General features: G+C 47.8%; 1 long non-coding RNA gene across 1 annotated transcript; it reads right to left on the bottom strand.

Annotated features, from left to right (window-relative positions):
* Window positions 1-25,499: 25,499 nt before the first annotated feature.
* On the bottom strand, window positions 25,500-66,553 carry LOC143401671 (uncharacterized). Its single transcript, XR_013091691.2, has 5 exons — window positions 66,421-66,553; window positions 63,547-63,669; window positions 53,327-53,449; window positions 41,152-41,231; window positions 25,500-39,376 (listed from the first exon to the last, which is right to left on the bottom strand). It is a non-coding gene; the product is annotated as an uncharacterized LOC143401671 (long non-coding RNA).
* Window positions 66,554-72,089: the final 5,536 nt, after the last annotated feature.

Here is a 72,089-nt window from a genome sequence, read left to right as displayed (position 1 = left end):
TCTGATGAACAGGTGCTCATGGAAGGTGACCTTGACACAGACTCAGGGCTGTGACGTGGGCAGCGGCAGGACCCAGAGTCACTCAGGAGAGGCTCAGGTGGAGGCTCAGGCCGCAGCCTGGGGAAGAAGTCAGCCTGTCACTTGTGGGAGAGGAAAGTGCTCCTGCGGGACCCTGAGGCCCAGCCAGGGCTCATGGAGTGCTGGGCGCAGGAGGAGAGAGGCTCAGGCCCTGGGCTGCGGGATTTGGTGATGGAGGAGCGCTGAGCCTCTCTCTCAGGGAGACGTCTGTCCCCAGGCAGACCACAGCCTGAGCCCCAGCTTGCCCCTGTGCCTCTCCCAGGAAGCAGCCTAAGGCCAGGTGACCCAAGACTCTGGCAGACCCAGGGTGCTTTCCTGTCACAGGGTCCCTGGGCGACAACACCAGTCAGGAAGGAGTTGGGATGGGGGGTGCTCAGCTGAGCCCCAGAGGGGGCCACTCCTAGACAGGAGACGTGATGGAGCAGTGACACCACTCACAGACCCAAAGAGAGGAGGGCAGGGTCTCATGCTCTGGACAGAGGGAGCCAGCTGACCCACCAAGGGGCAGGGGGCATGACCCCAGGGCCTAGGCCTGTGTCGGGGTCCAGCGAGTCACTCCAGCAGGTCTCCCACAGGGAGTACCGCCTGGTGGGCTCAACACAAGCACACAGGTCATTGCAGCTCCCAAGGTGCCTCAGGGCCATCATGGCTTCAATGGACAGCAAAGTGGGACGTGGGGCCAGCAGGCCGAGTCCAGCAAACTATCTCCAGCTGTCCCACAGGGAGGAAGGAGTGTCACCAGGAGGGTGAGAACTGGACACTGTCCATGTGACTGAGCCCTGCTCTGGTGGGGGAGCCCACCCCATGCCAGCAGGGTGGCAGCAGGACATCAGAGGAGTCACTGCAGGGGACACAGCTCACACTGACTTGGCACAAGACTCCTGCTCTGGGGGAGCAGACGGGGAGAGGGTGGTGCCAGGGAGACCTCGTTGAAGAGGCTCCCAAACCCAGGGGTCTGCAGAGCTGGGCAGAGGGGAGGGGGGGAGGAGCCCCAGGGCCCAGGTAGCTGCAGAGCTGAGAAGGGGGGAGGGGGGAAGGAGCCCCAGGGCCCAGGGAGCTGCAGAACTGAGAAGGGGGGAGGGGGGAAGGAGCCCCAGGGCCCAGGGAGCTGCAGAGCTGAGCAGGAAGGAGCCCCAGGGCCAAGGGAGCTGCAGAGCTGAGCAGAGGGAGGCAGGAAGGAGCCTGGTGGACAGGACATCTGGAAGGCTGGGATGAGGGGCCAACTTTGGATGCAATTTCATGGCCCTGTTAGTGTCCTGCACTTGGAAACAAAGAGTCACAGGGGCTTAAACCATTTCCCCAGTCCAGTGGGATCTTCTCCCCCAGCCTTGGAGGGCAGAAGGCTGAGAGGAGGGGTCACAGGGTTTAGTTCCCTCCACAGGCTCCAGGCAGGACTTGTCCAGCTACAGAGGGAACTTTACAGATGGCGGGAGTGCCAAGGTGGCCCTTCAGCACTTGGCCAGTGCAGGGGAACACTGGGGCTGATGTAGGAAATGACCACAAACCAGCAGCTGAAAACCACAGGAACCTGTCCTCTGCCAGCCCTGGAGGGCAGAGGCCAAGGCCAGGGGCCCCAGGCTGAGATCCCTGCACAGGCTCCAGGTGGCCCTGGGCTGGTGGCCCCTCACTGCAGTCTCTGCCTCCGTCTCCATGTGGCTACTCCTCTGCCTGTGTCCCCTCCTCTGTCTCTAGTGAGGACACTGCCATTGCATGAGGGCCACCCTTACCCAGGATGGTGTCATCTTGAGATCATTACCTAATTACATTTGCAGAGACCCTACATGCAAAAGAAGCCCTACCCGAGGTCCCAGTGCACTTGGGGTGCTAGTCACCCCACTGGGGTAGAACATGATGAGGCATCCCAGGTGGGGAGGAGGAAGGCAGGTGATTGACAGGAGGAGGAAGGCAGGGGAGCAGGGGCGAGTGGGCCAGCCCATGTGGGATGCCTGATAGACTTCCAAGCAGGGTGCTGGGCACGGAGTCCCGTCTGGGAGCCCTTGTGTTCTCATCTACAAACGGGGGAGTCATGGGAGGTCAGAGGGTGTAAGTCATGAGACAGATGAGATCATCCGCCCCAGGTGCAGAAGGAAGCTGCCCGGGACTCCAGGCAGGGCCTGGGAATGGGCCAGCGTTTGGCAGGTGGAGGACGAGCACAGGTGGACGGCCGGACCACCAGGGAGCGGAGAAGGGTGGGTGCCTGGCATCCTGTTGTGGGGTCACAGGGGCATGACAAGCGGTTTAGTGCCAGGGCCCCTGGAATGTGGGAGCAAAGGGCGTGTGGGGCTCTGCGCCCTCACAGTGTGTCTCTGGGAGAGCTAGGTGCTCTGCATGGAGGCCCATCACCCTGCCTGCCCAGCCAAGGGACTGCCTGCCACCCTTGGTTTCTCTCTCCAGACCACTGTACCTTCCCACCAAGCCAAGGCAGCATTGTGTCCTGATGCTCAAGATGTCGTGAGGTCTGACACTGTCCGGCTGCTGTCTGTCCTCGGCTTGAGCATAGAGAGGAGAGCCATCGGGATGGATCAGGGGCCACCTCAGCCATCTTGACCTCAGGGTCCCACATGGCTCCCTAAATATGTCCCCTTAGCTTTGAAGAGTTGCACATCACTGGTGGTCCTGGGAGGTGTCTGCTTGTACAAGAGCCCTGCAGAGTAGGTGTGTGTCCTGCCCACTGTGGCCAGAGAGTGAGTGGACACACCCATGCTGGGGTCGCGCCAGGGGACACTGCAGGCTGCCCAGCAGGGGGGCATGACCTGTCTTCAAACCCTGAGGGCCAATCAGAAGGACCAGAGGGCCCCTCCCAATCTGGGTGAGATTCAGGGCTACACACTGACCTCCCCTTGAGCAGGAGCCTTCGGGGTGAGGGGGCGCCCCCTGGCTGCAGCCAGTGCTCCCAAGAGCCACAGCACCTTTCATGGAGTGGACGAGCTCCAGGTCCAAGCTCTCCATCCATTTTCCTTTAGACCCCCTCCACCCAGGCGGTGGCCTCTCCTGGGCTGTGGGAGCAGGAACCAGCCCCCAGCACCCACCTTGGTGGTCTCCCAGACAGGCGCCTGCAGTCCGGGGCCCTAAGGAGCTCTGGGACCAGGGTTGGGGTGAGGATGCTGCCAAGCGCTGGCTTGGAACCCAGGAGGAGGAGGTTCCCAAGGGAGTCCTTCACCCAAAAGGCCGGTTCTAGCCCACGGGGAGGGGACCGTGGAGCCTGGGGTCCTTGGGTTCCGGGGCTGGAGCCTGGGGTGTGGAGGAGCTGGGCTCACTTAGCGGCATGGAGACGTGGGTGCGGGGACTCCACCTCCACCACCAGCACCTCTCCTTTCGGGACGGGGGACTACATGCCTGTGCCAAGCCCTGCTTCACAGCGGGAGGAACCCGTGGCTGGGGGAGTGGCGCCCAGACCATCTCAGAGGGCGGAGGAAGACGGGGGGAGGGGGCGCTGGTGCCTGTGAACGTGTGGGTGACACAGCCAGGTGTGCGAGGCCGGGTTGGGTCAGCAGGTGAAGCTCGGGGGTCAGCAGTCCGTTCTTTACAGGATGCCTGTGAGTAGAGCCCTGCCCAGCGCCCCGCGTGCGTGTCCAGGGCTCCCCGTGCCTCCCCTGCGCCCCCTCTGCGCCTGCCCAGTGCCCTCTGTGCCTCCCCAGGGCTCCCCTTCGCCCCCTCTGCGCCTGTCCAGCGCCCCGTGTGCCTGCCCAGGGCTCCCCGTGCCTCCCCTGCATCCCTCTGCGCCTGCCCGGCCAAGCCTGTGCTCCCTGTGAGCCTGCCTGGGTGAGCACATGGACCCCCAGTTTCAAGCCGGCGCGCTTCTGCAGTAGGAGAGGAGCACAGTGTCTCGCTGCCCAGGTCAGCGCCTGTGTGAGGGGAGAACCCAGGAGGGCTGGGGAGCCGAATGGTCAGCCCTAAGGGGAAGGCTCAGCGATGCCTGGCGGGGCGCTGGCCGCGACCTCGGGGGTCTCTACGGAAGCGAGGTCCCAGGGACTGCTGCTTCTCCCACTCTAATGCAGAGCGCACGGGCTGCAACTGCTACCTTGGCTCTGCAGGACACAGCAGGTGACATGCCACCGCCTGGGGCTCTGTTGATTTGGGGAAGCACAGAGGAGGAACCCGGGAGGGGAGGGCAGAAGGGAGTCGCCGCCCCCACCTGGTGGAGCCTTCAGCTGGCTGAGGCCAGAGGGCGGTGGATTCCCAAGAGCTGAGCGAGCAGGACAGGACCAGGGCTGAGGAGCACATGAGCCGCCCCAGTATGGGAGCCCTGGGCTCCTGGGCCTCCTGGTGCTGTCCAGGAAGGGCCCTGTGAACTGAGTCCCACGGAGCGCAGGGGTCTCACAGCAACCCAATTCACAGGAGCATTGAGAAGTGAGCCCTTCTGGGGCAGAGGTCTCCTGGGCGGAGAGGCCAGGGTGTGTGCTCCGGAGCCAGCCACCTGCAGATCGCACCCACCCCAGCCTCTGAGCCGGGCCCACCTGGACAGCGGCTCAGCTTAGCAGCCCCTGCTTCCCAGGCTGTAGGTGGGGGGCCTGGAAGGTGGGGGAGGTGGGCACACTGTGCCACCAGAGGAAAAGGGGGACTCCTGGAACCTTGCCAGGGGGTGCCTCTTCAACTGACGGGGCACCTGAACGTTCTGTCGACTTCTCGGGTCATGCAGAGTGACACGAGGCACAGAGGAGCCAGGAGGGGCGTGGGCTCGGCCGGCTCCCTCTCTGCATCCCCTTGTCTGCCTGGGTGAGGCTTCATGAGCAGAAGAGGGCTGTCCTTGAGACCACAGGATGTCACACACCCGGGAGCGCCCAGCCTGCACTGTCCAGCAGCCCTCACCTGATGACCAGGAGAATGGGACAGAGAACAGGGCACTCACAGCCCTGTCCTCCTCCCAGGCCATGGCGTCCCCCAGGATCGAGGCTGTCATCCGGGACAGGCACAGGATGGGGGAGTGTCCCATGTGGGAAGAGGAGACCGGGCAGCTGGTGTTTGTGGACATCAACACCAGGACTGTGTGCTGGTGGAACCCACTCTCTGGGGAGGTGCAGACTTAAGTGGAACTGGGGCCTGCAGATGGTGGAACAAAGGAAGTGGGCCTGGGGGGCTGCAGAGGGTGGGACAAAGGAAGTGGGTCTGGGGGGTGGAGACTTTGGGCCAGAGGAAGTGGGCCTGGGGGGCTGCAGAGAGTGGGACAAAGGAAGTGGGTCTGGGGCCTGCAGAACATGGGCCTGAGGAAGTATGGGTCCCCTGGAGATCCAGGTGCTCCTGGGAAGGGAGCTGTGAGACCATCCTATGTGCCCAGGGCCCTGTGTCCCCTGGGGATCGTTTAGCTTTGAAGCTGTCCTGCCTGAGATCCTAGGGCTCATTGGTACCTTTGCCACAGGTGTCCAGCATCACTCGTGGCCTGAGGGTTGCAGGGGCCCAGCCGGGGCACCTGCTTCTTCAGCACCTGTCCCCCTGCTCCAGAGCCCCTGAAGTGTGGGCTGTCACACCCTGGGCACAGGACAGACCATGGGGTGGGAAGTCCTGGTGTATAGCTATAGTTGGAAGGACCAAAGCCGGGCTTGCTGTCATCCAGGTTAAATCCTGGAAACAATGACATCCTCCTGGCTGCTGTGTGGAGCCCGCACCTGGCTCTGACCCCGGGTTATGCCACACATGCACCTGTCCTGACTCAGGAGCTAGGGGGTGAGGGTGACTGTGCATTTTCCAGGCTCATGTGTGTGCGTGGACCCAGTCCACCCGTGTGGACTGATGACCCCTGTGGATTCACACACCTGGGAGGTACCTGTGTGTCTGAGAGGCTTGCACACCTGTGTGGATGACGACCCCTGTGGATTCACACACCTGGAAGGTGTGTGTCAAAGGGCTTGCACACCTGCTGACCCTTGTGGATACACACACCTGGGAGGTACCTGTGTGTCTGTGGGGCTTGCACACCTGTGTGGATGACGACCCCTGTGGGTTTTCTGAGGAGCAGAAGCAGCACTCTGGGAACATCCCCCACTCACCCTCACCCTCCCCAAGGGCAGGTGCCACTGTCCCCCTTGCAGATCAGGGCTGGCCCCAAGTCTGTGTCTGGCCTCAGGCACCCTCCTGTGGAGCCTGCCCCAGGCCCAGCGTCCTACCCGAGGGCTCAGGGGCACCCCCGGCTCTCACACTGGCACTGACATGAGGAGAGGCCAGCGCTCTCCACTCCTGCAGTCCTGGTGGCCCTGCAGGCAGGCTTGGCAGCCTCCAGTCCCATCTGGAGGCCCTGTGGTGGCCATCGTGGGGACGGGGTGCAGAGAGGTGGTCCACGCAGGCCCAGTCCTGTGCTGAGACGTGCTCTGTGCCCTGATGGTGCCTCCTCGCGGGAGCCCCGTGGGTGGAGTCTCCTGGAGAAGCAGCAGCCGGGCCACCCTGCTGTCCTCTATCCTCCCAGGAGACCCTGTTGGCTGTGTGGCTCTGCGCAGAGAGGGCAGCTATGTGGTGGCCTCTGGCACCTGCCTTGGCCTCCTGGACTGGGAGAAGGGGCAGGTGGAGTGGGCGGCCTGGTTGGACCAGGACAAGCCCCACAACAGGTTCAACGGCGGGAAGGTGGACCCCGCCGGGAGGTTTGTGGCAGGTGGGCTGCTGAAAGGACTGGCCCAGGCCACCTGCAGAGCCTCCCATCATGGCGGGTGCCAGCTGGGTGGGGACTTCAGGAGCCCTCCCCAGGCTGCTGGCAAGCGGCCCCCCGGGGGCCATGCAGGTGCTGGGCAGCCCACAGGTTCCCTCCCGCTCCAAAGCCCATGGCTTCCATGTCATTCTTCCCAGATCCCTGCCCAGAGAGGACCCTGGGAGGGTCGAAGCAGCCAGGGTGGGGCAGTGGCCAGAGGCCATTCACATGCGGCTGAGGGCCCTGCACCTCTGCCTGAGCAGGACTCTTCCCAGTGGAACATCCCTGGGGTCCCCCCTTCGCCCAGCACAGAGGCTCACTCACAGATGCCGCCTGAGGGCCATCCTGCCTGCTGTCCCCCGACTGAGGGTGACCACAGCTCTCTGCACAGCGGGTCTGTGTGGGGTGGGCAGGACAGGGTGGGGTGCTGATCACTGACCTTCCACTATCTCCAGGCACCATGCCAGAGGCGTCCGCCCCAGGAGTGTGGGAGCCGGGGCAGGGCTCCCTGTACACACTCTATGCTGACCGCTCCGTGGTCAGACAGCTGGACCAGCTGGGCATCCCCAACGGGCTGGACTGGTCCCTGGACCATCACAGTCTCTACCACGTGGACGGCCTGGACTACTCTGTGCGGTCCTATGACTACGACGTGCAGACAGGAGGCCTGGGTAGGGGCCACCGTTGCTAGCCCCCCACGCCCTCCCCAGAGGAAGGCCTCCGTGGCCAGCCCCCACACCCTCCCTGGATGGGGCCACCATGACCAGCCCCCCCACACACCCTCCCTGGGGTAGGAGCCTCCGTGGTCAGCCCTCACACCCTCTATGGGTGGGGCCACCATGGCCAGCCCCCATGCCCTATCTGGGCGGGGCCTCCCTGGCCAGCCCAGCACGCCCTCCCTCAGGTATGGGCCTCTGTGGCCAGCCCCCCATACCCTCACTGGGGTAGGAGCCTCCATGGCCAGCTCCCCACATCCTCCCTGAAGTACAGGCCTCCATGGCCAGCCCCATAAGCCCTCACTGGGAGGGACCAACCATGGCCAGCCCCCCATGCCCTTCTCGGGGAGGGCCTTTCATGGCCAGTCCCCCACACCCTCCTGAGTCCCCTCCTGGGGTCCCAGATGCACCACGGGGTCTGTCACTCCCTCACATTGTTGAGGCCACACTATGTCACCCCCTGGTCTGGGCAGTGAGGGGCCACGCGCCTCTGTCCGTCCTGCTGCAGCAAACCCACGACTGGTGTGCCAGCTGGAGCCAGAGCAAGGCATGCCAGATGGGCTGTTCATGGACACCACGGGGACACTCTGGGTGGCCTGCATTGATGGAGGCAGGGTGATCCGCATGGACGCCGAGACAGGTGTGTGCACAGGGCAGTCGGTCAAGGAGGGGCCATGGGGTGCTCTGTGCCACGGTGTTCAGGGTCCAGGAGTGGGACCACTTGCTTGTCCAGCTACAGGGGGACCTGTGCAGATGGGCAGTGCAGGGAACACAGGGTCTGATGTAGAAAATGACCACAAACCAGCGGTTGAAAACTACAAGACCTTGTCCTCTCCCACCCTGGAGGGCTGAGGCTGGACTAGGGTCACAGGCTGAGCTCCCTGCACAGGCTCCAGGGGGCTCCTCCTGCCTCTCCAGCTCCTGGGCTCCAGGTGGCCCTGGGCTGGTGGCCCCTCCCTGCAGTCTCTGCCTCCGTCTCCACGGGGCTCCTCCTCTGGGTCTGTGTCCCCTCTTCTGTCTCTTGGGAGGACACGGCCATTGCATGAGGGCCACCTGACCCAGGAGGAGCCCATCTCAGACCCTTCACTAACAACCTCTGCAGAGACCTGTTCCCACACCAGTCCCACTCACAGGTTCTGGGGTGCAAATGTGGACAGGACCCACCTCTTACCATGGTGTCCAGTTCCCTCCATGAGCTCCAGAGAGGCTCCTCCTGCCTCTCCAGCTCCTGGGCTCCAGGTGGCCCCTCACTCCAGTTTCTGCCTCTGTCTCCACGGGGCTCCTCCTCTGGGTCTGTGTCCCCTCCTCTGTCTCTTGGGAGGACATGGCCATTGCATGAGGGCCCCCTGACCCAGGAGGAGCCCATCTCAGGACCCTTCACTAACGACCTCTGCAGAGACCCTGTTCCCACACCAGGTCCCACTCACAGGTTCTGGGGTGCAAATGTGGACAGGACCAACCTCTTACAATGTGTCCAGCTCCCTCCAGGAGACTGGCCTCTCCAGCTCCTGGGCTCCAGGTGGCCCTGCTGACCCCTGCAGTCCATGAGGAAGGGCAGACTTGGGGATCAAGTGCTGCAGGTGCCAGGGAGAACCAGCCAGCCCAGGGCCCCACTGGGGAGTGGGCACAGTCAGGCCACCTGGGGTCCAGCAGCAGATGGGTGGCTGGGCTTCAGGGATGTACCTGAGCTTTACTCACAAGGACGCGGCTGTGCACCCCGGAGGTGCCAGTGTCCAGGGTGACGTCCTGCTGTTTCGGGGGCACTGACTACTCCGACCTGTACGTGACCTCTGCAGCGGACAGCCTGAGTCCAGAGCAGCTGTTGCGGGAGCCGCAGGCAGGACACGTCTTCAAGGTCAGTGGGGTGTCCCTGCCAGGGTCAGCTTGGCTCCCGGCCATGGCTGCTCGGCCAGGTGTAACGCATCTTGACCTAGGGGACTGGAGCGGGCTTGGCAGCATCCATGGGGACATCTGTCCACCTGGAAAACAGCCCTCCCAAGGCCCCATGTGCCCTGCTGTACACAGAGACGTTTACGGGAGGTTTAGGAAGCTGGTGTTGCTGGCACTGCCGTGGCTGGTGCTGCCGGGAGACTCAGCTGTGCCCAGGGACTCACCTCCACCCTCTCCTCCCACAGGTCCTGGGCCTGGGGGTGAGAGGCCTTGCATCCTGCCACTTCTCTGGCTGAGGAACCCCACCGTCCAATGTAGCTTGAGCCAGGCCTCCGTCCCTGGGGTCAGGCCAGGCTCGGCTCTGGCAGGGCACTCCCTGCCTGACCGCTGTTCACAGCTGATAATAAATGTGACCACCTCAACGTCATCTGTGCAGCTGCTGCCCTGGGATGTGGTCCCCCCCAGGACTGCCCCATGCTATGTCCAGTGTCACCCAGCTTCAGCTTGTAATGCCCCTGTGTGTTCTCCAAGGTTCCCACAGGTCACCTGCATTACCCAGAACATGTGGCCACACTGGTGTCTCTGAGGTTGGCCTCTCTGCCTCCACTTGGTGCTGGGTCACTGAGAGCTGGAACCTGAGCATGGGCTGTAGCTGTGCTGGACGTGCACAAGTCCATCAGCCAGGGATCGAGCTGGACATCAGTTGCCTTCACAGCACTGGGTGCCTAGCGCCTCTACTTCCAAACAGCCCATTTACCCCTGGAAGGCACCTGCACTCCAGCAGTACTCAGTCCCCTGCCCAGCCCCATCACCTGCCCACTGCCTGTGTCTCGATGGCCTGATGTGGATAGGTCCTGCCCATGGAATCCACACTATGTGACCCTCTGTGTCAGCTTCTCTCACAGAGCCCCAGGTCTCAAGGTCCGTCCCACTTGTAGCATGTGTCAGAGCTGAAGTCCTTTTCAGGACTGAGTAATATTCCATCATGTGGATGGACTCATCCTGTTCCCCATTCCTCCTCAGTGGACAACTGGGTCACTTCTCCTTTCTGACCCTTGTGCATGGTGCTGCTGTGAATGTTCACACACAAGTTTTCATTCCAGCGTCTGTTTCTGGGTCTTCAGGGACGTACCTAGGCTGGAGGTAATGTGGAATGTGAACTCCCTGCATAACCCTAAGAGGCCCCTGCGCACTGTGCCTGCACAGGGGCTCCACGCTGCCCTCCTCATGTGCCCTCCTTAGCACATGCTAAGAGTGACGTAGAACGTTGAGTCCCCGACTCCAGAGGGCTCAGCACAGAGCTCCTGGAGGTCCCCACACAGGTGGCCTGCAGCTGCACACGGCTCTGCTTGCCAGCTGCTGGGAGTCTCTGTCCTGGGGTCCCCGTGGTCATGGTGGCAGAGTGCAGCTTGTGCTGTGGGCAGGAGCAGGCAGTGCTGTGAACAGGAAGGCCGTCCTGGGGCTCGAGCCTCCATCCTGGGAGTGAGGCCTGTGTGGAGTTGATCCTGGCCTAGTGGTCAGTCCTGGAGAGGGGCAGCTGGCCTGGGAAGAGGGAGAGACCTGGTCTCAGGTGCAGCCCCTGATACAGGGTGCTGAGGGGCCAGGCAGGGACCTTAGGGAGGCCAAGCAGGGGCCCAGGAAGTGGGCATCCTCCTGCTGACCACCACTGTCCACTCAGGGGCTGGGAGTCCAGGAGGCAACTGTGTGGGAGACCAACTTTGACGTGACTGAGTCACACTCCCCCACTGGGTGCTGAGGCGCTCAGTCACAGAAATGTGGCAGAGCTTTCCCCACCTTCTTGGGTTCAAGGGTCGGTGTCTGGGGCATGGATTTGTCTTGCTACAGCCCATGGGTGGACCTACGCTCACCTGTTCCTTTGTGATATAACCCTTGCCCTGTTTAGGGTAGAATCTTCTATGGAAGTGCCTTGTGGGTCCCCTTCTCTTACTGTGTCCTTGGGTGTGGCCTACCCAGGTGTCAGTCAACCTGCTGACAGTGGACATCATGAAGATAGACTCAGCCCCCTGAAACCTGACCCCTTGCCTCATTTGAATAGCTTCTCCTCAATAAAAGGGGTCAGTGCATGCTCTCTCTCTCTCTTCCTGAGGACCCTTAAGGTCAGAGGAGCCGTCACAACGACCCCAAAGAAAAAGGTATTTGTATCTCTTGTGTGGTCATTTTGCACAGCCCAGTCAGCCCAGTTTACCTGGAGTGGCCCCTGAGCCTTTTAGTTGCAAGAAGAGAAACCTGGCACATGATTTTGGAAATTCAAATGGAAATGAAACCCATTAAACACTATTTGTCAAAAAGTGGTGATTTAACAAGCTTTGAAAACTATATTCAGTGAAATGAAAGTATATGCAAACCAAAATTTCCACAAAAATTGACTCATAATCATCCATAACTAAAATTTGAAAAAAAAAATTAAAGAGAAACAGAAGAAAATCCATGTAATCTTTGTGATACTGTGTGTGTGTATGTGTGTGTGTGTGTGTGTGTGTGTGTGTGTGCGCGTGTGTGTGTGTGTGTTCTGGAACTGGGGACCAAATGCAGGGCAGCACACATGGTGGACAACCTCAGCTACAATACTCAGCTACATCCCTAGCCCTTGGTGATGAGTTTTAACACACAATACTAAAAGTAAATTGGCAGAAGAAAATATTGATAGCATGGACTTTATAAAATCAAATTTTTACCAAGTGTGGTGTTGCATGCCAAGAATCCTAATTACTCAAAAGGATGAGGCAGGGGGGCTGGGGATGTGGCTCAAGCGGTAGCATACTCACCTGGCATGCGTGCGGCCCAGGTTCAATCCTCAACACCACATACAAACAAAGATGTTGTGTCCGACGAAAACTAAAAAAATCAATATTAAAAAATTCTCTCTCTCTCTCTCTTTAAAAAAAAAGGCTGAGGCAGGGAGATTGCAAATTCAAGGCCAGCCTGGGAGATTTTTAAAGGGATGGGGTATAGCTCAGTGGTGAGCACCTGCCTGGCATATGTGAGGCCCTGGGTTCAATCCCCAGCATCACATGAAAAAATTAAATTGTATACTCTGTGAAAGACAGAACAAAAAGAAAAGCTATAGACTGAGATAAATTATTTACAACATGCAATTCTCTTGTGCAGAAACCTCTTGTGAAGAAGCATACCACATAACTAAGGCAGACAAGGCCATCAAGGAGGTGCAGCTAACTCCCTGTTCCTTAAGTGTGGGCCCTCTATAATGACTTCCTCCAGAACCACATACAATAGGGACATGCAGAGAACAGTAACTTTACAGTCAGAAACTTGAAAGGCACTCCCCAGCCAGCTGAGCACACTCAGTACTAAAGTGACATTCACCTTGAGGGCTTGAGATGACAGAGCAGCTCTCCACCTCTGTGACCTGCTTGCCCCAGACCCACAGCCCCAGGATAAATATGAGAAAAACATGGAAACTTGAAAGGCACTCCCCAGCCAGCTGAGCACACTCAGTACTAAGGTGACATTCACCTTGAGGGCTTGAGATGACAGAGCAGCTCTCCACCTCTGTGACTGCTTCCCCCAGACCATGGCCCAAGTCTAGATGTGAGGAAAAACAAGTAAACCCCAAAGTAGAACAATCTACAAATACCTGACAGGTCCTCCCCATGTGCCGAGGTCACTGGAACAAGGAAGTTCAGAGAAACTGTCACCCCAAGAGGAGTCTACAGAGACATGTTGACTGGATGTCATTTGGGGTCCTGGATGGGGTCCTGGAACAGGAAGAGGCAGAACTGAGAATCCAGAGGAAATACAACTTCAGTTATTTATAGCATACTAGTGTTTATTCTTCATGACAAATGGTCTAAGATGTTAATACATCTGAGATAGTGCACCTAAGTCATCACAAGGGCAAAGTCAGGTTGAGGCTTCCTTTGAAATTTCTGTATAAAGATAAAGATACTCAAATAAAACTTTAAACATGACTACATTTCCAGGCTAGGTTGTGGCTCCATGGTAGAGAGCTCACCTAGCATGCACAAGGCACAAGGACATGCCAGTCACATGCCTGTCATCCCAGTTACTTGGGAGGCTAAGGCAAGAGGATCATACATTTGAGGCTCACCTGGGCAATACAGCAAGACCATGTCTCAAAATTAAATTTTAAAAAGGGCTAGGGATATATGTAGCTACGTGCTTGCCAAGCACATACAAGGCCCTGAGGTCAACACCCAGTGTGAACAAAAACTCTCCAGGCCACACAACTGATCACAGACAACCATTGCAGGAATAGAACAGGGAAGAAGCCATTATATCAACCTCCCAAAAATAATTAAAGTAAACCTGCACTTTGTTCAGCTCACAATGCTAACATATCTAACCTCTGCTTCTACTAATTTAAATATGATAAAATTTTAAATATGATAGCTTTTTAAATATGATAAAAAGTGTATGTACTTTTCTAATAAACCCAGCAGATGTGCAATATACTCAACTCTGCTCTAAAAGCCAACTTATAAGCACATAGGGGCACGATCATTAGGATAAAATGTAATTATGGCACTTCACATGAAATAACTCTTAGTGTTAATAAACATATAACCTCAAAAGAAGAAATTCAAATTTCTGAACTCAAAACATAATGGTATATTTTCAATGATACTTCAAACAGATACAAAACACAAACAGAGTTCTCCAACAAGAATTCCTGGCAATATACAAAGCATCATGCTCATCAGAAGACCCAATCCCTTGCTTGCAATGAATAAGAAAACAACTTTTTATAAATGTAAAACTTTAGGGCCTGAGGATGTTGCTCAGTGGTAGAGCACTTGCCTAGCATATGTGAGGCACTGGCTTCGATTCTCAGGACCACATAAAAATAAACAAATGTAGAACTTTAATAAGACATAGGGATATGCTTTCTAAATTGAAAAATAGAAAAGAAAATGTTTGTTTAAAAATTTATTTTTAGTAAAAAATATTTCTTAATTACACAACTCAGCTATTGACTTGTCTCTTACACATTGTAACGACTTGGATCCTAAGGAAACTTCATCTACAGTGGTTTTAAAAATCATGCAGGGGATGGGCTGGGGATGTGGCTCAAGCGGTAGCGCGCTCGCCTGGCATGCATGCGGCCCAGGTTCGATCCTCAGCACCACATACAAACAAAGATGTTGTGTCCGCCGAAAACTAAAAAATAAATATTAAAAAATTCTCTCTAAAAAAAAAAAAAAAAAAAAGGAATCATGCAGGGGACTGGGGTTGCGGCCCAGTGATAGAGCACTCGCCTAGCATGTGCAAGGCCCTGGGTTCAATCCTCAGCACCATATATAAATAAAATAAAATAAAGGTACTGTGTACAACTAAAAAATAAATATTAAAAAAAGGATCAGGTGGGGTTGTGGCTCAGTGATAGAGTGCTTCCTTAGCATGTGCGAGGCCCTGAGTTAGATCCTCAAAAGCACATAAAAATAAAAAAAGGTTAAAAAAAAAAGAATCATGCAATATAATAGTTGACATTGAAATTTTTTCTTAGAAAAATTTCATCTAAATCTGGAAGAGATATTGTGAGATATATATGTGTGTGTGTGTGTGTGTGTGTGTGTGTGTGTGTGTGTAAATACATAATGTTTTTGAACATATCTCTGGATACCTCTGATGCTTGAGTTCTAGCAAATGACATTGTGTGTGTGTGTGTGTGTGTGTGTGTGTGTGTGTAAAAATATATGTGTGTGTGTATGGTGCTGGGATGGAACCCAAGGCCTCTCAATTGCTAGGCAAGTGTTCTGTCACTGAGCTGCATACCCAGTATGTAAAGACATCTCAATAAGCAGAAAATAATTAAAATCATTTCAGATTATCATGAGAATTTTCAAACAAGACAAGTTTCTCAATGGAAAACCAAGAAAGCAAAAAGCATATTTTAAAAATATTGCTGAGGGAAAACAGCAGAAGTTCACAGGATTAAGAATTCTGTAGAAAATTAAAAAGAACTGAAAACCTGGTGGACATGGGGCATTTCCTAGGAAATACAGACATTGCAAAACAACTAAATTAAGAAAACTCAATCGATCTATTCGCATAGCAAAGTTGGAACTGCTGCTGGGAGATCTCCCACTGGAAAAGACCCTGGGATCATTAGGTCTCACAGCTAAGTGTTACCTGACCTTTCACAAATTCTGATTTTATTTCAAATGTTTATGATCTAGATTAAAAAAAAAAAAGGTGACTTTCCTAAATTCAGTTCATGTTCCATCAAAGCCTGATATAGTCAAGATATTTCATCCATGTAGAACGTCAATGTTTATTCAACAGGCTATTTTGTGCACCACTGCAAATGTACTGTCAATTAGTGCCCTGAGCTGTGGCTGAGAGAGGCAGGGCCTGGAAACAGGGTAGGGTCTGGAGGAGGGCCACAGTCTGGACAGGGCAGGGATCTGGAGAAGAGATGTGGGGGCCTTGGGGGAGGTGTCTAGGCAGAGTCTATGGAGGATGTGGTCTGGGGGATGGGGTGGGGTCAGAAGAAGAAAGGCAGGCCTGGAAGAGGGGTCTGGAGGAGGGTCAGAGCCAACAGGAGGGACAACAGATGGTGAGGAATACTGGCCTTGGTGGTCTCTCACTCAGAGCCCCTAGTTCTCTAGCCTTCCATCCCAACAACCCACCTCAGGGAAACTGACCTGAGCTGGGTGGAGGCAGCAACAGTCTGCCTCACCCACCACCCTCCACAGTAGGCCCCAGCAGCTTCACTGAACCCTGGGCAGAAGTCCCTGGCCATCCACCACCCCTGCCTGCTCTGTACCAGCCACCATAAAGTGCCTGGAAGTAGCAGGTATTCCACTGAAAGAGGAGAGGACCCAGGTACGGTAGTATACACCATCATAATCCCAGCTACTTAGGGAGACAGAGAAATGAAAATTCTAAATTTGAGGCCAGTCTGGGCAATTTAGCAAGATCCTCTCTCAAAAAGAGAAGTGAGGGTGTTGCTCACTTATAGGGGTAGAGCACTTACATAGGATACATGAAGTCCTGAGTTCAAATCCCAGTCTAAAATATGTATATAATTTAAGGCAATGGGTACACTGTTTTTATAAGACCCAATTCCTTTTATTCTACGTTCATCTTATCATCATTTAAATGCATTACCACATTCATGAACAATGAATTATTTTGGCAGAAGCTGTAGAGCACTTGAAAACTAAAATGTAAGATGCTATTTATTATAGATCAATCAATTCAAGACAAATGATTTCTAAAATGAAGATGTAAGTCAGTGGAAAAGTAGATTGGGCTCATAGAAACCTGACTCTCCAACATATTGGTGCAGGGCAGGCACTGACTTCCTCAACAAGATCCATAAAATTCAAAAAATAAAACCAAGACGCAATAAGTGAAATGCCTTCAAATTAAAATGCTCTGACAAGTGAGGGAAATAGGATCATGAAGAAAGCCCCTCAGAATGGGAGAAAGTCTTTTCCATCTACTTTTCCAACAAGGGATTAATATCCAGAAATATAAATAACTCAAAACATGTAACAACAGAAAAATGAATAGCTCAACACAAAAATGGGTGAAAGAACTAAGCAGACATTTCTCAAAAGGAGAAATACAAATGGCCAAAAAACATGGGAAAAAAAAGGTTCAACATGCCTGGCAATCAGAGAAATGCAAGTCACATGCACATTAAGATTTCATCTCCAGTTAGAAGGGGAAACATCAGGAATACAAAAACCAACAAACTCTGGTGAGGATAGGGAGAAAGGTACACTCACCTGTTGTTTGTGCAGACTAGTGCAACCAACCACTATGGACAGCAGTACAGAGATTCCTTAAGAAACTAGAAATGAAGCCATCACATGATCTAGCTCTTCCTCCCACCCTTTTTTTTGGGGGGGGTATTTACCTGAAAGAACAAAAATCAGCATGCTATAGGAATACAGCCATATCAATGTTTAAGCCAGCACAATTCTCAGTAGCCAAGCTATGAAACCTTCCCAGGTGTCTGTCAACAGATGAGCAGATAAAGAAAGCATGGCATATGCACACATCAGAGTTTTACTCAGCCATAAAGGAGAATGAAATTACTGCATCTGCTGGTAAATGAATGGAACTGGAGAACATCATGCTAACTGAAATAAGCCATACTCTGAAAGCCAAGGGTCAAATGTTTTATCTTATACACAAAAACTAGAGGTAAATAAGGAAATATAAAATGGGGAGATCCCATAAAGATAGAAAGGAGGTCAGTGGAATAGAAGGGCATGTAGGGGGAGAGAGGAGGGATGGGAAAAGGGAGGAACTGAAGAATGAAACTGACCAAATGATCTAAGTACATATACGACCACACCACAGTGAATCCCCCCTCCGTGTCTGTCTATAAACCACCAGTTTAACAAAACAATAAATAAATAGAAGGAAGACCACTAGAGAAAGGGAGCAGGAGGACGGAGGTGGAGGGAACATGGAAATACTGGGGTGAAACTGAACAAATTATACTCCATGCATGTCTGCATACATCAAAATGGACCCCACTATTATGGATAAGTAAAATACACCAGGGCTGGGGCTGTGGCTCCGTGGTACAGCACTCACCTAGCACACGTGATGCCCTGGGTTTGATCCTCAGCACCACATAAAAATAAATAAATAAAGGTATTGTGTTCAACTACAACTAAAAATAATATTTAAAAAAATTTTCAAAAGAGGGAAGATGCATATATACTGACAATTAAACTGGAATTCTCTCAACCAAAGAAAAATGTGGTTTATGAGTTTAGTTTTGTGAGTTTAGTTCCATGAAATGTGGTTCATGAGTTTAGTACATGGAATAAACTTCCTTAATATTTTTAGATGTAGATCAAACAAACACCTGTATCTTATTTATTTATATGTGGTGCTGAGGATCAAACCCAGGGCCTCACACATGCTAGGCAAGCACTCTACCAGGATGCTTCAGTCCCAGCCCTGAAATACATTTTTAATAAATAAATTTGTTACAAATAACATACTAAACTGAAATAAAGTAGTGGGCTGTTAACACATGTGCTTTTCCATATTTCCGTGTTCTTTTCTATTACTTTGACACCATTAAAACAATAAGGAGGGCTGGGGTTGTGGCTCAGTGGCAGAGCACTTGCCCAGGATGTGTGAAGCACTGGGTTTGATTCTCAGTATCAATAAATAAAACACAATCATGGACAACTAAAATAATATTTGAAAAAATAAGCAATAAGGAACACAAGTAATGGAGTCTCTCCTGGGCTTAGAACCCTCGTTCATCATTCCTCCTTCATCCCACCCAGGATCTCCAGGAAAAGCCTGGGGTAACTGTAGGAAGATGATGAGGGGCTGGGGCTCCGGGGTAGAGCAGTCGCCGAACACGTGCAAGGCTCTGGGTTCAATCCTCAGCACCACATAAAAATAAATAAATTAAATAAAGGTATTAGATCCAACTACAACTAAATTTTATTTTAAATTATGGCAATATATACCTAATGTAAATTATTTTTAAACAGACGATGAGGGTCACAACCTAGACCTAGCCTGAATGAAATAGTGAAGGAGCAGGGCACACAGCCAGGCTCTCCTCAGCTCAGTACCAAGGTGGGGCTCTCTCCTCACCAACACCACATTTCCCACACCTACTGCGGGTCATTCCAGAAGCTTCTAGTGCAATTCCCTCAGGCAACTCAGAACAAGAGAGCTCCAGGCATCCCTAGAGACATGACCGACAGTGTCCCCAGCCAGGCATCCACTGGAGGTAGCTCTGAGGAGAAGGGAGCTCTGGGCATCCCTATAGACACGACGCACAGTGTCTCCAAGCCAGGCATCCACCTGAGGTAGCTCTGAGGAGAAGGGAGCTCCATGCATCCATAGAGACATGACCCACAATGTCCCCAAGCCAGGCATTACCCTCAGGCAGTTCTGAAAATAAGGGAGCTCCAGGGGTCCCTAGAGACATGACAATAGACCCAGCCTGATTCTTTCTTAAAATTTGGAACCATCTTGCCACAAAGCCATGAAAAGCTAATTTTGGTTTCACTGTAAATTACTGCAGATTGTGAACCTGCTTGGAATGTCTGCCCGGGGCCTTGGACTCCCCCTGCCTGGCCATCTGACCCGACAGCAGCCCTCTCTGAAACTGCAGTGACGCCCCATAAACCCTGGCCTTCCCTGGCCAGACAACGCCGCTCTCTGAGGCTCTAATGACCTTCATAAATTCTGATGTCGGGGCCAGCAAAAATGTAAACCAGCCTTTGTGCTCTGCTGTCGAGTGTTGCTAGCTGTAACCCCCTTTGTGGAACTTCCTGGGTATGGAGCTGCGCTGCGAGGGAGCTGGGGCTGTCTTTTCCCGTAGTTTTGGGTGGGAGAAGCAGCCCGGATGGTGGAAATAATCAGCTTGATTTAATTTGATTTTAATTGGAGTCACTGGTCTTTTCTTTGCGTCCTGGTCTAACAGTGACCCACAGTGACCCCGAGCCAGGTGGCTCCCTGAGGCAGCTCTGAGGAGAAGGGAGCTATGGAGGTCCCTAGAGACAATACCTCCAGTGTCCCCAAGTCCAGTGTCCACCTGGGGTAGCTCTGAGGAGAAGGGAGCTATGGGGGTCCCTAGAGACATGACCCACACTGTCCCTGACCCAGGTGGCTCCCTGAGGTAGCTCTGAGGAGAAGGGAGCTACGGGGGTCCCTAGAGACATGACCCACAGTGTCCCCAAGCCCAGTGGCTCCCTGAGGCAGCTCTGAGGAGAAGGGAACTATGGGCGACCCTAGGACTGACAGTGCCCCCCAAACCTGGCGCCCACCTGAGGCAGCTCTGAGAAGGGAGCTCCAGGTGTCCCTAGAGACATGACCCCCAGTGTCCCCGAGCCAGGCGTCCACCTGAGGTAGCTGTGAGGAAAAGGGGGCTTGGGCCCTCCCTGAAGGGCGACCCACAGTTTCCAGGAGCCAGGCTCTGCTGAGTGGGTGCTGAGGAGAAAGCTCACCTCTCACCCTGAAGGAGGAGGACTGGCGTCAAAGATGGCAGCGAGGCCCCTCCCCTGATGACCACGCCCCCCGATGGCCAAGTGCCCGGATAGCCACGTGCCCCATGGCCACGCCCCTAATGGCCACCACTGATGGCCACGCCCCGCAGGACCCTGCTCATGCTCAGAGGTGGTGCCCACTCCTAGTTCCTGGTAAACCTCAGCCCTTTCTCCACTCTCAGCTGTTACTGGATAGAACCTGTCCCCACTGCTGTCACAAGGTCTGGCAGAGTTGGCTGTGTCACCATGGAGTGGAATCTCAGGAGAGGAGAAAAAGGAGCCAGAAGCCCACCTCCCCTTCACCAGAAAGCAGGGAGCGGAAACTCCAAACCCCAGCCCTTGTGTTGCAGCAAAAGAAAATTTAAAGTCAGACACCAAAAGCCATGCAGGAGAGGGTTCTGAGAAGTGACCGTGAGGTGGAAATAGACTAAGAGAAAAGTGAGGCTTCAGCAAAAACACTCTCAAGGGGGAGAGTGGGCATCTCCAGGCAGGGAATAAAAGGAGACAAGGCTGTCCCCAAACTTCACTACTGTTGATGTTTTCAGGAGAACTGGGGACCACCTCTGTACTCTGCCCATCATGTGGTCAACTCCTCCTTCACGTTGGGCAGTGGAGTTGTTGACCTTAGCTGGTCCTCTCCAGAACTGTCATGGTGACCATCCTATTAGGGGGCTTCATCTACAAGTCAATCCGTGTTGATGTGGGCGCTGGGGTCAATTGCTGCTCAGAAGTTACCTTAGTGTGACTGTGCTACTAAAGGGATTTCCTGTAGTGGCACCCTCTCCTCCACAGAAAATCTTAACTAACTTTCCCCAGAAATCTTCACCATAATTGATTTTAGGACTCTCAGCAAAAGAGTCTCTGTCTACAAGATCAATGTAGGTAAACTTCCTATTTTCCTGTTTCTCTATTTCACTTGGCCACTGCCCTGGAAGAAATCATCACTCCAGGTGCTCAACACCCCATTACAAGTTTACCACAAACATTTATCCAGTTTAGTAGTTTGTAGAAGTGTGGGGAGCCACTCTGAATGACCCACACCTTCCAGTCCTGAAGCAAGAGGCTCTGACTGATCCTTTCAATCATTTCATGGTTGACTTGGGCATTGTCCCAGCTCAGAAAGTCGAGGCATGTCTTCAGATGTAGATCTCTCCCCTGAGGTTGAGCTACACTCACCTGTTCCTCTGTAATCTACCCCTTTGCCCCGTTTGGGATAGAATGGTCCATGGAAACTCCCTTTGTGTGTCCCCTGCTCTTGGTCTGCCTTTGGGTGTGGCCTTCCTAGATGTCAGTCAACCTGCTGACACAGACAACAGAAAGCTAGACTCAGCCCCCTGAAACCTGACCCCTTGCCTCATTTGAATGGCTTCTCCTCAATAAAAGTGTTCAGCATGTGTGTGTGTGTGTGTCTGTGTCTGTGTCTGTGTCTGTGTGTTCTCTCTCTCTCTCGCTCTCTCTCTGCAGACCCTTAAGGTTAGAGGAGCCATCACCATAGAACCCAAAGGAAAAGGTATTTTTCTGTCTCTATGTGATTATTTCACACAGCCCAGTTCACCTGGAGTGACCCTGGGTGTTTTAGTCATGAGAAAGGTGACAATTTGTGGCCCATACAGACCTTGCCACAGAGGACCATGGGGCTGTGTGCCACGTGCTGGTCCAGGTGCCCTGGAGGACCCTGGCAGTGTCACCTGCTGTTCTGCCCACACAGACCTTGCCACAGAGGACCATGGGGCTGTGTGCCACGTGCTGGTCCAGGCGCCCTGGAGGACCCTGGCAGTGTCACCTGGTGTTCTGCCCACACAGACCTTGCCACAGAGGACCATGGGGCTGTGTGCCACGTGCTGGTCCAGGCACCCTGGAGGGCCCTGGCAGTGTCACCTGCTGTTCTGCCCACACAGACCTTGCCACAGAGGACCATGGGGCTGTTTGCCCCATGCTGTTCAGGCACCTGGAGGGCCCTGGCAGTGTCACCTGGTGTTCTGCCCACACACCCTAGCCACAGAGGACCTGAGAGCTGTATGCCACATGCTGTCCAGGCACCTGGAGGACCCTGGCAGTGTCACTGGTGTTCTGCCCACATACCCTAGCCACAGAGGACCTGAGAGCTGTGTGCCACATGCTGGCACCTGGAGGACCCTGGCAGTGTAGTCAGGTGTTTTGGCCATGCAGGCCTCACCCCAGAAGCCTACAGAGGCTGCAGGTACCACATACTCCAGGATTCTGGCCAGTGCAGTCCAGTATTCTACAATGTGGCCCTCATTGCGAAGTTTCTGTGAGGTGCTACATGGGGGCCCCTAGGATTCTGGGAAGTGTATTTGGCCCATGCAGCCCTCACCATAGAGGCTCCTGGGAGCTGCTGGGAGCCATCAGCCAAGTAGGTATGACAATTTCCTTGCCAGCGTACCCCCATGTTTCTTTAGTGGAAGGACTCATGGAAATAGGACATTTTGCAGCAACATTGCATGTAAGGTGACCTTGCTCAAGGACCAGGGCGGATCCGTGTTTAGGGTGTTCTCAGTTTAGGATAATCCGAGTGTCAGGAGGAACATAAACAAGACTTTTAGGTAAACATGTTTTGAAGTAATGTGACAAACAAGTGTGACTTAGCAAGTGTGACTTAGCAAATGAGTGTAGTAAACAAGTATGGAGTGGATAGATAGGAATATGTTTTTGCAGTGATGATGTAAACAACCTAATGTAATGTAAACAAGTAGGATATATAAGGCTGGGAAGGCTGAGCAAATCGGTCAGTTCAGGTCCTTGCTATAGGATCACCATCGAGCGAACTGAACCCCGCCAGTCTCTGATCCCGAGCCGTTGTGCGGAGAGTGTGACTGTGTGAATAAACCGAGCATTCAAAAAGACAGCACGAGTGTCGTGTCCTGTGTTCACGTCGCGGATCCCCGGACCAGACCGGATACCCGGAGCGGTGAATCTTGTTCCTGACTTCGGGACCCCTGGGAGGAGATCACAGACGGCCTGTTCCCGTTCTGCTCGCGACACCGAGTTTAGGGCGTTCCCCATTTAGAATAGGGCATATCCTGCTGCCTGAGTTCCCCTTGAGTTCTCACGGGATTCAGAATATATTTGGGAGACAGAAGCCCAGTGGAGTGTGGATTTGGGCAGAGAACGTGGATTTCCCCAGAACGTGTTTGTAGAGGCCAGTGTGAGTTCGGGAATAAAGAGTTGCTGTTTGAATCTACAAAGCTGTGAGTGGCTCGTGATTTGTGCCCAGCCAGAGACTGCGGCAGGGAGCTGCAGGCCCCCAAGCACCAGGGACCTTGTAGTGTGGAGCTCTGTTGGTGCAGCCCACATTATACTGGCACCTTAGAACTCTGAGCCCCAGGAATTCTGGGCATTGTAGTCCGTACTACTCAGGAAGCCCTGACCTCAGAGGTCTGTAGGCCATTGATTATTCTGGGTAATGCAGTCCATGCTATCTAAGTGGACCTCACCATCAAGGTTCCTGGGATCTGCCTGGACACCCCCGATGCTTTTCCCTGAAGCCCTCGACAGGAAGGTGTCTGGGCACTCCAGGGCTCAGGGATTCTGGCCCCTCTGGCCTTCTGCACAGCCCGCACTGTGAAGGCCTCTGGGACTTGCAGGCTGCACACTCACCAGGACAACACCTCCCCCAAGGATTCCAGGTAGTACAGTTAACTTCTCTGTCTTCTCCTTCTCCCCACAGAGGACCCTTAGAGCTACAGCCCTTGAGAGTAGTGAGTCATGTAGTTCTGCCCACTCACATCAGAGGGTTCTGGGAGCTAAATTCCCCCTTAGGGTTGTGGGTCCTTCAGTCCCAGGGCTGGCTCAGTCACCAAAGAGGGTTCTGGGAGCTGTAGTCCTGAGGATTGTGGGTAATGTAGTGCAGCTCAATTACTATAAAGGATCCTGGGAGCTGCAGCCCCTGAGGATTGTGGGTAATGTAGTACAGATCAATTACTACAAAGGATCCTGGGAGCTGCAGCCCCTGAGGATTGTGGGTAATGTAGTGCAGCTCAATTACTACAAAGGATCCTGGGAGCTGCAGCCCCTGAGGATTCTGGGTAATGTAGTGCAGCTCAATTACTACAAAGGATCCTGGGAGCCACAGCCCCTGAGGGTTCTGGGTAATGTAGTGCAGTGCTCATGCTCAATTACTACAAAGGATCCTGGGAGCCGCAGCCCCTGAGGATTCTGGGTAATGTAGTGCAGCTCAATTACTACAAAGGATCCTGGGAGCTGCAGCCCCTGAGGGTTCTGGGTAAGGTAGGGTAGGTTTGGCCTGCACAGCCCTGCTGGGAGGACCACAGGAGCTGCAGACCCCATGCTTTCCCTGGTTCCCTAGAGATTCCAGGTAATGCTCTACCCACACAACCCTCACCACAGAAACTCTGGGAGTTACAGGGTTTGCAGGGATCCCCAGGGACTCCAAGCACTGAAGCCTGGTGTTCTGCCCTTGCAGCCCTGCCCCCAGAGCTTCCTAGGAACAGCAGGCATCCAAGGGTAATGGGTAGCACAGTTTGTCATTTTGTCAGTACAGCCATCACTCCAGAGGTCCCTGCTAGCTGCAGGTCCCCGAGGGTGATGGATACTGCCGTCTGTCATTTGACCTATGCTGCCCTCACTGCAGAGGGCTCTGGTGATGGCAGGCCCTGAAGGATTCTAGGTAGGACAGGCCATCATAACCTTCGCAGCTCTCACCCCAGAATCTCTTGGGAGCTGCTGGCTGCATTCTCACAAACCACCCGGGGACTCTGGGCACTGTAGTCCAGCATTCTGCTGCTCAGCACCCACCAAAGCCCCTGGGAGCTTTGGGCCACGTGCTTGCCCTGGTACACTGAGGATTCTGGGCAGCATATCCCAGCAACTGCCCGCCCAGCCAAGAATCCTCCACAAAGGCCTCTGGGATCTGCAGGCCACACAGTTGACAGGAGCCCCCATTATTCAGGGTAGTAGTGGTCTGCCATGCAGTTCTCACCAGAGGCTCCTGGGAACTGTGGGCCCCGAGGATTCTAGGCCCTGCTGTCCAGCATTCTGCCCACAGGCCCCTCAATGTAAGGCCCCTAGGGGCTACTGGTCCTGGTACCCCAAGTATTATGGGTACTTCAGCCAAGACACTGCCCACGCAGCCATCCCCACTGTGGGACTGGTCAGAGGGCCCACCCCACTGGAACAGACTCACCCAGCACACCCCAGCATCATCCAGTTTCTTCTAAAAAAATTGTAGTCACGTAATGGAAAGAAGTCTTTAATACAGCCACCGTTGGAAATAATCATGATTCTTTAATATCTAACACCCAACTGATACACAGATTTCTCCAGCTATTTCCAATAGACTTTAGACAATGTCAGATGAGGTTCTAACGGGAGCATGCAGTGCACGGGATCGATACATCTCAAGTCCTCCTTTACTTGTGGTTGGTTCACACTGTAGATCTTCAAGTCTGTGTCTTGCTTCTTGGTTTGGTTTCATCTCAGAGCTCCTGGGACGGAGCACTCCACCCCTGGTCTAGAACCCCACCACAAGGTCCTTCTTGTAACCGACACAAATGCAATATTTACACTTAACATAACTTTGAATTTTAACACATCAACTTCTCATTATTTCTCAAGTACTTAAACCTATAAGAAAAATTAGTCATTAAAACATGAATAAGAGCAAGCAATGAGGTCCCCTCAGGCCCCAGTGGGACTCCAGGCACTGAGCCTCCCTGCACCATCTTGAGTGGCCATCTGTGTTTCTCCTGTGTCCTTGGATTTCTCCCCAAAATACACTCAGGCCACACAAAACACACTGAAGTGACATAATGATGAGCAGCCAAAGCCTCAGTGAGGAAAACTGTTGTAAAAGAAGTTCTGCTGAAATATTACCTGGGAAAGCAAAGGACATGGCAGAACTTCTTCCTCAGCCCACCAGGCAGTGCCCAGGAAGCTTCTTCCTTATGTTTTCCTCACCTGGACCTCGGTCATCCTGAATCCACAGTGGAGTCTCCATGGGTAGGTGCCAAGGAGAAGGAAGCCCTGGTCCTCACCACAGACATATCCCCCAGGCATCCCCAGGCCATGGTGTTTCTCCACAAGGGTCCCCAGGATAAGGAAGCCCTGGTCCCCACCTTAAGACAGAGCCCCCAGGCATCCCCAGGCCATGATGTCTCCCCAACAGGGTCCCCAGGGTAAGGAAGTTCTTGTCCTCTCCATAGGCAGAGTCACCAGGCATCCCGAGGTCATGAGTCTCCCCGGGAGCATCCCCAGGATAATGAACCTCTGCTCCTCACCTTAGGGCCCCAGATGTGGTATTTCCCACCTGGGTCCCCAGGAGAAGGAAACTTGCAGAGGACACAGAACACCACCCACCAAAAGCAGGTGGTGGGAGACAGTTGTTATGTGCACCCCCTGCTGGCTGCCATGGGCAGCGCAGGGTGCCGGAGGCTCACCATTCAGAGCTGCCTGCCTCTGTACACACCCTAGTGCCAGTAAACAGTGAAGCTCTGAAATTCATAGTTCTGATTATTTCTGGTCATAATTTCATAAATCAAAAAGAAAGAGGGATGGGGCTGTATCAGTGGCAAAGCTCTGGCCTAGCACATGTGAGGCACTGGGTTTGATCCTCAGCACTGCATGATATAAATAAGATAAATAAATAAATAAAGACATGCTGTCCACCTACAACTACAAAAAAAAAAAATAAATAAATAAAGCCCATCCTATGTCTTGGTCAAAATGGATGGAGATAGAAAGCTGCAAAGTACATGGCCCCTAGGCAAAATTCCACCGATTTCCTATACAGTAGCAATCATGTAGAGGAAAGAGTGGAATGTGTAAACTGGAATAAGAGAATTTTAAATGTGTTAACATGTAAAATGGCGTCCCCCAAAATTGAAGTACCTGCTTTCAGAAAATCTTGAAACAGTAGAAAGAAATCAAATGCAATATAAATAAATGCAGAGATACTCCTTGTTCAGGTCTCCATGTCGTTAAGATAAACCTCCTCTGCAGATTCAGTGATTCCAAGTGAAATTCCCAGAAAGCTGTTTCTGAACCTAGGATCCAGATGCACCTCAAGAAGGCACACATCTGGAGCCCAGAACCTGTCAAAATACTCCATAGACTTGCGTTTACAATGCGAAACTGCAAAACTCTAGAAGACATGCATGACCACACGTTTCATGGTGAGGCTTTAAATAAAGCCCCGAAAACAAATCCATGAAAGACAAAACTAATGATGTGAGTTGCATTAAATCACTCTGCAAAAACCCATATTAAGGAAATGAAAAGACAAGGAAAAGACTGGGTGAAACATCTGGAAAGCATGTGTCTAAAATAAACTTGTGTCCAGAACATAGTAAGACACTCAGCAATAAGACAACCCAGTGGGTAAAATCTAAAGAGACAACTCACAAGAAAGTATGAGATGGCAAAGAAGCATAAACAGGATTCTTAGCATCACCTGTCATGAAGAAAGCACAAACTAAAATTCTGAGATGCACTGCACACCTACTAAGCTGCTAAGGTCTTTCCTAAGTGCGGTATCCACCTTGAGGATGATGAGCAGCCACAGGCACTCTCGTGCATTGTTGGTGGAACACTCAACAGCTCACTACTATCAAAAAGCTGGCCATTTTCCCCAAAGTTAGACATGGTGTCACCTCATGATCCAAGAATACAGATGACTGCCTCGAAAACACACCTAGGTAACAGCATGGAGTTATGTACAGCAGTTCTGTTCACAGTGTCCAGATACCTCAGAGGACGTCCCTGCCCATAGTGGGGGAGGGGGGTATTCAGAGAATGTCCCTGCCCAGAGGGCGGATGGGGCTGGGGGACTTCAAAGGACATCCCTGCCCCGAGGGTGGAGGGGATTGGGGGCCTCAGAGGACACACCTGACCCCACACATCACACTCTGCAGAGAGCAGACCACACCAATGCTCCAGTGGCACCACAGCCACCAGGTGGGTAAAGGGGATGGCTCCTGAAGGGCTCAGGGGAGCTCACTAGCTCTGTGTCCCACACTGACTCCTTGACAGTGTGTTTGGTTGTTGGCCTTCTGTTTTGTCTGCTTATAAATCAAAAGCCCAATGCATGGACCCTTTCCCCCCTTGTCACTGAAGGCAGAACAGTGAGGACCCAGGAAACTCACATATCAGCTCAGGTCCCCACAGGAATCAACCCCTGGAGAAGCCCAAGTCTGGAACATCCATTCCTGGCTCTGGAGAGAACTCTAGGATCTGAGGCAGAGTTGGGTCAGGAAGGGATGCCCTGGTCTCCCTCTGTCTGTGGCCAGGCTCCTCCTTGGCTTCTCCTGGCTCCTCTCCTGGTTTCCTCCAATCTGCAGCCTCAGAGGTGCAAGGCAGACAGGGATGGGGTGTGTGCACGTATGTAAAGGCACGCAGAGGTGCATGGGTGTGTCATGGGGATGTGTAACAGAGTTGGTGGGGAAGGCTGTGAGGGTGTTGTGTATGTGTGCACCTACACACGTCTATACTTGTATTTGTGTGTCCACTTGGGGTGCCAGTCAGGGAAGGAGTGTACCCCACTCCTCCGGACGAATCCTAGATCCTCACTTTCCTTCTATGGAAATTTTTTTTTTCTAAAAATATCTTTTTCTTTTAAGAATATTAAGAAGTGATGCTGTATTTTTATTAACATTCCCACACTGGGTCAAGGCCCAGCCTGGCTCAGGGAGGGCAGAGGGACCATCCAGGCCACCTGGATAGAGGTGTCGCTCCCTCTGTCACTGCACCCCTTCCTGTGCTGCTGGAGGGGCTGGAATCAGGGCTGTGCACCCCAGAGCAGAGAAGGACTAGAATGTGTGAGGTCTCCCTCAGAAGAACAAGAGGGTTGGAAGGGAGCAATGCCCGACGCTCAGGGCATGGACTTTGTTGCCCACAGAGGAAGAGCACAGTCTCTGGTCTTGGATCTGATGCTCATCCCTGAGCTGAGAGCAGCGCTGTCACACAGAAATGTCCCCAGGCACATCAGTGAATGGCCTGAACTCAGAACAGGAGAACTGAGGGGCTCAAAACTGACACAGTTCCTTTCCTGCCACATGCCCCTGACCTGCCCTGTGGTCTTTCAACTCAGCCCTCCAAATGCCTTGGCCACTTTCCTTGGTCCCTCCCCTAACCAAAGCCAAACTGCTCCAGGATGCCTCCTCAGCTTCAAATTCAGAACAGTCTCCTTCCTGCTGAGGTGATTAGCAAGGTGCACTGGGAGGAGCAGACATCTTTAGCACAGGGAGAGCCAGTGGGTCCATTTCCAGGACCAACAAAACAGAGCACAGAAATAAGTGTGACTTAAAACACAAACCTGTGATCTCACCATTCTGCAGGCCAGAATCCCCAAATGAGGGTGTCAGCAAGGCCATTCTCCCTCTGACAGCTGTTGGAGGGTCCTTCCTTGCCTCTTCAGCTTCTGGTGTCTGCTGACAATCTCCTGCCTTGCAGCACTAGGGAAATAATTACCCATTAAAGCAGAGGGTTTAATCAGGGCCCTATATGCTGCGGAAGGGTTGTCCTTGCTAAACCCACCAAACAGGATGCTTCTGGAGACAGCCAGGGTGGCCAGATGTCACCAGGGATGGCAGAGGATGAGGAGCCTGATCCGCTACTGGGGAGGGGGTGTCCTTGCTAAACTGAGCAGGGTGCTCTCCCCGCACTGAATTTTACAAGGTGGGGCAGCAGCAAGCCCAGGAGAGGGTCCAGGGGTCTGCAGAAGTGTGGCAGTCTCCTCTTGTTCAAAAAGAGACACTCCTCTGTCCTCTGAACAATATAAATTCATGTCATCATTTGGTTGCCTTCTATTTATCAGGGACCAGCTGACTCATCTCTGGGACTTTGTAGTGGAGGATACTTGCTGGACGGGGCCAATAGCCAGGTATTTAATGAGAAGGAATTAATATGAAAATAAAGAAAACATGGGAAAAAATATCACAAGTAAATTCTGTTCCTGGATTGTCTTTGATGGTGCTATGGTTTGAATTTTTGTCATCCAGAATTCATTTGATGTGAAGTGGGAGCAGTGAGGGGAACTCTGAGGACTGACTGGCCCTGAGCACTTGGCCCTCATGAGTTAATTTATCCATTCATAAATTAATGGATCAAGGGTTCAGTGGGTAGAGTGCTTGTTCACATGTACACGACCCTGGGTCCAATCTCCACCACCACAAACATTAATTACTTAGTTAATTAATTAGTGGATCAGTGAGTTGTCAAGGGAACAAATTTGCTACAAAAGCCAGCTGGTCCCTTCATGCAGTGCCTTAGGATACTGCAGAGTCCCCGCCAGAAGAGGCCTTCAACAGATGCAGCCCCTGACCTGGGACTCTCTTCAAACTTTAAATTAAAAATAGCCTTTTTTTTTTCTTTAGGTGCTGGGGATTGAACCCAGGGCTTTGTGCATGTAAGACAAGCCCTCTACCAACTGAGCTATATCCCCAGCACTAAAAATAGCTTTTTAATGAATGACTCAGCCTCAGTTGAGCAGATACAGCAACAGAAAACAGCCCAAGACAGATGGAAATATCAAGAGGGAAAGCAGATGGCTAAGGGACTAGCAGATTAGAGGAAACTGGTGTGCTATATGTAGGCAACACAGGAATTACTGGAATTTGAATTTAAAAAAAAATAGCACTCCTGAAATACTGAAGGGTTACTCTGACAACATATATACAAGTATGCATTCAGATAACTTTGAACATGGTTGAAAGGAATGAAAAGAAACATAAATAAATGCAGTGATTTTTCTTGCTCAGGATCAGTTCAACCATTAATGTTAGCGAGATACTTCTTTCTAATTTGATCTTTAGATGCAGCAGAATCCCAATCACAGTACCACAGAAGATACCTACAAATACTGAGCCTATAAGATATGGCATAGGAGTGATCAAAAATAGCTCAAAAGGGGGCTGAGATTGTGGCTCAGTGGCAGAGCACCTGCCTCGCACGTGTGAAGCACTGGGTTGGACCCTCAGCACCACATAAAAATAAACAAACAAAATAAAGATCAAGACTCTGCACATCTGGTTACAAGCACTATCATAAAGCTTCAGTGATCCCAGAGTGTGGCAGTGGGAAAGGCATTGGAAATAGACAAAAGGAACAGAAGAATGAGCCCCAAAAAGACCCATGTAAAAACAGTCAAGTGTCCTCTCAAAGGGACAAAGGCCACTCTATGGAGAGAAAAAAATCTGTAACCACAAATGGCTGCAGAACAGTTGTGAAAATAAAAATGAACCACGTGAAACCTGAACGCAATCTTTATGGCTTACCCAAAAAGCTACTCAAAATAATCCATAAAGTCAAATTTTCAAGTGCAAAATTGTAAAGTTTATAGAAAAAAATCTGCATAGCCTCGTGTCTTATACATAGGAGGAATCAGACCCAGGAAGAACACCCTGTGGAGACTGGAGCTCTGCTGCCAAAGCCAGGAAACTAGAGAGGTTGCAGGAAGACCACCCAGGGAATGCGGCCGACACCTCAGCTCCAGAGCTCTGGACTTCAGAGTCTGAGGCCACAAGTCTCTGTGTGTCCAAGCTATCCAGTTTGTGGCACTTTGCTAGGCAGCCCTAGGAGAATGACACAGGCACATTCTGCTCCACCCTCTGCAGATACCTGTCTCCCCAAGCTCACCCGACATAGGGAGGGGACAGGAGCAGGGCACTTCACAGGCCCTCACCATTGCCAGGTGGTCACTTCCCACACTGACTGTCTGGGCACTCTGGCCTCAGCTTTCAACCTCCTGGGGCCAGTGGAGGATGAGGACAAGGAGCAGTAAGAGGTCAGCCTTCCTGGGACTGGACACTGAGCCTCCACCTTGCTGTTCCTGGGCCCCAGAAAGCACAGAACTAGACCAATCCCACCCCTTACATGTCCTTCAACCCCACCTCCCAGCTTGTAACAGCAAAGATGTCCCTTTTAATCTCAGGAGGCAAAGGAGAGGACATTCCACCTGGTCAAGGCATCTCACCTGTGTCCACTGGGCCCAAGATGGCCCTTTAAAGGGGTGAGGGAAGAACAGCCTGGGGGTCAAACAAGACAGAAAGGGGAGAGGGGAATGGGGGGGGCTGGTTGTCAGGACGCTGAGGGTGGATATGTCTCCCCACAGAGGCCAAGTGCAGGCGCTGAAGAGGGACCTCCTGCCTCCACCCAGGGCCTCTGATAACTGCACAGGCACCCTTTCTCAGGAGGCCCAGTCCCAGCCAAGGGGCAGCTCCAGGGACTTAGTCCATTTTCCCAAAATGGTCCTGATGCAGCTTGCTGAGTCAGGATTCTGACGTTCAGGACTAGCACACTGCCTGTTCAGCACAAGAGGAGCAAAAGGCCCTTCACAGCCCGGGCCTCCAACTGTGCCTCCCTTACAGGCATCTTCTTTGTGGGACACCAGCCCTGCTGGCCGCAGAAAAGGCTACAGGCCAACACAGGGATGGCTAGGGACCCTGCGTGTTTCCTGGGAGGGCTGAGGACGGGCACTCCCCATAGCAGCCAAAGGCAGAGCAGTCACTGCCTCTGCCCTCTAGAGTCTGGGGTGAGGGGGCTTCCTGGTGGGCATGCATGAGCCCAGACCTCCTGAGGCAGGTAGGCAGATGGTGTTCCCCCAAGTCCACACACCGTGATGGAAGCAAATCCTCTGAGCTCAGGGACTCAGCATAGTTTGTGCCTCATGTGCAACACCCCCACCTCCACCTCGTCCCTCAAAACAACTGCCTGAGGAAAGTTCAAGGCTTCCAAGAAAACTTACCATATCCTGGCCAACACCTGAGGACAGGCCCCAACCTCCCTTTCTCCGGTCATTTAATAGAAAAGACTTGCAATTGACAAAATGCACCTCTTGCAACTCAGAGCCTGCGAGCCATTACCTTGAAATACAATCATCCAGCAGGACAGGTTCTCTCTCCCAGTCTCTGGGGGAAGACAGAATTCTTAGACCACTGCCACCGACACAGCTGGCCTAACCGCGTTCACAACGACTGACTCTACTTCTTACTTCACCGAGCCCCAAGCTGAACTCTTCCCTCCTTCCCCCTGTATTACGCCCAAATCACCTCTGTGCAGACCATAATGGAACGGCTCTTTCCTCTACCCTCAGTAGCTACCTAGTGAAATCTGACCCACTGCTACATCTGATGTCCAGTTGTACCCATCGGTGACATCACTGCAGTGGACATCATCTGATGCCCAGTTGTGCCCATCGGTGACATCACAGATGTGGACATCATCTGATGCCCAGTTGTACCCATCGGTGACATCACAGATGTGGACATCATCTGATGTCCAGTTGTACCCATCGGTGACATCACTGCAGTGGACGTTCAGGAGGAGAGTTAAGGAGACCACTTTCCTAAGCGCCATCCTCTGCACTCGGCCCCTCCAGCACAGCTGCAGCCCTTGGAGCAGGCAGAGGAATGAACACACCGGTCCCAGTCAGCCCTGGGTGGCCACCTGCCGCTGGCCAGCACTCCACACAGCACACCCGACTCCCCACCTCTGTGTCCAACTGGGGGAGGCCGGAAACCCAAGCGGCCGGCGCAGAGGCCTCTGGGGAAGCGGGCCCCAGGCATTCTGGGCATTGCAGTCCAGCATCCTGCCCGGGAAGCCCTCACCATGATGGCCCCTGAAAGCCAAGGCCCCTGGGCACTGTAGTCCACTTCTCTCCATGCACCGCACCATGATGGCCCCGGGGCATTCTGGGTATTGCTGTCCAGCATCCTGCCCACGCAACTCTCACCGTGATGCCCCTCCCCGGAAGCCGTGGCCCTGATCATTCTGGGTAGTGTAGTCCAGAGGTCTGCCCACGCAATCCTCACCATGATGGCCCCTGGAGCATTCTGGGTATTACAGTCCAGCATCCTGCCCAGGCAACCCTCACCACGATGGCCCCCCCTCCTGGAAGCCCAGGGTCCTTAGCATTCTGGGTAGTGTAGTCCAGAGGTCTGCCCACGTGACCCTTACCGTGATTCCCCCCTCCCCGGAAATCGAGGGCCCAGAGCATTCTGGGTAGTGTAGTCCAGAGGTCGGCCCATGCAACACCCCCACCGTGATGCCCCTCCCCAAAATGCGGCCAGATCCTTCTGGGTTGTGTAGTCCAGAGGTCTGCCCACGCAACACTCACGGTGATTGCCCCAAGACCTGGAAGCCGAGAACCCTGAGCATTCTGGGTAGTGTAGTCCAGAGGTCTGCCCACGCAACCCTTACAGTGATTTCCCTCTTCCCAGAAGTCGATGGCCCCGAGCATTCTGGGTACTGTAGTCCAGAGGTCTGTCCACGCAGCTCTCACCAAGATGGGCCCCCTCCCCCGCCAAACAGCAGGCCCCCCCAGGGATTCTGGGTAGTGTGCTTTGGCGCTCTGCGGTGTCACTACTGATACCCTGGGCAGCTTCGGGCGGGAGGATTCTGGATATTGTAGTCAAGTGTTCTCCTATTCAGCCCCCATTACAGAGGATCTGTCGACCCTTCAGCTGTGGCCGTAACAATCCTCCTGGTCCCTCCTGGGCTAGTGAGCTGCACCCCACTAATGGGACACCAGGTGGGACCTACTGAGGGTTCCGAAAAATTGGTCACACAGGTGGGCCCTCAGGTGCTGGCAGGGGGCAGGAGCCATGCTGTCTCGAGGGGCCTGTGATGAGGGGGGATGACCCCTGGCCTTGCCATACTAGCCCAAGGTCATCATGCATTCCAGGATGGCTGCTACCAGGCAGGACAGAAGCTGCAGGCCAAGAATGTTGACATCCCAGTGACACCTGTTTTCCCTGGAGATAAGGGGGACAGGCCTGGAACCTCAGGGCTCCTGCCCCCTCGTCTGCCTGGGAGCTAAGCTCTGAGGGGACCAACAACCCAGGCATATAGAGGGGAACTTGGGTTCTGGGAGATCAAGGCCCCTGGCCTGAGCTCAGAGGGACTGGGGAGGGGAGAGCGGGGGTCCCCAGTGGAGGCAATGGAGGGACAGTGGTCCCTGTTGTTTAGGTACTTGTCAGCTCATTGCTCTGGCTCAGCAACCCCACCCAGCCTGCACCCTGGGCAGTGGGCAGTGTTTCCTCATCACAGCTGGTTGGACACAGGGCTGGTTCCTGTGTGCACAGGCCCTCAGGGGTCGCCACCACTGCTCCTCTCATGTCCCCTGGGAGAGTGGGTGGTGGGACATGGGATCAGATATTGGGGTGAGCAGATGCCACCTGGGGACGGGGAAGGGTGAGGAAGCTGATCAACAACGGGGTGATGGGACATTATCGGGGAACGGGTGGTCAGATATAAGGTGGTGGGACATCACCGAGTGTGTACGGAGAAACCCGAGAGAACGCGAAGAGCCAAGGGCTGCTGAAGTGCGGGGACTTGACGAAGAGAGCCGAGGGTCGAGGACAGTGTGGAAAAGGGGGACCCAAAGAGCCGATGTTGGCAGGGAGTACTCGAGGGCCAAAGAACCGGTTCAGGGTTCAGGGGCGGCGCAGAGTGTCAGGGGTCCACGCAGAGGGCACTGGAAGGGCCAGAGGCGGTGGATGGGCCGGGGGCAGGCGGGGAGGGGAACACGGCAGCGGGAGGTGATCTGGGTCCGGCGGGGAGTGGGGGCGGCACAAGCTTGGAGGAGGGAGGCCCTGGAGGACGGTGGTGGCTGGTGTCGGACTGGCGGGGCGGGGAAGCGGGGTCAGGGGCGGCGGGCAGGGCAGAGCCCAGGGCGAGCGCGGCGGGGGGGGGGGGGGGGGGGCCTGGGGCGGGGCAGTAGACGGTGCTGGAGGCCCGGACCTCCTAGGGTCGGCCCAAGTCAGGTGTAGCCTGAGAACAGCCAGAGGAATACCACTTTCAATTCTGTGGTCAGTGTGGGAAGAGGACACGTGGGAGCCTGTGTCCCTCAGGAAGCCTCCCTGCAGAAGTACCCAGCCCGACACCCCTCAGGATCTGATGGAGTCCAGGCACAGAGCCTGAAGAGTCCTGGCAGGGGCGAGGTCGTGAATGTACCCAGGACACTGCGTCCTCCCCCAGTCGGCACTTGGGACACACCGTCCTTCTCCAGTCTACACTCTGGACACCATGTCCTCCTCTACTCTACACTCAGGAGACTCAGATACAGTGTCCTCCTCCAGTCTACACTGCGGACACAGTGTCCTCCTCCTGTCTACACTCGGGACACGGTGTCCTCCTCCAGCCCACACTCGGGACACGGTGTCCTCCTCCAGCCCACACTCGGGACACGGTGTCCTCCTCCAGCCCACACTTGGGACACAGTGCCCTCCTGCAGTATACACACCAGACACCTTATCCACCTCAGTGACCTTGGCTTCCCATGAGAGTGACCATGAGGAGCACGTGTGTGCACACCCCAGACAGTAGACGAGGCACTTCCCTTGGAGGGCACCTGTCTAAAAGGCTGCCCAGTGGAGGAGGCCCCCCGGTCTCCAGCCCTATCTGTGGGACTCTCCATTCAGAAATTAGACTTGCCCTAGCAACAAAGGTACCTGGCCCACAAACCCAGCAAAGACCCAATTCCCCTTTTTCCAGCCCATGTGGCAAGGACTCAGCCCTACTCAGGTCCTCAAGCCCTGGGAAGACCCTGTTGGCTCCCCAGGCCGCCTGCCCCCTGCTGGAGCAGCCTGTTGGCAGTCCAGGCCCCTGCCTGTGCTCCTGGTTTGTCTTGCTGGGCAGTAATTATCTGTTAGGAGACCTTCTCCACAGGGAAATGCCAGAGGAGGCAGCTGCCCAAGGCCCCGGCCCTGCACCGCCCTCTTCCTGGGCAAAGGGCAGCTGAATTTTTCCAGGGTGAGTTCACGTTTAGACGGAGTGGGCCTTGGATCCCCCCAACCAGGAGGGGCTTTCTGTACCATTATTCTCCAAGGCCTCCACCTGTCCCCACTGCTGTCTATACCAGGGTACTGACCTTGGCCATCTCCCCAGGTGACATTGTAGGGATGGATGGGCCTCACCAGAAAAACGCCCCCCAGGACTGTGAGCTGTCTGCTGCTGGAGAAAGAGTCTGTGCAGGTGTAATAGGTGAAGGATCTCGGGATGAGCTCCTCCTGGACATGGGGCCCTCATGCAATGCCACTGTGCTCCCAAGAGAGAAAGGGGGGACACAGACAAGAGGAGGAGCCACATGGAGATGGAGGAAGAGACTGGAGTGAGGGGCCACCATCCAAGGCCACCTGGAGCCCCAGGAGCTGGAGAGGCAGAAGGAGCCTCCCTGGAGCCTGTGGAGAGGGCTGGACACCATTGTAAGAGGCGGGTCCTGTCCACATCTTGACCCCAGAACCTGTGAGTGGGACCTTGTGTGGGAACAGGGTCTCTGCAGAGGTCATTAGTAAAGGGTCCTGAGATGGGCTCCTCCTGGGTCAGATGGCCCTCATGCAATGGCCATGTCCTTAAAACAGAAGAGGGGACAGACTCAGAGGAGGAGCCACATGGAAGATGCATTTCCACTTAAGGCCCCAGGTTGGTGGTCCCTGGTTCCAGCAGGCCCTCTGCTGTGTGGGTCTCATGAAGGCAGATGGACCCTGCTGCAGCGGTCACAGGACCTGTGTGACACAGTCTGGACAAAAGACCATGGAGGAGCTGGTGTCTTTGGGGTCCTGCCCATTGCCACATGTGGGCATCCCACCTCAGGTGCTGCACAAGCCCCGCTGAGCAGAGAGCCATGGGGACCCTCTCCTCATGCTGAGGGGGCCTCACTGCTTCTGAATCTCAGTTTTGATGTGAAGTCAGGGCTGATGCCTGGGGTCACTACCCACTAGACCAGAGGGCCCCGAACACCCAGTGCCCACCCTGGGGGCTGCCCTCTACCTGATGATCTTGTGCTGCTTACCCCAGGCCCCTTGGCCAGACTGACTCAGGTGGCTCGGAGTTTAGCTCTGCAGCAGGTGGGGGACCCTCAGTAGTGTAACAGGACTGAGCAGGGACAGGGAGGGAGGGGTACAGGGGGTGTGAGCAGGGAGAGGGAGGGAGGGGTACAGGGGCCTGTGAGCAGGGATGGGTGGGTGGGTGCCCTGATTCCCTCTACACGCAGATGACCTTCCACTGGGCACCCCACCACACAGCTACCATGGTCACCCCAGGTCTACAGGATGCAGGTTTCCAGTCTCTCCATATGAGAGCCCCCCCTTTCCCCCAGAAGCTCTCCTCGGACTGTGGGGGTCATGCCTTTGGGGCAGGGTCTCCCAGAGACTCTCTTCTGCTTAGGGAGGTCCTTGCTGCCCAGGGCATGAGTTCTGTGGCCCGCTAATGTTAGTGTCCACATCCACTGCTGGCCCTGGGAATGCAAAAGGCCCTTTGCCACCTGATAGGTAGGATGCGGAGAGGGAGGTGACCTGGAGGGTCTTGGGGTCCAAGGAGTCAGCAGGGTGCTGAGAAGAGGGGCAGATGGAGAAGGGACAGAGGGGACAGGGAGACAAACTGGAGTGATGAGGACCCAAGCTTAGGGCCTGGGGTCCTGGGTGGAGGGAGATGCAGGAAGGAGCTTCCCAGGACCCTGCAGAGGACGGCCTGCCCTTCAGGACCCCAACCCCAGAGACGTGGACCAGAGGCAGGAGGTGCTTTGAGCCCCGAGGATGTAGGGCTGACAGCGGTCAGCAGGAGGCGCAGGGAGTCTTCTGAGCATCAGTGCTGCTGTCTGCCTTGAGGCAGGGACTGGGTCCATCTGATGATCACACACAGGGCAGGTGAGCAGTGCAGGGTGTAGGGCTGATGGCGGCCAGCAGGAGGCGCAGGGAGTCTTCTGAGCATCAGCGCCGCTGTCTGCCTTGAGGCAGGGACTGTGTCCATCCCATGATCAAACACAGGGCCTGTGAGCAGTGCAGGGTGTAGGGCTGACGGCGGCCAGCAGGAGGCCCAGGCAGTCTTCTGAGCATCAGCGCTGCTGTCTGCCTTGAGGCAGGGACTGGGTCCATCCCATGGTGACCCACAGGGCAGGTGAGCAGGGCTGTCCTGGTTCTGCCGGTGCTGTACACACAGGGGCAGGTGGGCTGGGCTGTCCTGGTCCTGCCGGCGCTGGACACACCAGGCAGGTGAGCCGCGCAGTCTGATGAACAGGTGCTCATGGAAAGTTACCTTGACACAGACTCAGGGCTGTGACGTGGGCAGCGGCAGGACCCAGAGTCACTCAGGAGAGGCTAAGGGGAGGCTCAGGCCGCAGCCTGGGGAAGAAGTCAGCCAGTCACTTGTGGGAGAGGAAAGTGCTCCTGCGGGACCCTGAGGCCTAGCCCGAGCTCTTGAGGGACATGGAGTGCTGGGCGCAGGAGGAGAGAGGCTCAGGCCCTGGGCTGCAGAATTTGGTGATGGAGGAGCGCTGAGCCCCTCAGGGAGACATCTGTCCCTAGGCAGACCCACAGCCTGAGCCCCACCTGCCCCTGTGCCTCTCCCAGGAAGCAGCCTAAGGCGAGGTGACCCAAGGCTCTGGCAGACCCAGGGTGCTTTCCTGTCACAGCGTCCCTGGGTGACAACCCCAGTCAGGAAGGAGTTGGGACAGGGGTGCTCAGCTGAGCCCCAGAGGAGGCCACTCCTAGACAGGAGACGTGATGGAGCAGTGCCACCACTCACAGACCCAAAGAGAGGAGGGCAGGGTCTCATGCTCTGGGACAGAGGGAGCCAGCTGACCCACCAGGGGGCAGGGTGTATGACCCCCGGGCCTAGGCCTGTGGGGGTCCAGCGAGTCACTCTAGCAGATCTCCCACAGGGAGTACCGCCTGGTGGGCTCACCACAAGCACACAGGCCATTGCAGCTCCCAAGGTGCCTCAGGGCCACCACGGCTTCTCTGGACAGCCAAGTGGGATGTGGGGCCAGCAGGTCGAGTCCAGCAAACTATCTCCAGCTGTCCCACAGGGAGGAAGGAGTGTCACCAGGAGGGTGAGAACTGGGTGAGAACTGGACACTGTCCATGTGACTGAGCCCTGCTCTGGTGGGGGAGTCCACCCCATGCCAGCAGGGTGGCAGCAGGACATCAGAGGAGTCACTGCAGGGGACACAGGCTCATACTGACTTGGCACAAGGCTCCTGCTCTGGGGGAGCAGACTAGGAGAGGGTGGTGCCAGGGAGATTTGGTTGAAGAGGCTCCCAAACCCAAGGGTCTGCAGAGCTGAGCTGAGGGGAGGGGGGGAGGAGCCCCAGGGCCCAGGGAGCTGCAGAGCTGAGTAGAGGAGAGGGAGGGAGGAGCCCCAGGAAGCTGCAGAGCTGAGTAGAGGGGAGGGAGGAAGGAGCCCCAGGGCCCAGGGAGCTGCAGAGCTGAGCAGGGGGAAGCCCTAGGGCCCAGGGAGCTGCAGAGCTGAGCAGAGGGGAGGGAGGGAGGAGCCTGGTGGACAGGACATTTGGAAGACTGGGATGAAGGGCCAACTTTGGATGCAATTTCATGGCCCTGTTAGTGTCCTGCACTTGGAAACAAAGTGTCACAGTTATAATATGGATATCATATTAGTACTAAAAGCCACAGGATAGCTATTATATTAGTTTTAGATGCTATAATATGGACATTGTATTAATATGAAAGGCCACAGGAAAGGTATGTTATTAGTTTTAGGACCACAGTATGGATATAATACTAAATTACACATTTCAGCTACTATGTCAGTTTTTGATGCCATAATATGGATACCATATTAGTTATAAAGTTCACAGGGGAGCTATTATATCCATTATAATTTCATAGTATGGATGACATGTTTGTATTAAAAGGTCACAGGCAGCTCTTCAGTTTTAAAACTAATATTATATCCACATTATAGCATGTAAAATTGATATAACAGCTTTCCTTTGGCCTTAAAGCTTCCCTTTGGCCCACAAGGGTTCTGTGTTTGGGACTGGGGTCTCTGATGGCTTCATGAATGTGGCATGCTTGGTGGCTAGGAAGTTTCTGTGCCAAGACGAGGAATGCCTGGATGCTAGGAAAACTTCTGTGCAAAGACACGGGATGCCTACCTGCTGTAGCAATGCCCTGCATTAGAAGGCTTTGTGCTAGAGTCTTATCGGCTTTGACCTTGATCACAGGCACACAGCTCCTGGGAATAAAGAAACACTCTTGTTATACAATAAAAATGTTTCACCGGGGCTGGGGATGTGGCTCAAGCGGTAGCGCGCTCGCCTGGCATGCGTGCGGCCCGGGTTCGATCCTCAGCACCACATACAAACAAAGATGTTGTGTCCGCCGAAAACTAAAAAATAAATGTTGAAAAATTCTCTCTCTTAAAAAAAAAAAAAAAATGTTTCACCAAGCTCCCATGCTCCTGGACCTGCCAACCTAACAGTAACTGTAAACATTAAACTTTCTTGATAGCTACACAAAGGTTCTAACATTGCATATTGTAACTGTAGAATGTAACTGAGGAATAAGCTGCATAATGTTGCTAACTCGATAACCTTCCAAATGACACAATAAACAATAGTATATTACTGATGCCAATGACCAAATGCAACCTATCAAACCCATAGGAATTGAAGAGACACAAGTCATATGCAAGTCAAATGCAATCTATCGATATAAATAAAGCTGGCAGCTTGACCATTCTGCCATTCTGTCATTCTGACTCTGCATCTTCTCTCTGTGTCTCTTTTTATTTTCCTTACATTTAATATTAATATCCATACAGTGATCTATAAAGCTAATATAATAGCTACCCTGTGACCACATTATTGATATTACATTAGTATTAAAGGCCCCAGAGAAGCTATAATATTAGTTTTAGTTGCAATATTATGGATATCATAGTAGTATTAAAGGCCATTGAAGGTATTATCTTAGTTTTGGATGCTATACTATTTATATCATAATATGATTAAACACTGCAGGGTAACTATTAATTTTAGATGCTATATTATTGATATAAGAGTCCAAAGGGCCACTATTATTTCTAGATAGTACAGTATTGTTTTAGTAAGCATTTTTGCCATTGTGTCTAAAATTCCTGACAAGAACAATTTTTAGAGAATGAAAATTTTATTTGACACTTATATTTTCCAGGTCTCAGTCCATAGAAGACCAACTCCATGACTCTTGCCCTAATGGAATAGAGGTAGGAAGCAAATCAAGACATGGCAAAGAGGAAGCAGATAGAGAGTTCTGCTCACCAGAGACAAATATACACTCCAAAGAAATGCCCCCAGTGACCCACCTTCTCCAGCTACACACTACTTTCCTACAGTTGCCATCCAGTTAAACACTATCAGTGGATTAATGCACTCACTAGGTTAAGGCTCTCATAACCAAATAATTTCACCTTTAAATCTTTCTTGCCTTTTCTCACACATGAGCTTTAGAGTAACACTTCATATGTAAACCATAACATCTCATGATGCAAAATACATTGAGTTCATTTCCAGAAGCCCACATATTCTTAACAGTTCCAGTATTCCCCCAAAGTCAAAGTCCAAAACCTCTTCTGAAACTTAAGGAAAACTCAGCATAAGACCCCATGAAATTCAAAGCAAGCTATACAATCCAATATATAATGGCATGGATTAAACATTTTCATTCTACAAGTGATAAATAGGGGCATAGAAAGAAGAGATGGGACCAAAACAAGACCAAAATCCAGCTGGGCAAACAAGATCTGTAGTTCCACATCAAGCATATTTGGGGCAAATAACATTGTGATGTTTTCTCCAAAGGACTTGGTATCTCCACTCCTATGGCTTTGTTAATAGTGGTCCACATGGCCTAGCTTGACTTGTGTCTCTTCAATTCCTATGGGTTTCCTTGGAAAATGATCCATGTTACTAGCATCTCTTAATCTTAGGAGTCCCCACTGTAGTTTTCTTCATCCTCTCAGGGGCTGCCTGCTGATATTCCAACTCTAATACATTTTTCCCCACCTCCCAGGTTTTCCTTTGAAATCCCAGTGGGAGCCTCCATGACCCCCTAATGCCAATGTCTTGCAAACCTAAAAAACCAGCACCATGTAGTTGATAGCAAGATCTGCCACCATCTCAAGAAGTAGACAAACCTCCTAAGACCATGGCTACAGCAACGTCTGAGTGCCTGGGCAGCTAAGCATGGTGAAATAACCTCTTAGGCCCCTCTCTTCAATCATGGTGTTTTAAAACTTTGAGCAAGGCAAGATGGTGCCTGACTGTAATCCCAGCAGCTTAGTAGGCTGAGGCAAGAGGATTGCAAATTCAAAGTCAGCCTCAGCAAGTTAGCAAGGCCCTGAGCAACTCAGTGAGATCCTGTCTCTAAATAAAATATTTAAAAAGGCTGAGGATGTGACTCAGTGGTTATGAACCTCTGGGTTCAATTTCTGGTACAAAAAAGAAAGAAAAATTAAATCTTTGAGCCTGAAATTGGGGTGATTTTGCCAATTCCTGAGATGCACTCAAGTCTTCTTTCCTATTGTCTCTCGGCAAAGTATTTATCGTCTCTTTAGTGGTCATGATGTTTTAACAATCACACCTTCCTAAGCTCCAGTTTGACTCACATATTTAATTTGACTCTGAACAAATTAAAAGGTGTTCTTTTTTAAAGATGGACACAAGGGCTGGGGATGTGGCTCAAGTGGTAGCGCGCTTGCCCGGCATGCGTGCGGCTCGGGTTCGATCCTCAGCACCACATACAAACAAAGATGTTGTGTCCGCCGAGAACTAAAAAATGAATATTAAAAATTCTCTCTCTCTTCCTCTCTCACTCTCTCTTTTTTTAAAAAAAATAAAGATGGACACAACATCTTTATTTTATTTTATTATCTTATGTGGTGCTGAGAATCAAACCCAGTGCCTCACATGTGCAAGGCAAATGCTCTACCACTGAGGTATAAATCCAGCTCTTACAGATATCATATTACTATTAAAGGCCATGTGGCAGCTACTATATTTGTAATAGATGCAAAATATGGTTATCACATTAGTATTAAAGGCCATAGGACAGATATTATATATATTAATATGGTATAGTATGAATAGTTCATTTATATTAAAGACTACAGGACATCTATCATTTTAGTTTTAGAATCTATAATATAGACAGTATATTAAGAACAAGACAGCTATTACATTTGTTTCACATGCTATAGTATGGATATCACATTATTATTTTTTTAATATTTTTAGGTCTTGATGCACTTTATTTATTTATTTATTTATTTATTTATATGTGGTGTTGAGGAATGAATCCAGCACCTCACACATGCTAGGAAAACACTCTACTACTGAGTTACAACCCCAGCCCATGAATATCACATTATTATTAAAGACCATAGGGAAGCTGTTATGTCATACCTACATGGTATAATATCAACATCATATTAATATAAAGGGCACTAGAACATGTATTTGATTAATTTTATTATTTTTAGATGCTATAGTACATATATTAGTATTAAAGGCCTTGGAAAGCTATTAATTTTTTATGTTAAATATGAATATTACATTAATATAAAAAAACATAGATGCTACAATATTAATGTTACATCAATTAAAGGCAAAAAGGTAGTTGTATTTAGTTTTAGATGCTATACTAGGATATCACAGTAATATTAAAGGGCACAGTATAGCTATTATATTAGCTTTAGATGCTATAGTATGGGTAGTATAATAGCATTAAAGACCACAGGGCAGCAATTGCTTTAGCTTTAGATTATATAATGTGAATAATATATTAATTTTAATTAACAATGGACTGCCAGTATATTAGTTTTGAATGCTAGAGTATGATATCATATTAGCATCAAAGGCCACAGAATAGATATTACTTTTAGATCAAGAGTATGAATATCATAGAAATGTTAAAAGTGACAGTGCAGCTATTAAGTCAATTTTAGAAGGCATACTATGAATATAATAATAGTATTAGAGGCTATAAGGCACCTATTGTTTTAGTAAGGATTCTACACTAGGGATATCATATTAGCATAAAACACCACTGTGTAGTTTTTCAAATTATTTTCAGATGCTACAATATGGATAATATATTACTATTAAAGGCAATAAGACAGATCTTATATCAGTTTTAGATGCCATATGTATATCACAATAGAATTGAAAGCCACAGGGCTGCTATTATATCACTTTTCAATGCAATGCTATGGTTACATTAATACAAAAGGCCACAAAGAAGCTATAATATTCATTTTCAATACTACAGTATAGATAAAATAATAGTATTAAATACCATTATGCAGCTATTATATTTTATTTATTTATTTATTTATCAGGGATTGAACTCAGGGGCACTTGACCACTGAGCAACATCATCAGCCCTATTTTGTAGTTTTTTTAGAGACAGGATCTCACTGAGTTGCTTAATGCTTCACAGTGGCTGAGGCTGGCTTTGAACTCACAATTCTCCTGTCTCAGCCTCCCAAACCACTGGGATTACAGGCATGTGCCACTGCGCCTGGCTTATAATGTTTTTAAATGCTTTAGTAAGGATGTCATATTAGCTATGAAATGCACATTGCAGATATTATATCAGCTTTGGACACTATATTATGGATATCATATTAATATTAAAGGCAGCTATCATATCAATTTTAGATGCTGTAATAAGAATGTCATATTACTAATAAAGCCACAGGGAAGCTACTCTATCAGTTTTTAATGATCTAACATGAATATAATATCAGTATTAAAGACCACATGGTAGCTATTATATCCCTTTTAGATGTAATTGTAAGAATATTACATTAGCATTAAAAGCTACAGAGATGTTATACTAGATTTAGATGCTATGGTAAAAATATAGGAATTAAAGGTCATAAGAGAACAATTATATTAGTTTAGATGCTATAATATGAATATCATAACAGTACAAAGGTAAGAGGACTGCTTTTAGATCATTAACAGATGCTATGATATGAATATCATATTAGTACTAAAGGCCATAGGGCAGGAATTATATTCATATAATTGCTATAAATGAATATTATGTAATATTAAAAGGCACTGGAGAATTATTATTTTAGTATTAGGGGTCACAGTATTGATACTGAATTAGTATTAAAGGCCATAGGGCATCTATTATATTAGCATTAGATGTTATTGAATGAATATTAATATGAACAGCCACAAGAGCTATAATATTCCATTAACAGGCCACAGTATGGATAAAATATTAATGGCAAATGCACAGGATGCACAGGGATGCTCTTTCAGTACTTTGAGATGTTGTAGAATACATATTACATTAATATTAAAGCTCCAAAGTTTAGTTATTATATTAGTTTTATATGCTATGCGATGACTATCCTATTAGTATAAGGAATTATATTAGTTTAGGTACTATACGTTGGATAACAAATTACTATTTTTTTAAAGAGAGAGAGAGAGGAGGGAGAGAGAGAGAGAGAGAGAGAGAGAGAGAGAGAGAGAGAGAGAGAGAGAGAAAATTTTTTAATATTTATTTTTCATTTTTCAGTGGACACAACATCTTTATTTTATTTTATGTGGTGCTGAGGATCGAGCCCAGAACATGCCAGGTCAGCGCATTACCGCTTGAGCCACATCCCCAGCCCAAAAGATTACTATTAAATGCCAGAGGTCAGCTATTATGTTAACATATATGCTATCATATGGATATGCTATATTATAGGGTTTATTGCTATCATATGGATATTTTACTTCAAATGACAAGAGGGCTATTTTATTAGTTTTAGAGGGCATAATATGGATAAAATATTAATGTTAAATGCCACAGTCTAGCTATTATATTAGTTTTAGAAGATATAGTTTGGGTATCATATTATTATCAGTGTCTTCTAGTCATATCCTCATAGATGCTATTATGGGTATCATATAAATGTTAAGGCCAAAGAGCAACTATTATATCAAGTTAAGATGCTATAATAAGGATGTCTATTGATATTAAAGGATACAGAGCAGCTATTATATCAATTTTAGATGCAATAGTATGTATTACATTAGCTTTAAGGGCAACAGGGAAGATATTATATTAACTTGAAATGCTATAATATGGATATTGCTTTAGTATAAAAGGCTATAGGGAGGCTATAATGTTAGTTTTGGATGTTATGGCATGAATATTATATTAACATTAAATGTCACAGGGAAACTACTATATATCAGTTTTAGATGTTACACTTTTAATATCATATTTGTATTAAAGGCATCAGGGCAACTATTGTATTCGTTTTAGATCTATGTCATTATGTTATTATTTCAGTCATCTTTTTCGCTGCTTTGACCAAAGAACCTGACAAGAACAATTTTAAAGGAGGAAAAGTTCATTTAGGGGCTCACAATTTGAGAGATCTCAGCCATTAGATGGCCAACTCTATTCCTTGGGGCTTAAGGTGAGGCAGAAGAGTGTGGTGAAGGAAAGTGCTGATCAGGAAGCAGAAAACCTAAGCTCAGCTCACCAAATATGTACCCCAAAGGCACAGCCTCAATGACCCACCTCCGTTAATTCCTGTCAGAGGATTACTAATTTGGGTTAAGGCTCTCATAACCCATCATTTCACCTTTAAACTTCCTTACATTGTCTCACACATGAGCATATCCAAACCAATCATTTGGCATTAAGGCCACAGTGCATCTATTATTTTAAATGCTGCAGTGTGGATATTATATTAATATTAAAGGCCACAGCGTAGCTAATATATTTTATTAGCTTTGGATACTATAGGATGGATATCATATAAATATCAAAGGCCACAGGACAACTATTGCATCAGTTTCAGGTGTTCCAATATGAATATCATATTAGAATTAAACACTCCAGTTCACTAATTATGTACTACTAGATACTCAAGTATGGATATCATGTTAGCATTAAAGTCAACCTGGCAGTATAGTGACTTTAATACTATCATATAAATATCATGTTAGTTTAATGGCCACAAAGCTGATATTATATTAGTTTAAGGTGATACAATATCATATTAATACTATAGGAACTATTTACCATTTTTATATGAAGCACATATTTATCAGTTTTAGATTTATAATATGGATATTAAATGAATATTTAATTTCATAAGAAACTTATTAAATTGGCTTCACAGGTTATAGGAATGATGTAACATTAATATTAAAGGCCACATGACATCTATTACATCAGTTTGGGAGGCTGTAATTTTAGTATCAAAAGCTACAGGGGAGCTATTAATTTAACATGCTTTAGCATGGATGTCACTTAGTATTAAATTCTATTGCACAGCTACTTACTTCTTTTATATATTATAGCTTGCATCTATTAGTAATAAAGACCTCCAATATCATTTTTTGCTATAATATGGAAATCATATTAATATTAAAGGCCACAGAACAGTTATTATTATTTAATCAGTTATTATTTAATTATTATTTAAACAGTTATTATTTAATCAGTTTTCCATGCTATAGTATGAATAACAAACCAGTAATTAAGGCCACAAGACAGTTTTTGTATTAAATTTAGAGGTCACAGTATGAATATTATGATATTAAAGTCTAGAGGGCAGCTATCATATTAGTTTTGGATGCTATACTATCAATATTAAAGGACACAAGGAAGTTATTACATTACTTTTTCATGGGATATTATATTAGCACTAAAGGCCACAGAGCAGTTGTTACTTTATTTTTAAAGAGCACAATATGTTTATCATATTACGTATCATATTAAAGGGCACAGGCAGCTTCTATATTAAGTTTAGGAGCTACGGTATGGATATCATATTATTATTATTATTAAAGTCCACAAGGTATCTATTATACTAGTTTTAAATCCAACAGTATGGATATAATATTTGTCTTAAGGACACAGGACATCTGTAATATTAACTTAAGATGCTATATTATGGATACAATATTAATATTTAAGGCCAGAAATCATCTATTATGTAATATATGCTATTATAGGGGTATTATAGTAAGATTAAAAGACACAAATCATCTATTATGTTAGCTTGAGTTGCAGTAGCATGGATATCATATTGGTATTTAAAGCCACAGTGCCACTATTTTATTAGTATTAGATATACTGTAGCACAGATACCATATTAATATAAAAGCCACTGGGAAGCTATTATATTGATTTTGATGCTGTACTATAAAAATTGTAATAGTTTTAAAGTTACAGGGCAGCTACCATATTAGTTTTAGATGATAAATTAGCTATTATATCAGTTTCAGAGGCTACAGTACAAATATGTTAGTATTAAAGTGAACAGGTTAGATATTATATTGGCATATAAATGTCATAGGGAAACTACTAAATTAGTTCAATATGCTATAATATTGACATTGCATTGATATGGAAGACCATAATTCAGCTATTGTGTCAGCTTTAAATACTGTAGTATAACTACCTATTATCATTAAAGGCCACAGGGCACTATTATTCTAGTTTTAGAAGCTTTGGTATGGATATTGTATGGTTATTATAGATTACAGGCAGCCATTTCATCAGATTTAGATCAACAGTATAGATATTTTATTAATATTAAAATTTTGTATTCTGTTATAATTATTATATTACTATGAAATTCTACAAGGCTGCTATATTATCAGTTTTTGGTGCTATAGTATATATGCACTATCAGTATTAAAACATCACTTGAAGCTATTACATTAATTTCAGAGGCCATGGTTTTATCTCAATATTAAAGGCTACCAGGCAGCTATTATGTCAGTTTTAGATGCTACAGTATGGATATTATGTTAACATTACAGGTCACAGAGCAGCTATTATATTAGTTTTTGGAAGGTATAGTATGGACATCTTTAATATTAAACACAACAGGCACCTATTAGTCTTAGGTACTATAGCATGGATATCATTAGTATTAAAGACCACAGGGAAGCTATTATAATATTTTCTAGGTACCATAGTGCATATCATATTACTCTTGAAGGCCAAAAGGAAGCTATTTTATTCATTTTAGAGTCTATAGTATGAATATAATATTAGAATAAAAGGCTACATGGAGACTATAATGATGCTACATATGGATCAAATTAGTATTAAAAGGCTACAGGACAGCTATTCTGTTAGTTTCAGAGGCCAAAGTATTGATATTATATTAAAGTCAAAGGCTAAATGGCAGCTATTATATTACTATTAATGCTATAGTATGGATATCATATGACATTTATAAGCCACAGGGAACCTATTTTGTTAGTTTTAAATGCTATAATATACATATTAGTAGTAAAGACCAAAATTCAGATATTATATTGAATTTATGTGCTATAGTATGGAAATTATAAAGGTATTAAAGACCACAGGGCAGCTGCTATAGTACTTTAGGATGCTATAGTATGCATATTACATTAATATTAAAAAACAAAGTCAGCTACTGTTACTTTTAGATTGCATATTATAGCTATCATATGATCATGAAAAGACACAAAACAGCTCTTAATATATATTAAGTTTAAGTGCTTCTCTGTGGAGATTTTATTATTACTGGAATTCACTGGGCAGATAGTAGTCTTAGATGCTATAATCTGGATATTACATTATAATATCAATAATATGGGTAAATATTAAGGGTCACAGGGAAGATATTATTATATTAGCATTAGATGCTACAATATGGATATCAGTTGGCATGAACTCCACAGGACAGCTAATATATTAGTATAAAATAGTATGGAATGGACATAACATCAGTATTAAAGGCTACAGTATAGCTATCATATTTATTAGGATATTATATTCCATGGGGAATTTATTACATTAGTTTGTCATGCTATAGTATTGATACCACATTGATGTTAAATGTCACTTTCCTGTACAATATTAGCTTTAGATTCTAAAATAAGGATATTAGATTAGTATTAATTGCCACAGCTATTTTATCATTTTATAAAAGTTGGATATCATGTAAATATTTAAAGTCACAAGGTAGCATTTATATCACTTATATTTTATAGTATTGATTTTATACTAGTATTAAAGTCCACAGGGCAGTTATTATATCACTTTTTGATGCAATAGTATGGGTAAATATTAATATTAAAGGCCAAAGGATTAGGGTTAGCGCCCATAGATTCAATCCTAAGTACCCTCCCCCCCAAAAAGATTAAACTACTCTAAAGTAAAACCTTAGGACATGGTTATATTTTCTCAAACACCTACTTGTTTAATTATTCATACAGTTAATTACTAGTAACTGACACTCTTAGCTAGTTCTGTATTTTATTTTGAACATTTATAACAAAAAATCAAATAGTTCAAACTAATATAAAATTCAAAGTATGTGGGCTGAGGTTGTAGCTCAGTGGTAGAGCACTCACCTAGCATGTGTAAGGTGCTAGGTTTGAGCCTCAGCACCACATAAAAATAAATAAATGAAAATGAAGATGGTGTGTCCAACTACAACTAAATTTTTTTTTAAAAAATTCAAAGTATGTGCCTCTTTTACATATTACATGTTGAAGTAATAACATGTTAACTTATTATATTTTTATGCTGTCACTAGGTTCTAGGTTTTCCTTTTTAAAACGTGATCACTACAGGGGAAAAAAATGCCATTTTAGAGATTTTATTTCAACTCATGGTTTAACTTTCCTGAAAGAGAGACTTCATAAAAAAAAATGTTCTAATGCCAAACTGACTCACTGTGACTGAATCACTTATCCCAAAGAATCCTTGTCTCTATTTTATTTCTATGCATACCTTTTAGCAGCAATATAATCAAATATTTGTCACTGGGACAAATAGTCAAAGAACGTCCATCTCCTCCAAAACCTCAACAGGAAGTGGTGAGCCAAGAGAATCACAGGTGTCAACTCAGTCCATGAGTGATATTAAATGCTGCTGTGTTGTGGGAAATCACAAGGAGCTATGGATGCCCAAACTCTTGCATGAGTCTAAATCTAGTCGAAATTCTAAGTAATTTTATTGTCACTAGCTCATCGTGAAGCTAATGACAATTAAAGGATCTATGGGGCTGGGGATGTACTCCAGTGGTAGAAAGATTTCCTAGAATGCAGGAGGCCCTAGGACCAACCCCCAGAACCACAAAAGGAAAAAAAAAGAATTTGTGTCTTATTGGTGTAATCAAATAGAAAATGAATAATCATTCCTCTTAAGGAAAAATGTTGGACCTAAAACACTTGAGACACTCAGAATCAAAATACTCTCCTTATAGTGTATTGTATACCTAGACCATCATGAACAGTGGTGTCACATCATAAAGCATGTTCACATTTGGGCTGGGGATGTAGCTCAAGTGGTAGCGTGCTCGCCTGGCATCCATGCAGCCCGGGTTCGATTCTCAGCACCATATAAAAACAAAGATGTTGTGTCCGCCAATAACTAAGAAATAAATATTACAATTCTCTCTCTCTCTCTCTCTTTAAAAAAAATTTTAAAAAAAGCATGTTCACATTAAGCATACCATCAAAACAACAAAAAAGACTTTATTGACTGTTGATAAGAAAAATGAACAGAATCTAGGTTAGGAAATTATGAATACAACATTAGGACAACATTAGGATAAAATGTAATCATGGCATTTCCCACATGAGATAACTCTAAATACTAATAAATACATAATTTCAAAAGAAAGACAAATTTCTGAAATCAAAAGCAAATTGATACATTTTTAAATAATATTTTGAACAGAGGCAAAACACTTAAAAGGTTCTCCCACAAGAATTCCTTACAACATAAAGTATCATGCTCATTAGAAGGCCCATCCCTTTGTATGCAAGGAATAAGAGCACTTTCTGATGAATGTAGAACTTTAATAGGACATATGGAAATGTGTTCTAAATTTGAAAAGAAGAAAATATCTGTTTTTTAAAAAGCTTATTTTCAGAAAATGTATCTGAATTACAAAAAAAGCTGCTACTGACTTGTCTCTTACATTTTGTAATGATTTGCATCTATAGTGGTGTTAAATATCATAAAATATTAATAGTTAACATTAAAAATATCATCATCCCTCTTCTCTTTTAAAACTGATTTGAAATTTTCTTAGAATAATTTCTATATAAATTTGGAAGAGGCAATGTAGTATATGTGTATATGTTTAAATACATGATTTAAAAAAAATTATTTATTTTTAGCTGTAGTTGGACACAATACCTTTGTTTTATTTACTTATTTTTATATGGTGCTGAGGATCCAATCCAGAGCCTCACACGTGCTAGGTGAGTGCTCTACTGCTGAGCCACAATCCCAGCCCAAATACATGATCTTTTGAAACCATACCTCTCATACTTGAGTCCTGTCAAAGACATCTTCTGTGTATGTGCTGCTGGGATGGACTCCATGGTTTCTCACATGCCAGTCAAGTGCTCTGCCACTGAGGTGCACACCCAGTCTCCAAAGATACTTTAATAAATGAAAATTAATTAAAATCATTTGATTATGAGCATTTCTAAACAAGACAATTCTCTCAATCAAAAACAAAGTAAGCTAAAAGTAATTTTTAAAACATTCCTTATAAAAAATGAAAGTTCACAGAATTAAAAATTCTATACAGGGCTAGAGTTGGGGCACAAAGGCAGAGCATGTATTAGGCTCTGAGTTCAATCCTCAGCACCACATATAAACAAAATAAATAAATAAAATAAAAAGATCCACTGACAACTAAAAAATATCTTTAAAATTATGCAGAAAACTGAAAGATTACTAAATAAAAATTGAATAGGAAAAACCTACTTTACAGACTTGAGGCCATGGGGAATTACATAGTTAAATAACTCTAAAATAAGAAAACTAAATGAATCAACTAGCATAAAAAACCTTGGACTGGTACTTAGAGTTCTCCCACTGGGACACTGGGATCATCAGGGCCCAAGGCTGGCTATCCTCCTCTGCCCTTTAACAAATTCTGGTTTTATTTCAAATACTCATAATCTATAGAGAAAAAGAGAGAGAGAGAAAGAGAGAGAGAGAGAGAGAGAGAGAGAGAGAGAGAAAGGTGACTTTTCTAAATTTATTTTATGGTATATCAAATTCTGATACAATCAAGATAATTCATCCAATGCAGGATGTCAGGGTTTATACAACAGAAGTTATTTGTGCACCATTATAAATACTGCCAATTAGCACAGCAGCCAGGGAGCTGCTCATCCTAGACTAGCACAGGCAGTCTGGAGAAGAGGGAGGGAAGGTCAGGAGGAGGAGGGGAACTAGAAGAAGGGTGGAGTCTGGAGAAGAGGCAGGGTCTTAAAGAGGAGGAGGGTTGGGCTGGGGTTATGGCTCAGTGGTAGAGAGCTTGCCTAGCATGTGTGAGGCACTGTGTTCGAACTTCAGCACTACATAAAAATAAATAAACAAAATAAAGGCATTGTGTCCACATGCAATTAAAAAAATAAAAATCAAAGGAGGAGGGTGAGGTCAGGAGAAGGGGCAGGACAGGAAGAAGGGAAAGGTCTGGAGGAGAGGCAGGGTCTGAAGAAGGGGGAGAATGGGTCACAAGGGGGCAGGGCCTGGCAGATGGGTGGGACCTGGGGGAGGAGCAGGTCCTGGAATATGAGTAGAATCTAGAGGAGAGGCAGGGCAGGAAAAAGGGGCAAGGATGGTTCAGGAGGATGTGCAGGGCCATAGAATATTGGTGGGGTCTGGAGGAGACTCAGGGTCTGGATGGGGAGGCCTTAGGGGGAGGGTCCTGGAGGGGTGGCTTCTTGCTAATTAAACTCTCCACCAAAAGAAAAATAAATAAAATAAATGTATTGTGCCCTTCTACAACTAAAAATTAAAAAAAAAAAAAACTAAGCAAAGATTAAGTAAAGAGAAAAATATGGTTCATGAGTTCAGTGCCACAAAAAAAAAATGGAATGTATTTTTAATAAATTCTGGCTTTGTTAGAAGTAATATATTTAAACTTAAGTGGCTCAGAAGGCTGAGGCAGAAGGATCTTGGGTTCAAAACCAGCCTAAGCAAAAGCATGCATGAAGCAACTCAGTGAAACCCTGTCTCCATAATACAAAATAGGGCTTCCTCACACCAGGCATCTACCTCAGGCTGCTCTGAGGAGAACGGAACCCCAGGTGTCCCTAGAGACACAGCCCATGAGGCTCCCCACACCAGGAGTCTTCCTCAGACCACTCTGAAGAGAAGGGAACCCCGGGCATCCCTAGAGATGTGACCTGTGAGGGTCCCCAACCCTAGCATCTCCCTCAGGAAACCCTTGAAACCCTAGAAGCATGCCACAGGAGGGTCCCCAAGACAGGCGTCCCCCTCAGGTTGCTCTGAGGACAAAGGAACCCCAGGCATTCCTAGAGCCATGACTCACAAAGCCTCTAAGCCAAGAGTCCGCTGAGTCTGCTCTGAAGAGAAGGGAGTTCCAGGAGTCCATGGATGCATGACTCACGAGGGTCCCCAACCTGAGTGTCTCTCTCAATCTGCTCTGAGAAGGGAGCTCTGCCCTTCTCTGTGGAGTGACCCAACACTAAAGTGAGCTGGGGCTGGGGCTCTCCCAGGTTGGTCCTGAGTGGGAAGCAAGCTCCTCACTCTCAGGGACGCAGCATTAAAGATGGCGGTGAGGCCCCGCCCTTTCTTGACCACGCCCCTTTGGCCACAAGCACGTGCACGAGCTGCTCCAGGCTCAGAGACGGGGCCTCTCCCAGCTCCCTGGTGAATGTCAGCGCCTTCTTCACCCTCAGCAGTTACTGAATAAAATATGTTCCCACTGCTATAACTAAGTCTGGCTGTTTCACCATGAGGAGTGGGATCTCAGGAGAGGAGAAATGGAGTCCAGGAAACCCCCTCCCTGTACTCCACCAGGCCAAGTGCTGCAGAAGCCTGAGCCAGGTGGGCAGAGGTACAGAGAGAGGCCACCACAGGGAGTCAAGACCCTCACTCAGGCGCCCAAGGGCAGAAGCCAGGAAACAGACCACCACAAAGGCTTCTGGGATATGTAGTCTTTGAGACAGAGTGACTTAGCCCTATTTTAGAATCATGGATTTTAAGAAACTCTGTTAATTCCCAACCCAGTGTGACCACTGTAGGAGGGTAGAAGAACCTGAGCTCAGACCAAATTCCCAGTAGCCTCTGAGAGCATTCTAAGTCATTCTGTCTGTCCTTCCTGTCCAGCTCTCACCATGGATGCCTCTGGGAGCTGCAGGCTACACAGATTCAGGGTTCTCAGGGATTCTAGACAGTGTAGTCTGGGGCTCTGCCAACACAGTCTTTGCCCTTCGGGACCATGGAAGCTGTGTGCCATGTGCTGGCCCAAACACCCTGGAGAACCCTGGCTTTGGACTCTGATGTTCTACCCATGCAGCCCTCACCCCAGAAGCCTAGGGGCTGCAAGTAGCACATTTACCCTCATACCCCCAGGATTCTGGGTAGTGCAGTCTTGTATTCTACAATGCAGCCCAGTTGCAGAGGTCTCTGTAAGCTGCAGGCTACTCAGGCACCCCTAGTGATTCTGAACAGTGTAGTCTGGCATTCTGCCCATTCAGCCCTCATTCCAGAAGCCTATGGGGGCTTCAAGTAGCACATTCACCCTCATACACCCACCCAGGATTCTGGGCAGTGTAATGTAGTCTTCTACAATATAGCCCCCCAACCCCCTGCAGAGGTCTCTAGAAATTGCAGGCTACACAGTCACTCAGGCAACCCTAGGGATTCTGGACAGTGTAATCTGGTGTTCTGCCAATGCAACCATTCTACAGTGGATTCCGGGAGCTGCAAGCCCCCATGGGACTTACAGGGTTACAGGTATGTAGGCATCCCAGAGGTTCTGAGCATTGAAGTCTGGTATTCTGCCCTTGCAATTCTCACCCCAGAAGCTCCTGGGCAGAGCAGGCACCCAAAAGTAATTGGTAACATAGTTTAATTTTTTGTCAGTACAGCCCTCTGTGCACAGGTCTCTCTGCAAGTTGCAGGTCCCCAAGAATTATGGGTAGTGCAGTTTGTCATTTGACCCATGCTGCCCTCACTGCAGAAGGCTCTGGTAACTGCAATGAGGATACTGCAGTTACCCAGGATTCAGGGTAGTGCAATCCATTGTAATCTTTACATCTCTCACCCTAGAGGCTCCTGAGGGCTTCGTACTACATTTTCATGAGCCCTTATCCTCAGGCCCCAGTGAGATTCCAGGCACTGGGCCCTCCCTGCACCATCTTGAGGGGGCATTTGTGTCCTTAGACACTCAAGCCACACAAAATACATTGACATACCATAATAATGAGCAGCTGAAACCTCAGTAAGAAATACTGTTGTTGTTGTGGGGTTGGGGATGTCGCTCAAGCGATAGCGCACTTGCCTGGCATGCGCGGGGTGCTGGGTTCGATCGTCAGCACCACATTAAAAAAAAAATAAAGATGTTGTGCCACCAAAAACTAAAAAATAAATATTGAAAAAAGAAATACTGTTGTAAAATAAGTTCTGCTAAAATATTACCTGAGAAAGTAAAGAACATGGCAGAACTTACTTCTCAGCACACCAGGCAGTGCACAGGAAGCTTCTTCCTCATGTTTTTCTCACATGGACCTAGGTCATCCTGAATCCACAGTGGAGTCTCCATGGGTAGGTGCCAAGGAGAAGGAAGCTCTGGTCCTCACCATAGATATATCCACCAGGCATCCCCATGCCATGGTATCTTTCTAGGTGTGTCCCCAGGATTTAAAAAAAAAAAAAAAAAACACTGTTCTACACCTTAGATACAGCCCCTAGGAGTCCCTAGATGTGGCATCTCTCAGGTGGGTCCCCAGGAGAAGAAAGTTTGATTAGGGCACAGAACACAGCCCCCAAAAGCAGTTGATCACAGAAAGTTGTTCTGAGTGTCCCCTGCTGGCCACTGTAGACAGTGCAGGATGCTGGGTGTTCACTGTTCAGAGCTGCACCCCCTTGTGCTAGGCACAGTGAAGCTCTAAAATTCATAGTTCTGACTATTCCAGGTCATGATTTTGGAAATAAAAAAGAAATAGAGCCTACCATCCTATGTCTTGATCAGAATGGATGGAGATAGCAAGCAGCAAAATACATGGCCCATAGACAAAATTTCATAGATTTCAGCAATCATGTAGAGGAAACAGTGAAATTTATAAACTGGAATAAGAAAAATTTTAAAACATTAATATTTAAAATAGACACCCAAAATTTGAAATACTTTCATGTAAGTCTTAAAGTACAATCATTCTTTCAGAAAATCTTGAAATGTTTAGAAAGAAATCAAATGAAATATAAATTAGTGTAGATATACTTTGTTCAGGTCTCAATATAATTAAGATGAAATTATCTCAAACCTGAACTGAAGATTCAGTGCATTCCAGAAATTCCCAACAAGCTGTTTTTAAAACTAGACTAGATAGAACTGACTGCAAAAGGACACACTTCAAGAAGCCACACATATGGACACCAGAACCTATCAAAATACTCTCTAGACTTGCATTTAAAATGGGAAACTATAAAACTCTAGAAGATGTGCATGACCACATGTTTCATTATGAGGTTCTAAATACACCCCCCCCCAAAAAAAAAAAAAATTTCATGAAAGCTGGGGATGTGGCTCAGTGGTTAAGCACCTCTGGGTTCAATCCCTGCTACCAAACAAACAAACAATAACAACAACAAATCCATGAAAGAAAAACCTGATAATGTGGACTGTATTAAACTGCTCTATAAAAAAAATCATATTAAGGAAATAAAAAGACAAGTCAAAGACCGGGGGAAACTTTGGAAGGTATATGTCTAAAACAAACTTGTGTACAAAATATAGTAAGACACCCAACAATAACACAACATAATGAACAGACAATGCACAAGAAAGATACAAGATGGCAAAGAAGCATATAAATGACTCTTAGTATCACCTGTCATGAGGAAAGCACAAACCCCAAGGTGCACTGCACAACTATTAGGCTGCTAAGGTCTTTACTAAAGTGTAGTATCAAACATGAGGATGATGAACAGCCACAGGAACTCTTGGGCATTGCTGGTAGAGCACACAACAGCTCACCACTATCAAAAAAAAACTAACCCTAACCCAAAGTTAGACATGGTGTCAACACATGGTCCTAAAAATATAGACAACTGCCTCAAAAATGTATATCGAGATAACAGCAAGCCATTACATATAGTAGTTCTATTCACAATGCCCCAATACCTTAAGCAATCAGGATGTGCTTCAATGGGTGAACAAATACCATAACTGCTATGAATCCATGCCATGGAGGCCCTGGTGTCTCTGAGCTCCCTCAGGTCTCTAGTCTGGTCTGGACCCTGGACTGCCTTTACCTTTGCAAACCTCACAGAGGGAAAAGTGAATTCTGAATAGAAACACCTGTAAATGCAGCTGATAAACTCAGGCTCAGTATGCAGTTGCCGCCTATGGAAAGAGATTAAAAAGTTCTGGATGTGGGTGGTAAACTCAGAAAAATGCAAGCACAACAACCCAGGCCTGCATCTTTGTCGATAGGAGCTTCCTGGGGAACAACACACAAACATGGAGGCAACTCCAGGATCCCCATAGAACCACATCTAGGAGAGAAACTGGAGGTGGCTGTCATTAGGGCCCCTGTGACCCACCTCTGATTAGCTTAGAGGACATTATGCTACAGCTTCATACCCCCTTCCCAATTTTAATTTCCTCTCTTTCCTCAGGTTGCAAATGCATCCTGAGCTTGGATTCTATTGATTGATTAGCTTGTTTAGTGTTGCAGAGAGCTGTGCCACTACCTAGTCTTGATGCACAACCTCAGAAATTCACTGTTCTGGTTATTCAACATACATTTGCATATTTTAGCTAAAATAGAGCCCATCATCCCATGTTTTGATCCATCAGAATCTTATCTTTATACCCTAATCTTTATCTTTATATCCTACAGTTACCACCCAGTTAATCCCTATCAGTGGATAATTAGATTAATGCTTTCATTAGATTGGTGCACTGATGCAGGTTAATGCTCTCAGGATCCAGTCATTACACATCTAAATTTTCTCTCATTGACTCACATATGAGATTTTTAAAGGACAACTTATATCTAAACCACAATAGCTATGAATACCATAAGAACATGAAAGGACACAGGGCAGCTATTATATTAGCCTTAGATGCTACACTATGGATATCAAATTAGTATTAAAGATTATAGGGAGATACTATTTTTTTTAGATGTTATAGTATATATATTATATTTGGATTAGAGACCATAGGGCAGCTATTATATTAGTTTTTGATGCCATGTTGTGAATATTATTTTAGTATTAGAGGCCATGATGTGGACATTATATTAACATGGAAGCTGTTGTATTAGTGTTCAAGTCCACTCTACAAATACTATATTTGTATCAGAGGCCACATGTGGACACAATAGCATCAAAGACTACTGTGGATAATACATTAGCATTAGAGGCTGCACATGGACAACATGTTAGTATTATCACTCCACCATAACAGTATTATGACACTGCTATATCCAGGAAGGTGGCACATACCCTCTGGTGGTCATTAGGACCCAGCACAGAATGCTTCAATTCAGTGGTGTATGGGCACCCCCTGACATTCCTGAGAAATGAATGAAATTCAGTACTGTATCTAGATTACTCAAGGCCATGATTTTGGAAATTCAAACTAAAATGAAACCCAGTATCCTTTTTTTTTTTTTTTAAGAAATGGTGATTGAACAAGTTATTCAAACCATACTGAGTGAAAGGAATGTAGACAAAAACAGAAACGCCTACAAAAATTAACTCATAATAGTCCATAACTAAAATGTGGTAAAACTAAAAGAAATCTGAAAAAAAAAATAAGAAAATCTATGTGATCTTAGATTTAGTGATGGTAGTGTATATTTGTTTCTGGTATGAGGGGTTGAATGCAGGGCCTCACACATGCTATACAAACTTTCTAATACTGAGCTACTTCCCCAGTCCTTGATGATGAGTTTTAACTCACAATACCAAACACCAACTGACTGAAAAAAAAAATACCAATAACATGGACTTTATAAAGTTCAATTTTTACGAAGTGCACTGTTGCAGGCCAACAATCCCAATTACTCAAAAGGCTGGGGCAGGAAGATTGCAAACTTGAGCCCAGCCTAGGAAATTTTTTAAAGGATGGGATATAGCTCAGTGGTAGAGCACTTGCCTAGTTTATGTGAGGCCTGGGGTTCAATCCCCAGCACTACACACACACACACACACACACACACACACACACACACACACACAATTTTTTTTCCTACTCTGTAAAACATGGCAAATAGTTACATAAAATTATGTTCAGCATCCCATATCATTAAGGAATCATAAATTAAAATGATAGTGAGGTAGTATGGCATAGCTATTAGAACTGCTGAATTCTAAGAAACAGCAGTGCACCAACAGCTGCAGGATGTGAGATACCAGCAGTCTCAGGCATTACTAGGAGAACATGTGGCATGGCCACTTTGGAAGATGATGTGCCAGTTCTTTCCAAAGCAAAAAAGTCCAGTCTATAACCCAACAGTGTCCCTATAAATTATCTTCATTTAGAGAAATTCTTTGAAAAAGTATGTCAAAACAAAACTAGCATGTAATTATGCTTAGCAGCTCTATGATGCTGATCAGATCATAAATAAGAACGTCCTCCCATAGATGAATGCATAACCAACACAGAATATAAAGGAATGAACTGCCACCCTACACAGAGACATAGATAAATCCTACCTGGTACACTGCTAAGTAAAATAAGCCAGCCTGAAGAGGCTCCATGCTGTATGGTTTACCTTTTATGACATTCTAGAAAAGACCAAATTACAGAGGAAAAGTTGTGCAAGATGAGGCCCAGGAGCCTCCCAGCACAGAAGTCTCCATCTACATGGAGTTGGGGTGCACCACCCTTCCTGTGGTTTTTCTCATGACCATCCTCCATCCTGAAGCTACCCTAGAGCCCACCAAAAGTCCTTATTAAAGCACAAGCCCCTCCTAGGCCCCCAGGAGATTCTACAGGATTTAGGAGCTCTGTGCAAATAACCAAGGTAAAAGAATCAATATTAGAACAAAAAATGGTCCTAACACCTCTGTCACTCAGAAAATATGAAGATTTTAGGAGTGCTGTACCAGGAACTGGGTGCAGAGGCTGAATGTGTATTTTTTTTTCCTTTTTTCTTTTTTTTTTTAAGTTTTCGGGGGACACAACATCTTTGTTTGTATGTGGTGGTGAGGATCGAACCCGGGCCACACGCATGCCAGGAGAGCGCGCTACCACTTCAGCCACATCCCAGGCCCTGAATGTGTATTTCCTATTATGTCAAAGCCCATAATCTGGAACAATAATAAACTCATTGCTCATAATGAAACAATGAATTAATTATATGGCAGAAACTGGGAGCTAGATGGGGTGAGAAGTTATGATAAACAAGGGGTGAAGGCAGAGGGATCTATGTCATAAGGGGTCAGAATCCAATGACTGCAGAGCAGTATAAACTCACATTTTGCTTAAAACATTCACAGATGGTTCCACATAAACATAGTTATAACTAGGGGATATGAAAAGATTAGAATACATATACACTTCTTTGCATTGTCAGTTGTGTGGATCAAGATGCAAGATGAAATATGTTTTATAGACTTTTTTAAAGACCTTTATTTTATTTGTTATTTTTATATGGTGCTGAGGATCGAACCCAGTGCCTCACACATGCCAGATGAGTGCATTACCACTGAGCCACAGCCCCTGCCAGATGAAAGATTTTAATATCACTCTCTAATCAAAAGAGCCAGGACTCTTTGAAGAAATGGTTGATACTAAGAGTAAGACAGTAAATATATAAGTCAGGGTAATTTAAATATCAGAAAGAAAAAACTTTGGGACAAAACCAGAAAATATGTTAAAAGACAACAGGAGACAATGGAAAGATCTCCAATGGAAAGAATTTCCAATGGTTAAAGTAGGGATGAACTGAGTAGCAAAGAAGTATTTAAAAAGGGGGGGGGGGACAAAAAACAGCTTAAGGAAACTATCCAGACGACTGATATATATAAATGACTAAATACACAAACAAATGAGATTGAGTAGAAACCTCTTGTGCAGAAGAATTCCATATAATTGAGAGAGACACAGTCATCAAAGAGGTAAAGCTAACTCTCTGATCCCTAAGTGTGGGCTCTGCATTATGACTTCCTCCAGAAGAACAGACAATGTGGACATGCAAAAAAAGAGTAACTTCACAGTAAGAAACCTGAAAGGCCCTTCCTCAAGCAGGTGAGCACAATCAATACTACCATTTCACCTTGAGGGCATGATAGAGCTGCTCTTCATCTCAGTGACCAGCTTCCCCCAGTCCAATAGCCCCAGGCTAAATATGAGAAACACAAGGAAACCTAAAAGGCACTGCCTCAGCCAGGTGAGCACAGTCAATACTAATATGACAATAAGGACAAGAGATGACAGAGCAGCTCTTCACCTCTGAGACCTGCCTCCCCCAGACCCACAGTCCCAGTTTAAATATGAAAAAAAAGGAAAATTCAAAAAAAATTCTAAAAAATACCTGACAAGTCGTCCTCAATGCTGTCAAGGTCATCAGAACAAGGAAGCTCATAGAAACTATCACCCCAAGAGAAGTCTATGGAGACATGATGACTGGATGTCATGTTGGCTCCTAGATGAGATCCTAGAACAGGAAGACACAGAACTGAGAATCCAAAGGATATGTGACTTCAGTTAATTGTAACATACCATTCTTTTTTCTTCATGACAAATGGTCTAAGATGTTAACACTTTAGAGACAGCTCACTGGAAGTCATAACAAGGGAAGAAACAGGTTGAGGCTACCTGGGAAATCTCTGCACTTTCTTTTCAATTTCTGTATAAAGATAAAACTAAGCCTGGCATGGTGGCACATGCCTGTAATCTCAGCATCTTGGGAGGCTGAGGCAGGAAGATTTCGAGTTCAAAGCCAGCCTCAGCAACTTAGTGAGGCCTTAAGTGACTCTGTGAGACCCTGCCTCTAAATAAAATATAAAAAAGGTCTGGGGATGTGGCTCAATGATTAAGTGCCCCTGGATTCAATCCCCAGTAACCCCACACCAAAAAAAAAAAAAAAAAAAAAAACTATTAAATTACTCTAAAGTAAAACCTTAGGACATGGTTATATTTTCTCAAACACTTACTTGTTTAATTATTCATACAGTTAATTACTGGTAACTGACACTCTTAGCTAGTTCTGTATTTTATTATGAACATTCATAACACAAAAATCAAATAGTTCAAACTAATATAAAATTCAAAGTATATGTTTCTTTTACATATTTCATGTTGAAGTAATAACATAAGTAAACTCCTTATATTTTTATGCTGTCACTAGGTTCTAGGTTTGCCTTCTTAAAACTTGATCACTACAGGGAAAAAAATGACATTTTAGAGATTCTATTTCAACTCCTGGTTTAACTTTCCTGAAAGAGTGACTTTATATAAGAAAAAAAAAAAAAAAGTCCTAATGCAAATTGACTCACTGTGACTGAATCATTTATCCCAAAGAATGCTTGTCTCTATTTTGTTTCTATGCATACCTTTTTAGCAGCAATATAATCAAATATTTGTGACTGGGACAAATAGTCAAAGAAATAGTCATCTCCTCCAAGAACTCTGAAGGAAGTGTTGAGCCAAGAGAAGCAGAGGTGTCAGCTTGGTCCATAAATTATATTAGATGCTGCTGTGTTGTGAGAAAACACTCTACCTTTTAGAAATCACAAGGAGCTATGGATGCCCAAACTCTTGCATGAGTCTAAATCTAGTTGAAATTCTAAGTAATTTTATTGTCACTAGCTCGTCATGAAGCTAATGACAACTAAAGGATCTATGGGGCTGGGGATGTAGAAAGATTTCCTAGCATGCAGGAGTCCCTAGGACCAACCCCCAGAACCACAAAAAAAAAAAAAAAAAAAAGAATTTGTGTCTTATTTTTGTAATCAAATAGAAAATGAATAATCACTCCTCTTAAGGAAACATGTTGGACCTAAAACACTTGAGACTCTCAGAATCCTTACAGTGTATTGCATACCTAGATCACCATAAACAGTGGTGTCACATCATAAACCATGTTCACATTAAGCATACCATCAAAAAACAAAAAAAGGCTTTACTGACTGTTGATAAGAAAAATGAACATAATATACCTTACGAAATTATTAACACATTGGAAACATATGATACTGATATCAAAATTCTCCAGGACAAGCCAGACACTTTGCCTCATGCCTATCATCTCAGCTATTTGGGAGGATAAAGCAGAAGGATCACAAATTTGAGGCTGATAGCAATTCAGCTAGACCCTGTCTCAAAATAAAATTGTAACAAAGCTTTCAAAAAGGCGGCATTAAAGATGGCGGCGAGGAATTGACCATGCCCCCTTTGGCCAAGCACAGCAACCCTGGCAACCGCCCCAGGCAGCTCTGAGGAGAAGGTAACCCAGGGCTACTTAGAGACGTGACCCATGAGGCTCCCCAGGCCTGGCATATCCCTCAAGCTGCAGTAAGGATGAGGCTGCCCCGCAGTGTCCCTAGAATGTGACCCACAAGGGTCCCCAAACCAGGCGTCTCCCTCAGGCTGCTCTGAGGAGAATGGAACCCCAGGCATCCCTAGAGACACGACTCAAAAAAGTCCCTAAGCCACTGAGACTGCTCAGAGGAGAAGGGAGTTCCGTGAGTCCCTGGAGGCATGACCCATGAGAGTCCCCAACCTGGGTGTCTCTCTCAATCTGCTCTGAGAAGGGAGCTCTGTCCCTCCCTGTGGAGTGACCCAACACTCCAAGGACTGGGGCTGTCCTGGGTTGGTCCTGAGGGGGAAGCCAGCTCCTCACTCTCAAGGAGACGGCCTTAAAGATGGCGCTGAGGCCCTGCCCCTGGTTGGCCACGCCCCCTTCGGCCACGCACAGCAACCCTGGCTCACAGCAACCCTGCCGTCTGCCCCAGGCCGCTCTGAGGAGAAGGGAACCCCCAGCCTAATTAGAGATGTGAGCCACAGGCTCCCCAGGCCTGACATCTCCCTCAGGCTGCTGAAAGAATGAGGGAGACCCCCAGTGTCCCTAGAATGTGACCCAAAATGGTCCCCACACCAGGCATCTACCTCAGGTTGCTCTGAGGAGAACAGAACCCTGGGCGTCCCTAGAGACATGACCCAAGAGGGTGCCTGCACCAGGCGTCTCCCTCAGGCCACTCTGAGTTGAAGGGAGCCTGGCAACCGCACCCCTAGAGACGTGGCCCACGAGGGTCCCCACACCAAGTGTCTCTCTCAGGCTACTGAGGAGAAGGGAACCCCGGGCATCCCTAGAGACACGACTCACGAAATTCCCTAAGCCAAGAATCAACGCTGAAGCTGCTCTGAGGAGAAGGGAGCTCCGTGAGCCCCTGGAGGCAATACCCACAAGAGTCCGCGACCTGGGTGTCTCTCTCAGTCTGCTCTGAGAAGGGAGTTCTGCCACTCCCTGTGGAGTGACCCAACACTCCGAGGACTAAGGCTCTCCCGGGTTGGTCCTGAGGGGGAAGTCAGCTCCTCACTCTCAAGGAGGCAGTATTAAACATGGCGGCAAGGCCCTGCCCCTTATTGACCACGCCCCTTTGGCCATGCGCTGTGCAGGAGCTCCTCCCAGCTCAGAGGCGGGGCCTCTCCTGGCTCCCTGGTGAATGTCAGCACCTCTTACACCCTCAGCAGTTAATGAATAAAATATGTTCCCACTGCTCTAACTAGGTCTGTCTGTGGCACCTGAGGAGTGGAAGCTCAGAAGAGAAGAAATGGAGTCCAGGAGACCCCCTCTCTAAACTCCACCAGGCCAAGTGCTGCAGCAGCCTGAGACAGGCAGGCAGAGGCACAGAGGGAGACAGCTACAGGGAGTCTAGACCCTCAGCCCAAGGGCAGAGGCCAGAAACAGACCATTTCAGAGGCTTCTGGGATGTGTAGTCTTTGAGACAGAGTGACTTAGCCAGGGACTGCTCCAATTCAGAATCAGGAGTTTTAAAAAAATCTGTTAATTCCCAGCCCAGGGGGACCACTGTAGGAGGGTAGAAGAACCTGAGCTCAGACCAAATTCCCAGTAGCCTATGAGAGCATTCTAGATCATTCATTCTGTCCTGCCTGTCCAGCTCTCACCATGGATGCCTCTTGGAGCTGCAGATTACACAGATTCAGGGTTCTCAGGGTTTCTGGACAGTGTAGTCTGGTGCTCTGCTCACACAGTCTTTGCCCTTCAGGACCATGGAAGCTGTGTGCCATGTGCTGGCCCAGACACTCTGGAGAACCCTGGCAGTGGACTCTGGTGTTCTACCCATGCAGCCCTCACCCCAGAAGCCTAGGGGTAGCAAGTAGCACATTCACCCTCATACCACCAGGATTCTGGGTAGTGCAGTCTCGTATTCCACATTGCAGCCAGCTGCAGAGGTCTCTGTGAGCTGCAGGCTACTCAGGCACCCCTAGTGATTCTGAACAGTGTAGCCTGGAATTCTGCCCACTCTGTCCTCACTCCAGAAGTCTATGGGGGCTTCAAGTAGCACATTCAACCTCATACCCCCACCCAGGATTCTGGGTAGTGTAATTCAGTCTTCTACAATGCAGCCCCCACTGCAGAGGTCTCTAGAAATTGCAGGCTACACAGTCACTCAGGCATCCCTAGGGATTCTAGACAGTATATTCTGGTGTTCTGCCAATGCAGCATCACTACAGTGGATTCTAGGGGCTGCAAGCCCCCAAGGATCATGGGTATTATAGCCTGATGCTATGTTCAACTGTGCAGTGACTACTTAGAGCTCAGAGCCTCCAGGAATTCTGAGTATTGTAGTCAGTTCTACTCAGGACACTGAGAGCTGTGGGCCATTGATTATTCTGGGTGGTGCAATCCATCCTACCTAAGTGGACTTCACCCCCATCATGGATCTGGGATCTGTGTAGCATAAACCTACCTAGACATCCCTGAGAAGTCTGTGTAGTGCAATACAAAGCTTGCCCCAGCGGTATTCAAAAGGAAGGTGTCTGGGAGTTTCAGGCCCCCAGGGATTCTGGGTAGTATAGTCTTGCCCTCTACCTCCATAGCCCTCACTGTGGAAGCCTCTGAGAGTTCTAGGCCACATGGACATGGGGCACCTCCAAGAATTCTAGGTAGTATAGTTTAGCTCCCTACCCTGAAGCCCTCACTATTGCAGATCCTGGGAACTTCAATTCCCCCTGAGGATTCTGGATAAGGTAGTCCAGTGTTTTGCCTACATGCCCCTACTGCAAGGGCCATGAGAACTGAAGGCCACATGCTTGCCTTGGTACTGAAGACCTCACTGTGGAAGCCTCCTGGAATTGCAGGCAGCACACAAACCAGTGTGTCCCCAGGAATTGTAGGTAGTGTAGTCTGACCTGCATAATGCACAGCTCTCACTTGGGAGGCCTCTGGGAGTTGCAGGCTGCATCCTCACCTGGCCAACACACCCCACCAAAGATTCTGGATACTGTAGTTAAGCTCTAAGTCCAACAGTCCTCACAACAGAGGATCCTGAGAGCTGCTGGCACTGAGATTTGTGGGTAATTTAGTCCTGTGTTTTTCCTACTCACTGCAGAAAATTCTGAAACTAAAGTTCCCCCTTAGGATTGTGGGTAATGCAGTTCAGTGATTTGCCCACTCACCACAGAGGATTCTGGAAGCTGCAGTCCCTGAGGTTTCTGGAGAATGCAGTCTAGTGTTTGGCCTGCACATTCCTGCTGAGGATCACAGGAGCTGAATACCCCATGCTTTTCCTGGGACCCTGGAGATTCTAGGAAATGAGATCTACCAACAAAACCATCACCACCAAATCCTCTGGGACTTACAGGGTTACAGAGTATGTAGGCATCCCCAGAGATTCTGAGCATTGAAGTCTGGTATTCTGCCCTTACAATTCTCACTCCCAGAGGCTCCTGGGCAGAGTAGGCACCCAAAAGTAATCGGCAGCATAGTTTGATTTTTTGTCAGTACAGCCCTCTCTGCAGAGGTCTCTGCAAGTTGCAGGTCCCCAAGAATTATGGGTAGCACAGTCTGTCATTTGACCCATGCTGCCCTCCCTGCAGAAGGCTCTGGTAACTGCAATGAGGATTCTACAGTTACCCAGGATTCTGAGTAGTGGGATCCATCATAATTTTTGCATGTCTCACCCTAGAGGCTCCTGAGAGCTTCTTACTGCATTTTCATGAGCCCTTACCCTCAGGCCCCAATAAGACTCCAGGCACTGGACCCTCTCTGCACCATCTTGAGGGGGCATTTGTGTCCTCAGACACTCAAGCCACACAAAATACATTGACATATTATGATAATGAGCAGCCAAAGCCTCAGTAAGAAATACTGTTGTAAAATAAGTTCTCCTAAAATATTACCTGAGAAAGTAAAGAACATGGCAGAACTTACTTCTCAGCACACCAGACAGTGCCCAGGAAGCTTCTTCCTCATGTTTTCCTCACATGGACCTCAGTCATTCTGAATCCACAGTGGAGCCTCCATGGGTAGGGGCTAAGCATAAGGAAGTTCTGGTCCTCACCATAGACATATCCACCAGGCATCCCCAGGCCATGCTATCTTTCCAGGTGTCTCCCCAGGATTAAAAAAAAAGGAACAAAAACCTCTGGTCTACACCTTAGATAGAGCCTCTAGATGTGGCATCTCTCAGGTGGGTCCCCAGGAGAAGAAAGTTGGATTAGGGCACAGAACACAGCCCCCAAAAGCAGTTAATCAGAGAAAGTTCTTCTGAGTGCCCTCTGCTGGCCACTGTGGGCAGTGAAGGATGCTGGGTGTTCACTGTTCAGAGCTACACCCCCTTGTGCTAGGCACAGTGAAGCTCTTAAATTCATAATTCTGACTATTCCAGGTCATGATTTTGGAAGTCGAAAAGAAATAGAGCCTACCTCCTATGTCTTGATCAGAATGGATGGAGATAGCAAGCAGCAAAGTATATGGCCCATAGACAAAATTTCATTGATTTCCTATATTTCAGCCATCATGTAGGGGAAACGGTAAAATTTATAAACTGGAATAAGAAAAATTTTAAAGCATTAATATTTAAAATAGAGACCGCAAATTTGAAGTACTTACATATAAGTATTAAAGTACAATCATACTTCAGAAAATCTTGAAATGTTTATAAAGAAATCAAATGAAATATAAATAAATACAGAGATACTCTTTGTTCAGGTCTCAATATAATTAAGATGAAACTACCTCAAACCTGATCTGAAGATTCAGTGCATTCCAGAAATTCCCAACACGCTCTTTTTAAACCTAGACTAGACATCATCTTTTTAAACCTAGACCTGACTTCAAAAGGACTCACACTTCAAGAAGCCACACATATGGATGCCAGAACCTATCAAAATACTCTTTAGATTTGCATTTAAAATGGGAAACTGTAAAACTCTAGAAGATGTGCATGACCACATGTTTCATGATGAAGTTCTAAATACAACCCACCCCCAAAATCCATGAAAGCTATGGATGTGGCTCAGTGGTTAAGCTCCCTGGGTTCAATCCCTGCTATCAAACAAACAAACAATAACAACAAGAAATCCATGAAAGAAAAACCTGATAAGGTGGACTGTATTAAATTCCTCTGTAAAAAATCATATTAAGGAAATAAAAAGACAAATCAAAGACTGGGGGAATCTTTGGAAAGTATATGTCTAAAACAAACTTGTGTAAAAAATATAGTAAGACTCAACAATAAGACAACATAATGGGTAAAGATATGAACAGACAACTCACAAGAAAGATACGGGATGGTAAAGAAGCATAGAAATGATTCTCACCTGTCATGAGGAAAGCACAAACTAAGACCCCAAGTGCACTGCACACCTACCGAGCTGCTAAGGTCTTTAGTAAGTGAAGTATCAACCATGAGGATGATGAATAGCCACAGGCACTCTTGTGCATTGCTGGAAGAGCACACAACAGTTCAACACTATTAAAAAACTGACCATTTTTCCCAAAGTTAGACATGGTTTCACCACATGGTCCTAAAAATATAGACAACTGCCTCAAAAATGTATATCGAGATAACAGCAAGCCATTACATATAGTAGTTCTATTAACAATGCCCCAATACCTTAAGCAATCAGGATATGCTTCAATGGGTGAACAAATAGCATAACTGCTATGAATCCATGCCATGGAGGTCCTGGTGTCTCTGAGCTCCCTCAGGTATCTAGTCTGGTCTGGACCCTGGACTGCCTTTACCTTTGCACACCTCACAGTGGGAAAAGTGAATTCTGAATAGAAGCACCTATACATGCAGCTGATAAACTCAGGCTCAAGTAGCCTATGGAAAGAGATTAAAAAGTTCTGGATGTGGGTGGTAAACTTAGAAAAATGCAAGCACAACAACCCAGGACTACATCTTTGTTCATATGAGCTTCCTGGGGAACAACAGACAAACATGGAGGCAACTCCAGGATCCCCAAAGAACCACATCTAGGGGAGAACCTGGAGGTGGCTGTCATTAGGGCCCCTGTGTCTCACCTCTGATTAGCTTAGAGGACATTATGCTACAGCTTCATACCTCCATCCCAACTTTTAATTTCATCTCTTTCCACAGGTTGCAAATGCATCCTGAGCTTGGATTCTGTTGATTGATTAGCTTGTTTAATGTTGCAAAGAGAGCTATTCCACTACCTAATCCTGATGCACAACCTCTTAAATTCACTGTTCTGGTTATTCAACATACATTTGCATATTTTTGGCTAAAATAGATCTAAAAGGATGGTTTAGCAGTTGTAGGGGTATGCACACTCTGCCATCTGAGCAACTTTCTCTGTGTCCAGAGGCTGCAGAGGTGTTATTTGTTGTTCCAATTAACTTTTCCCTTCATTTTCATTGAGCCATAGTGGCCCTGAGGTTAGCAACTGTAGCTCCAACCCACCGAAATTCTGCAGGTCTCCTCCAGCGAGAAGAGTGTCCCTGTCTCCCGGGGACTGGTGGCAGCTTGGTGGGAGTGGAGCAGAACGGGTGAGCGCCTCCTCGGGCTGGGGAGCCTGGAGGAGAAAGGACAGAGCCGAGATGCGCGGATGCCAGACCCACAGTTTCCACTGCAGGATAAA

The sequence above is a fragment of the Callospermophilus lateralis genome, chromosome 6 (genome assembly GCF_048772815.1).
Source record: "Callospermophilus lateralis isolate mCalLat2 chromosome 6, mCalLat2.hap1, whole genome shotgun sequence".
Lineage (NCBI taxonomy): Eukaryota > Metazoa > Chordata > Mammalia > Rodentia > Sciuridae > Callospermophilus > Callospermophilus lateralis.
Note: the sequence above shows the minus strand (reverse complement) of the source record. Positions and strands in the feature narration are given on the sequence as shown.